Source organism: Phacochoerus africanus, chromosome 11 (genome assembly GCF_016906955.1).
Source record: "Phacochoerus africanus isolate WHEZ1 chromosome 11, ROS_Pafr_v1, whole genome shotgun sequence".
NCBI lineage: Eukaryota > Metazoa > Chordata > Mammalia > Artiodactyla > Suidae > Phacochoerus > Phacochoerus africanus.
Genome location: NC_062554.1, coordinates 88,009,474 through 88,079,747, shown reverse-complemented (window position 1 = coordinate 88,079,747; position 70,274 = coordinate 88,009,474). Strand labels below are relative to the sequence as shown.

At 37.1% G+C, this 70,274-nt stretch overlaps 1 protein-coding gene across 2 annotated transcripts; it reads left to right on the top strand.

Moving 5' to 3' along the window:
- Positions 1–12,088: 12,088 nt before the first annotated feature.
- POLR1F (RNA polymerase I subunit F) lies at positions 12,089–37,126 on the top strand. 2 transcript variants are annotated; one of them, XM_047752831.1, is made up of 5 exons: positions 12,237–12,393; positions 14,320–14,377; positions 18,391–18,532; positions 33,794–34,002; positions 35,291–37,126. In XM_047752831.1, exons 1-5 carry the CDS (start codon positions 12,366–12,368, stop codon positions 35,691–35,693), a joined length of 840 nt encoding a protein of 279 aa, XP_047608787.1. In that variant the 5' UTR covers positions 12,237–12,365; the 3' UTR covers positions 35,694–37,126. The 2 variants fall into 2 exon arrangements, with proteins under 2 accessions (XP_047608786.1, XP_047608787.1); XM_047752830.1 differs by lacking the exon at positions 14,320–14,377 and having other exon boundaries at positions 12,089–12,393.
- The last annotated feature ends 33,148 nt before the right edge of the window (positions 37,127–70,274 follow it).

The window sequence follows — 70,274 nt, the reverse complement described above, 5'->3', positions numbered from 1 at the left end:
GAAGAGAACTGTCCTCACCCTCGGTACATATAAAAGATCTTCCTCAGTCAACCAATTATCATTATGATGGAATATGTGAAAAGAGTTGGTAAACACTCATGGAATTTGAAGTTGTTGAACCAGTTAAATCCAAGGACTGAACAACAACACTAGCAGAAAGTAGAAAAAATACAGTGTAGGCCAAACACAAAGTAAAGTTGAAAAGTTGTTTTAGAGATTTCACATTTAAAAAAAAAAAAAAAAACTGTTCATGCAGATTCTGCTAAACCACTAAATATTTTACATTTGACAGATAAAATGAGATGCTGTGTAACTACTATTTTTGAAGAAATTTACTCAGCCTGTCACCATGCATCAGTGAAAATTTCTGCATTTCTTGGGCTTGGGAAGGTGAGAACAAGATGCTGCCCTCCACTTTTTTCACTGACTTAGCTCAAAAGGGGCATGTTTAGAACTGCATTTTCAATGATTATTTAGCAAACACATTTCAGAAACTTAGGCATCTTAAGTACCATTTGGTTAGAACAGTTTCCAAATAAAGTTTCAAATAAACTTGGCATCGCTTCACACTTTTCTCCCTTAAATCATTTTTCAGGAAACATACGTAATATTTCTTACTCAAAGTGTATGACAGCCAAGAAATTCAATTATTCCAAGTCCATAAATCACAGGTTGTCAGTTTACTCAGAGCAGAGGAAACCAATTCAGAAATTGCTGGAAATGTGGATGCCTGGTAAACTTATACAAAAGGATTTTTTAAAACTCTTTTGCTAGGAAAATTACCTGCCAAATTCAAAGTCTTTTACTAGGAATGTATTTCCCAGGAAATATATTGTAAAATGTCAAAATCTAGATCTAAAAAATTTATTTCACTGTTTAAAAGTTCAGGATTACTTATATCAACTAATCTAGGCAGATCACATTCATTTAATTGGGAATCTTTAAGAACTAGGACCCATCTCAACTTTTTCTTCACTTCAGCTACAGACTACTGATTTCAAAGCTTTCCTGCTTTAATATCCCAAGGTTCTGCCCCTTTAAGCATGTGATATATTGTAAGCCCTATTTCAAAAGCCAAAAAATTCTGAAAATTGCCAGAGAGACTCTAGAAGCTTCACAGAAAAAAACCTAAAATCTTATCAAATTTGCCTCCTCTTTTATTGACTACAAGGAATCAGGACTCATGATCCCTCCTTGTTATTAATCAATCAGGATATTGGTTCTGACCTACTGACTAAGATAGAGGACCTCAAACATCATTCCACAACATCCCGAGGGAAGGCTAGAAGAAATCCCCAGGGTCCTTCAAGTTCACTGCCCAGGAAAGAAGCCACTGATTCCTTTCTGCGTGTCAGAACGAACCAACACTGTCTCTCACTCTGTCCTTCATTGTGACTCAGCCAAGAAAACAGGTAACACTCGACCTTATTCACATAAACAGATTTGAAGGGCTCTATGCTTCTAGATGTCCACTGCCCCATCATTACCCAAAAAGTCTTCTGAGATTTGGAGGTACCTGTCTTTTCTGTCTTCCAAGTATATTAATACTTTTACATCAATATGGAAGAAAAATAGGATAAAGGCTCTGTGTTCTCTATAATAAAACAAATGGCAGGAAAGACTAACAGGTTTTCAAATCATGAAAGTGGCAATATTAACCTGTTGCTATCTGTCAGCAAAAATGATGGTGGTGAGGCAGGTAAAAGACAACCACTTATTAAGTGTTATAATGTACATTGTCTATAAATATGAATATTCCTCTGTCATATTAATAGTGTGTATTTTATTTGAAATAAGGAAAAGGTGAGAAGAACAATATCTCACCTGAAAGGTGAAGTCATTTACGGCTGTACCGTGAATCTTAAAGCCATGCAACCAAATTGTGCAACTTATATACACACTTAGGTCCACAATCAAACCACAACTCCATCCCATATGAACCACTCCCCTTGACTTGTTCTGCTGCTACTAATTTCAGATCCAAATATCTCATCTGTGGTGCTGCCTTGATTTTAGTTCCTGGCCCCTGCACTTGAACCTGAGACTTTCTCCAGCTGTCACGATTTGACTGCCTTAGCCATTCACTTCACTCTAAGCAAACAAGACTTCAGCTGTATTGATTACTGGCAAACAGGCATGTGCTCAAGTTGAAAACTGGAATTCAAAGGAAGGGTCTCAGATAAGTAAAGGTAAAACTTGAACTCTCTATACTTCGAATGTAAGGAGGTTGAAAAATCCAGGAGATCACTGAAGCCAGGCAGGGAGCTACAGATGAGAAACCATAGCAAGATCATTTTTCTCCTGGGCTTCATAGGGCATTGGTTCAGGAAGCTATAAAGAAACCTAATTTTATAATGAACAAATTCTGCCTTTATGTGTTAGAGATGTTCATTTCTTATAGTAACCATCTTTCTCTTAAGTCTCTTGTTTAGCCTACTCACCTGCACCAAAAAACATCAGAGGAAGAGAGGTTTTATTCAAGCAAACCCAACACTGTCAGTAAGTATCATTCGAAAGCTGATGTGGTTCACAACAGCAGGAATCTCAAGAAATGTCGAAGGAAAGTGAGACACAAAGAGATAGAGTTGCTTTCATTTGGTTATTAGTTCTCCTGATTCAGAAGTTCCCATTTCAGTATGAATTTTGGAGTTCCAGAGTTTTATTTTATTGACAAACATGGCTTTTATGTGGTGTCTTCCCTTGTAAATTCTGCATACTGTTGCGTTCTTTCACAACTGAGACAGTCCACTTTGCCACTGGATAAAGGGAAATTTGTCACTGTAGTAATATCAAGAGCACCTAGTAGCCAGAAGAGGAAGTATAGACTATGATTCATTAATATGTATTTTGTGCAACAGCTTGAGAGTCAATTCTTTATCAAAATACACCTTGTCTCAATTTATTTTTATCTAATTTCCACTCTCAAGCTTTCCATATTGTGTTGTTTGGAATATATTTAATGTCAAAGATCTCCAAGTTCACACCTACACATACTCTGCTGCCTACAGGTGATTTATTAAACTACAGCTTTAAAGTAATAGTCACAAAATAAAAAAGGAAAAGTGTTCTCTTTTTCTTCTGCAGTTAGCTAAAGACAGATGAAGTAAATGAGAATTTGCATAGACACCCTTGCAAGTACTATGGTTAATTTTATTGCCCAGATTCCTTGCATTTGAAAACCTTGAAAGAGGGGCATTAAAACTGTGTTGCAGTAATATCTAATTGAGAAGGAAATAAGTCCTTAGGAGAAATACTGGCCCTAGTTTTTATCAAATGACAGGAAATTATATAAAGATGGCATAAAATCCTTAGAAAGTCACCCACCCTTTCTGATACCTTCTTGACCTCTTTCCAACCAAGACCAGTGCACACAGCTACACATGCATACCCACAGACAGACACACATCCCAAATTAAATTTATTATTTAAGCCAATTCTTTTTAACTAGAATCTTTCATCCAAAGGGAATATGTAGTTGCATTCCTAGTGATGACTGAGAGATACCCAGATAGAGATTTGCAACTTCAGCTAGGTGAAGCTAAAACATTGAAATGATTTTATGACTTTAAGTCCATATTTTAAAGTTTGGGTTTAAATATATATATATACACACATACATAAATATATATTCACACACATATATGTATATATACACACACATACACACACCTAGACATATATATGTGTAAATATATATTAACACATGTATATATGCATATAAGTATTTTTGAGAGAGAGAGAATGCTAACATAGTCCTAGGTTATATTCAGAATATCTAGACTAATGGCCAGGAGATGAAATCCAAGCATAAAGATTAGGGTGTTTCAATGTTGTTATATCTGGTTACCACAAAAGCCAGATACAAATAATTATATATCTAAAGAGTGAAAATACAATGAATTTATATCTGTCTTAAATTTAGACAGATACATTTGAGTCTATGATACATTATGCTTTTGCTCTTATTATTATCTTAAGCACCTAGTCTAAGTTTTACAAATAGACTATTAAAACTGTGTGAAAGCTGTATTTATATATTATAGACAAGAAAAAAGTTTGTCTCTGTACTGAAGAAGTTGAGTAAACATTGCCTCTTCATGGGAACTGGTAGTCTGTGTTCTTTGAGACATTTTGAATTAATAAATTCAAATAGTAAAATAATTTAGACATAGTAATATTTAGGATAAAATTATCACTAAGATAGACAATTTTTTTATATCTTATCTTATTTACAAATGAAAGTCGACCTGAGTGTATTTGTTGTTAAAATGGCTATGTCAGAAGTTCCCGTCATGGCTCAGTGGTTAACGAATCCAACTAGGAACGATGAGGTTGCGGGTTTGATCCCTGGACTTGCTAAGTGGGTTAAGGATCTGGCATTGCTGTGAGCTGTGGTGTAGGTCACAGACACGGCTCGGATCCCGCATTGCTGTGGCCCTGGTGTAGGCCAGCGGATACAGCTCCGATTAGACCCCTAGCCTGGGAACTTCCATATGCCACAGGAAGCAGCCCTAGAAAAAGGCAAAAAGACAACAACAAAAAAAGGCTGTGTCAGAGTTCCTACTGTGGCACAGTGGGTTAAGAATCCAACTGCAGCATCTTGGGTTGAAACTGAGGCTTGGATTCAGTCCCTGGCCTGGAAACTTCCATATGCTGTTGGTGTGTGGCCATAAAAACAAAAAAATAAAGTAGTTGTGCTTGTTATCTCAGTGACAGAAGAATTGCAGGAAGATTTGGCTATGCTTTAGAGAAAATAGAATATACACGTGTCAATACAAATAAAAATAATGCTTGTTTTGTAGAGATTGTTTTCCTTCATGAAGATAGTTCTAAATAAGCCAATTATGACTTAGTTTGAATATGTTTTATTAGTTTGATTCTAATGCAAAATTTACTATGTTATCCCTTTCAGTGTAATGTGAACACAAACATAAAATGAAATTCTTCAAGTATGAAAAATGCTTGGAGGAGTTCCCGTCATGGCTCAGTGGTTAATGAATCCGACTAGGAACCATGAGGTTGCAGTTAGATCCCTGGCCTTACTCAGTGGGTTAAGGATCCAGCGTTTCCCTGAGCTATGGTGTAGGTTGCAGACATGGCTGGAATTGGGTGCTGCTGTGGCTCTGCCGTAGGCTGGCGGTTACAGCTCCAATTAGACCCCTAGCCTGGGAACCTCCATATGCCGTGGGTGTGGTCCTAGAAAGGACAAAAAAAAAAAAAAAGAAAGCATGGAAATTAAATAATAGCATTGTAAGAAGATGTAAATAGTGTACCATTTCATGTTCCTTATCTTAAGGACTACATATTTGAACACTAAACCATAGGAAAGAAATAATCAACTACATTGTTGATTATCTCTGTATTCACATCAATCACACCTGAATAAAAATCATTAATTCAGAGCCTCTCCTCTGTTATCAAGCCGCTTTAGAGGCCCTGGTTCTCAAAGTTCAGCAGATATTATAATTACCTGGAGCACTTGTTAAACTGTATTGCTGGGCTCCATTCCCCAGAGTTTTGACCTAGTGAGCCTGGGTGGCACCTGAGAATTTGCACTTGTAACCACCTCCCTGATGATGTAGCTGTAGCTGGCCCAGGGACCTGACTTTGAAGACCAGTACAGGCTCAGGTCTTAACTTTTAGAGAGAGACATTTGCGTCATTTTGCATTTTCTAGCAATAGCTACAGCTTGCAAAATGTAAAAATCTGTTACATTTGATAAAATGTAACATAATGTGCTCTTATTTTTTTTTCTTCGTTGAAAGCCCAATGTATACCTGTTAGTTCAACAATCTAATAAACTAGGAGGAAGGGCTGTCAGAGTCAAAACTTGATCCTGAGTCCTTTTTTTGAATGAGTGTAGGTAAAAACAGCTGTCAAGTTGTTGCCTTGATTTTTGCCATTCCTACTGTACTTTGGGCTAAAGCAAAATTTACAAATCTAAAGCTCATGTTTGCCATCTGCTGATATTTTTGTGAATTACAAATAGTCTTCATGGTTGGCATATATTCTGTTCTGATTTGGGATTTCGTGTCCTCATTTCCAAAACACATTAGGTAAATGTTATACACGTATTTTCCTCCAAAGCACTGTATTTCACAATTGATTGAAATACTAAAGTAAAATTGTTTCCTCAAACTGAACACATTTATTTCAAACAACTAGCTTGCATTGAAGCTATTTAATTTTTCCTACTGACAAGTGAAATTGCAAATTTGTGTCTCAGTATAGATAGTTCATATCTAGAGTGAATTTTATCAATAAAATATTTTAAGAGAATACTACATTGAAGTTTTAAGCTGAATCAAATGTTTATGTAAATAGATTGCTTACAATGGCAGGAGCTGAAAAGGAGCCGAAATTAATCATGCTAATAATGCCCAAACAAAGAAAAATTACTCGGAGGGCTGACAAGGTCAAGGCATTTTCCAGCTTTTAGTCACACTCTTTTCCACATTTTCCTCTCAAGTGCAGGGCTTTACCTTGCCATTCATTCAAAAAGATCATAAGATCCTGCTCCCATGTTCAGCTTTATAACCTTAGTAAAATTGAATCAAGCATATCACACTGAATGTTGATCATGGACTCAGAAAAGAATCTATTACTGAGCACTTACTATCCCCTTTAATCCTCAGAACTTTCATTATCACCATATCTTTACACTATAAACTAGAAAGTTGAAGTTTAAAAAGACCAGGCTAGTTGTCCAAGGTAACAGAGCAAAGACTGACACCCAAACAACCTGTGGCATTTGGCTCCTACAAGCCACACGATATTGCCTGAATTATTTCTGCAAGACGGCCAGTACTAATATGTTGGCCACAACTACTGCTCTGCTGATAGCTTCCTAAGCCTGTTAAAATGGTAGTATTTACCTGTTTGGTCTGAGTTCCACTATAACATTTTTTAGGCAGAGGCTAAGTAAATAAGCCTCCCATTTTCCCAACTCTTACAATCTCTTCTTTTATCAGCGTTGGTCATATGTTTGGGAAAAGTGAGGATTTTTAGTGATTCAAAGCATGAGCTGTGAAATAAGTCATGCCTGGGTTAGAGTCCTTGATTAACAGCTCTGTGACCTTGGGAAAGTCGGGGTAATTCACTCAAGAAATCTGTTATAGGCAGTCACCTTGTAGCTGATAACAATATAGATAATTGCCGCTAACGGTGCTAACATTTTTTGATCTTCTCTAGAATCGTCTTCTTCTTTGTAAATATATTTTAAAACTGTAGTAAATGCAGTATGGTTAGACAGTCAAGATGGTTGTTCTCTTGCTCTCCGTACTTCCCCTGCTGTACCAGGGCCTGCTTCACCTATACCCACTCACAGGACTGACCTTACCTATTTGCCCCAGGCCCCAGCTAATGATTGTTCTAGCTTCAGATCAGAACACCTCTACTTGATAGCTTACAGAAGGAGCAGGGAGGGGCTGCCTCTCTGCTGGTTTCCTTGGTAACACGTGAGCCAACCTGATATCAATTCTCCCTGTGACTGGTAAGCTCCCCTTCTCCTCCCCCGAAAGGGAAGCCTGCTTCCACGTCCTGCCCCACATAGTTGGGTGTCACTCCAGGACCTTGCTTCAGGTGTGTAAGCTCCCTCATCTATTAAATCATTGATATCTGTCTTTGATGCAGGACACTTTGTTCTGTCTGTCTTGAAGTTGGGCAGGTACCGGGCTTGTAGGCCTGCAGGGTGCAGCCCAACAGTGCATAAAGGTTATGTGTAGTGACTTGTCTAAAACACTTACCACAGTGCCTGGCAGGTTTGTAGTCAAGCTTAGCTGTGATGATAATAATAATGGTGGTGGTTGTGCTGTTGATGAAATCATCACTCATTCTACCAATTTGGTAAAATCAACTGAGAAGGAGAATTATCCACCCTTTTTACCCAGGGTAAGCATTTTTGGGGACTTCCATTGCCCATCTGGTATATGATCTAAGCAGCTAGTCCCTCATCCTCTCTTACGCACAAAACACAATAATTGTGATCCATACATTGGGTTAGTGTTTTGAAAGTTCCAGAGCCTAGGCAAGAGGTTGTGTGTGTGTCTCCCTCTTCCTCTCCCTCTCCCATTCTCCCCTCTCTCCCCCTCTCAGAAACCTGCACAGCTCCCAGTAAAGTAACCCCAGTCTAACTTGCTTGAGAACAAAAACCAACAGATGCAACGGCATTTTTACCTGGAGTGCCCTATGTGATGTTCTTTTATGTAAACCTTCAAACAGTTCAAACCTTCTGTCTACTTTCTTTTCTTCATTAAAGTCAACTCTAATAATTTCACCTTTAAAAAGTAAAGAAACTTGTGACTTTAGCACCCAGGCTCTACACCTTGCACTATATTAAACTGTCTAAAAATAAAGTATTCCTTGTAATAAAATCTTCAACACCAGGAATCCTTTTACTGTTTTTTTTTTTTTTTTTAGTATAAAACAATGCATACCCATTACAATAATATATGAAAATTCACTTGAGGCAAAAAAACCCACAAACCAAGCCACCCTCAAGAGATAACTAATATTAACACATGGTATTTATCCATATTCTTTTTTCTTTCTTTCTTTTTTTTAAATGATGGCCACACTTGCAGCATATGGATGTTTCCAGGGTAGAGGTCGAATCAGAGCTGCAGATGCAGGCCTACGTCATAGCCACAGCACCACTGGATCTGAGCCCCATCTGCATCCTATGCCACACCTTGCAGAGACGCCATATCCCTAACCCACTGTGCAAGGCCAGGGACCAAACCCGCATCCTTTACAGAGAAAGGATCATGTCCTTAACCCACTGAGCCACAACAGGGACTCCCATATTCTTTTCTAATCACATAAGTGTGCATATATCCTATAAAAATCAAAGCGTATAACACAAATTACCTTGCAGTTTATTTCAGCAAAACTATCAATTATTGCACCTTTACATTGCTCTAGGGATTCTTTGATTGGGAGAAATAAGAAATAAGAAAAAAGACACATAATTCAGTACATGGGTGTGGATGTCAGAGAGGAAGGGATTAGTGGTTTAAAAAAATAACAGCAAATTACGGGAACACTTTCTTTGAGGTCAGTGGACATGAGGTCAAGGTCATCTCTAAACCTCTCTTTTCTTAGAAAGGGGATTTTCTTAGCACAGACTTGCCTTTGGCTTGACAGGGCTTTCCAAGAGATAGGGACCACCATTGCCTGACATTCTGTTGCACTTTGATCAAATTTTATAGAAAAAGAAATGGTGCAGACCAAATATAGGTCCTTGATGACATAAATTTGGTGTTTGTGTGTGGAATGGGTAATAGGTAGAAGGAGTCTCATGGTATTTCTTTTTTCTTCTTTGGTAAAGTTACTCTGTTGTGATGAATATTTACCTGTGGGCTGAATCACTCTTTCACTCTTTAAAATCCTGCAATGTGGATCATGGCTAACAACCAAATCAGATTTGAAAGACTAAAAAGCAGGAGTTCCTTGATGGTCTAGCAGTTAGAAATTTGGTGCTGTTACTGCTATGGCTCGGGTTTCATCCCTGGCCCAAGAATTTCTGTATGCTATGGGTGTGGCCAAAAAAAAAGATATCAAAATGAAACAAGCAAATTTCTAAATTGCCTCTGAACATACAAAGGGTTACAAAATATTCCATAGTTCTAATCTGTGGAAAATCATTACAGGGTACAGTTTCGTTTTGACTGAATTATCCTGATAGCACCTTATTTTTTACTAAATTGGCATTTGGACAAATTATCATTATTATTTTTACCACTCCCTGACATAGGGAGTTCCCAGGCCAGGGATCAGATTTGAGCTGCAGTTGTGGCCTATGCCAAGGCTGCAGCAATGCCAGATCCTCTAACCCACTGTGCAAGGCCGGATTGAATCCTGAGTCCACGGTCTGCAGAGATGCCATTGTGCCACTGCAGGACCTTCAGGACAATTTTTTTTTTTTTCCCAGTCTTCTGCAGACCTTCTAGATGCATCTTGATTTAGGAGAAGTTTTAACATAATAGGCCTTGAGTGCCCTCTAGGCGTCAGGTGACGTTAAATCTCCTTGGGGCATTCTATGTTTAGCCAAACTACAGAATAATGAACCAAGGGGCCCTACCAGAGCTTTTGCAGGATTTAGCCACAAAATCAAGGTGAAGGCTGTCACCTTCCCCATTTAGGGAAATGTATTTTACATTGCACTTTGGCAGCAGTTTCATCCCATTCTGATCTCATGCTAAATTTGAAGTCAAAGAATAGGAAAGAAAACGCTTTTTACTTATTTGAAGCTTCTATAATCTCTATAGTAGGCAGGGCAAGTCCTAGTCTCCCTATTTCACAAATGGAAAACAAGTGTAGAGAGGTTAGAGGGTTTTTGCAGTAACTAGGGCAGCTGGGAGTGAGTTAGTGCCTAACACATAATACGTGTTATGTATTTAAGTTCTGCTTCCTCAGATTGTGAGCGCTTCAGCACCTGTTATTTCATTCATTCAAGATGCATTAATCAATAGCTGATCAAAGAAAGAAACGGAAATTTTTGAGTCAACCTGAGAATTATAACCTGGGAGATAGCCTTTCAGGAAGCTCTGAGGACAGTTTTGCTCTTTAGACGGCAAAGCACAATTCTATATGTTTTTAAGACAAAGGGTTGTACATCAAGTGATGTGTTGACAGTTTACACAATCCAGATACGCATATACAATGTCTGTAGTGGGTCACCACGACCACTTACAGGATTAAGAAGACCAGTTATCTCCTAAGCAGGGCTGGTTATGCAAGTGCACAATACACACTAAAGGGGAGGGAGAAGGCCTAAACTGGCAGAGAAAATTCTTATGTCTAAATTATTCTTGTCCTACCATGAAATATGAATTTTATTTTACCTTTTTTTTTCCTTTGGCATCATATAGGGGTTGCAGTGGTGAGCAAGATTGATAGCAAGTTCCCAACCTTAGTGAACTTGGAGGGAAAGAAGCCTGTGGGGAATGGGGGGTGGGGAGGGGGAGGGAACAGACAATTAACATAAAATTAACAAAAAAATCAAGTACTTGATGGCAGTAATTTACACAGATGAGGACCTACTTAATCTTTACTTGGGGGGTGGGGAGAAATAGGGTGGTAGTAAACTCTGTAGAAAAAGAGAATGTAAAATTTAATCTAATATTTGACACAGGAGTAGAACTATTCCCTGTGAGAGAAGCTACCCAATTCTCAGATAGAAGGAAGAGCTTAAGACTGAAGAGAGGAAGGGAACTGGAAAGAGGGGGAGAGGAATGTGAGAGGGGAAGAGGGTGGACTGAAAGTGGTCACTGAGCAGGGGATAGTGTAAAGTGGGAGTGGTAAATGAAAATGCGATACAAATCATATTTTATGTATACCAAGACCTGGTAATTTAAAAGCCCTGTTAAGGAGTTTGTGTTATTCCTGAGAGAAATGGGGCCCTGTGTGGGGCAACCAGGCAAATCATGCAAATCATGACACTTGTGTGTCAAAGCGTCCTCTTGACCTTAAAGCTCAACTTCCACAGGTATTTGTGCAGTTTTGGAATCGAGAACGAAGAGAAGTGTCTGAAGAGACTGACATTTCGGCTCTGGGCCTCACAAATCTTGGGGCTGATTCGATGTTTGGACGTGCAAGAGACACCCCTAGCATGAAGCCATTTGGAAAACTGTGGTACAATTTCCTGAGTTAATGATTACGGAATGAAAGATGCGGGACTGGAAAGAGATGATGGGTTCGATTTGAGAAGTGTTGCATTTGAGGCATCTGGGCTGCTTTTTAGGATTGGGTTCCCTGCAGAATATATATTCCATAAATATTTTGAAATTTATTATCCAAGCTTGTAAAACCTATCAAACCACCTTACTATTGGATATGATCAAAGTATGAACCACTATTAAATATACATTCTAAATCTACTGAAGACAGCGAAAATATGATTTGCGCGCCCTTAGGAGACGAGGGAGTAATGCTCAACCTCAGGCTCCTAGGTCCCTAGTCGTACAATTGCGAAAGAGCGATCTCCCCCTGCTGGTCCTACCTGAGTACTGCAGTGCGAGGAGAGGAAATTTCCTAGGGGCGTGGTAGCTGGTGCATGACGTAGAAACCCGGCGTCCGGACGTAGGCGGTTAATGACTGCGTCAGTAGGACGCGCGCCGTGGGAAGGCTGACCAGCCTCATGGCTGCGGGTTGCTCAGAGGCTTCACGGCCAAAGGCGGCCTCGGAAGGGCCGGGGGTGGGACCGGCCGGTGTCTTGCCTTGCCTAGAACTGCCGACCTATGCGGCCGCTTGTGCGCTGGTGAGCAGCCGCTACTCCTGCCTCGTGGCGGGGCCGCACCGGAGACACATCGCATTGTCGCCGCGCTACCTTAACAGGAAACGCACCGGTATCCGAGAACAGCTGGATGCGGAACTCCTGCGTTATTCCGAGAGGTACCAGTGTCTTTGACTTTTCTTTCGCCGAGCGGACACCATAACATAACATTGCCTACCCGCCTTCCTTGGGAGCATGGGAGAGGGCAGCGGGTGGACATATTAATGGCGGAGAAGGGGCAAATGGGAAAGTTAGCACCGGTCGCCACTAGTTTACCCCCGAGGCATTCTGGAGTTGCGCTCCACCTGGAGAGGCCTGTGCCTCCCTGGTCAAGATCTAAACAGGGGTTCGTTTCATAGGCAAGAAAGAAGACGTTAAGGTGACGTGAATTTTGGCAGCGGAAGGGGTGAAGAAGCTGCTCCACAATTGGGTTGTAGGGGTAAGAATAGACCCAGGGGTCTGGAGACCGGTTAGACTCAGTTCTTTATGTTTTCTCATTTGACAATTAAAGTTTGGAATGCGGCACTTCAAAAGATTCTCTCACTATTTGGAAAACTATATAAGAAGCATTAGTATAATCGTTTATTTGTAAACCTTCAGGTGTGGTTTTAGTTGTTTGGCCCTAGTATTTCCCCTGGGTTCTTTCCCCTGGGTTCTTTCCTCTTGTACCTTGGATCAGGGATGGGAGAAAAACTATTACTTTCTTTCTTAAGAGCCTGCTTATTGCTCTTGAAGATGAAAAAGCTCTCTTGTGCATTTAAAGTAAGCTATTAAAAAAAAAAAGAAAGCTAGAAAACTCTCAGAATTAGAAGGGTCATGGGGAAGGAGCAGATACACCTTAATATTCTTCTAGACTCCTTGGCTCGAAAGCAAGGGTTCCAAAACTAGGGTGATTGGATTTCCTATTGCCCTTCAGGAATTTAATGTAACCATGGAAATTGTAGGAGTTGCCTGTGTCAGTTTTCTTGGGCAGAGTATCCATAGTTTTTACCGCCTTATCAAGGGATCCTGAACGCTACACACAGGTCTAGAATTTATAGCTCCCTTAAATACCAGCACACATTTATGTGTCTATTTTGTATTCTAGAGACTTGAAATAAAAACAAAGGAAAAAACGCTGTTTCAAGGAGCTTTAACCTCTAGTGGAGATATAAATGTAAGCCGGATAAATCCGCGGCCGTGTTAAAATTCGACAGAAACCTAAATTAAGTTACCATAAGAAGGACTGGTGAATTAGAGCTTAAAAACTTTGAGAGCAGCTTGGTAGGAGGGAGGATACCATTGAGATGATAGCATTCCAAGTAAAAAGAGTGACAAACAAAAGGGTAGTAGTTGTGAAATAAAATACTTTGAGCAGATAATGAAGTCTATATAACTAAGGTTTATACCTGGGGAAAGACATTGGGTGCAGTTGCAGAGGGCAGTGGGTCAAAGACAGAGTGGAAGACAATTCAGAGAGGGTGGCCATTTTGCTTTTCTCTTCCTGCCTTTGCCAGGTGTTTTTGGTTTTGTTCTTTGTTTAAGCAGAAAGCGGGTTTAGCACTTGTTCCCCTCAACACCCTCCAGCTCTGAAATTTGGCACACTTTTGAGACAGTAGCGTCTGTGATAAAATCAGATTTGCATTTTTAAGAAACAGCACTGAGTAATATTGAAGGAACAGTGGGGTGCAGGAGGAGTGGCCATGTCCCAGGTCTCCTCTGAGTCCCTGGGATGGGCTACCAGGTCAGGGTCCTTGACTTCAGACAGGAAAGAATTCCAGAGCTACCCTAGTAAATGAAAGCAAGTTTATTTAGAGAGATACACACTCCATAGACAGTGTTGGCAGGTGGTCTTTGTAGGCTAGAGGCCTGTGGGTGTGGGAGTGGTTAGTTTTTATGGGCTAGGTAACTTCTTAGGCTAAGGAATGAGAGGAATAGTCTATCTTGGAGAAGGGGTGGGGAGTACCAGGGGTTGGAACACTACCTACTTTTTGGCCTTTTATGGTTGGCCACAGAACAGTCCAGGAATCTGTGAGTGTGTTGTTTAATATGCTGATGTCTTACAGAGTGTAATGAGGCTCAAGTTCTTCTGGAAATCCATCTGCTGACATCCGGACCTAGTAGGTTCGAACCAGTTTTTGTCATGTCCTGTTCTTAATGGTTGTCATTTCTGTGTCAGTACCATTAGCTGATGGTTTAGGGAGGGTGAGACAATAAATATAGAGAACAGTGGAGAGATTGTTAACATTGTCCAAGAGAAAAATGAGAGGAGTGATTTGAGAGAATTGAGGATATTCAAGGTGGTCATAAAATCTGGAAACATAGGCAAATGTTTGATCTGTAACCAATTAATGCTTCCACCTGACTGGATAGAGGAGTAGGAGCTATTACACCGGAAAGATGAGGAACTGAATGGATAATGAGAATTTCTGTGACTGAATTGGACAGTGTGGCCCTGTAGCTCAGGTTGTACTTTTTTTTTTGCTTTTTATGGCCACACCCATGCCGTATAGAGATTCCCAGGCCAGGGGTCTAATCGGAGCTACAGCTGCCAGCCTACACCACAGCTCAGAGCAACGCTGGATCCTTAACCCACTGAGCGAGGCTAGGGATCAATCTCACAACCTCATGGTTCCTAGTTAGATTTCTTTCCGCTGCGCCATGAGGGGAATCCCAGGTTGTACTTTGAACTCCCCATTACTTCTGGGGTGTGCTAAAAACTCCAGTTTATTTGGTGCAAATCCAGCACCATATATTGAACTATGCATTACTAATGAGGAACAAAACATGGAACATATCAAGACTTGGAATATTGATCCACCACTTACTATATATAGCTTATGTTTTTGGATTTTGGGGCCTGTAGAATCAGGACTTGGCTTCTCTTGAGAAATGAGGAAAAGGGAAGAATTGAGAGTGACTCTCCTATTAGTGACTAAGTTATTTAAACAGCATTCTCCGTTTGACAGACTGTTCACCTTTTTTTCCCAGTGACAGAATTTTTTTTTTTTTTAAACAAGTGGCTGCACCTGTGGCACATGGAAGTTCCTGAGCCAGGGGTCGAGCCACAGCCACTGTAGAAGCAATGCCGAGCAGTTATACTGTGAGCCACGTGAAAAGTCTGAGAATTTTTTTTAAAGATAATACTATTTCAGTTTTGGAAAGTTTGCTTAGAGAAAGTAACTTCTAAGTTATATCTTTGAAAGGTCATTAGGAAGAAAAAAATCATAATCCCTTTTTGTATATGACAACTCTTGAGTTATTTGAAAGTGGCAAATATACCACATAGTTCCAGAAAAGTCTTAAGTGTGCATTCTAAGGATCCCTTAAACTTGATTTAATTGTTCTGTAAATATCTCAAGTGAGGCTTCCACTCTGCTTAGTTAGAATAGTTTCCGAAAAAGAAAAAGAGGAAAAGATAAAATGTTGAGCTGTTTTTGTCTGTCAAATGAATTTTATTAAGTTTTATGTTGTGAGTTGCTTTCCCAAAGATATGCAGGATTTACACAAATCCTTTTGGTCATATTCCCTAGTCAGCAAATTAGAGATATTTTGCTACTTTATTGTCATTGAAAACACTCTTTACAGTACTGAAATGAAACTTAAAGATAATATAACCTCCTACACAATTGAAAAAATTCATATAGCGCTCTAATACAGTAGAATAAAATGTCTTTCAGTGTGATAAAGCTCAAGCATGGCTACCTGAGAAGAATGGTTAGATGTATCCTGGCCCTTTTACATAGAATCATTGTGAATGTATCAGTTGCAAATGTAGATGGATGCAGGGGTTTTGAGTTGAAAACTCATATCACACTTACGGTCTCTGCAGTGGTGAAATGCTCTTCTGAAATAATGAGTAATTCCCAGTCAAGTTCCACACAAAAATAGTCTATTCTTGAATTTCTATAGTAGCTGTATTCCTGGAAAATTTAATTTACATTGAAAGTGTGCAAAGCTGACTTTATATATATTTTAAGTTAGATACTATGATCCATTGCTTATAAACATTTATAAAGTACGGTTTGTCCCCTCATTTAAATCGTGTAGAGCTAGGGACGTGTTTTATTGTATAGGACTATTCTGTATGTGACTGCATGTTTTCCATCCCTGGCCTTTGCAGTGAATGTGAGGGCTATAATTAGTCTCAAAAACTCCTAAATGCCTCTAGGGTACAACTATATTCCCCCCACCTGAGACTCACTCTCAAATTGTTGATTAGGGGAAACAAAATCTTAATTCCATTTTTCTGTCTAATATGGTGGTTGCTTTTTCTTTCATCTTGATTTGTTTCTGTTTTCTGGGCCCCTAATATTATTGTAATGAGTTAATTGTTCCCACTTAGAAAAGCCTCATAATGGAAATTAGTGATTCAAAAGGGTTTTGTGGAGCAAGCTCTGAGTTTATGGTTTTCCTAGTTTGGTAATTAATACAGTTCCTTTCCAGCGGTTCTTGGCTGTTTTACTTAAACAATTGCTACTTGGGATGAATTCTTTGTCTTTTTGTGTATGTGCGTGTGTGTATATTTTTTAGGGCTGTACCTGTGGCACTTGGAAGTTCCCAGGCTAGGGGTTGAATTGGAGCTGCAATTGCAGGCCATAGCCACAGCAGCAGGGGATCTGAGCTGCATCTGGAACCTACACCATAGCTCATGGCTTGCTGACCCACTGAGCAAAGCCAGGGATCCAACTGGCATCCTCCGGGATACTAGTCAGTTTCAGTTTCGTTTACACTGTGCTGTCGTGGGAACTCCTGTCTTATTCTTACATGAGCTATTTGAGACCTTTGAGTTCAGCAAACATGTTTTCTGCTTTTAAGGGCCTTAGCGTCCTATCTGTAGTCCAAACATGTAAACAGAGATGAGATATGTATGGAGTCTTATAGAAGTAGAGGAGGAGTGATTTCAGCCTTTTCTGGGAGAATCAAGAAGTTTTCTGCAACAGGTAATAGCTTTGGCAGTGAAGCAGCCTCCTTAGTAGTTCTAATTCTTTAAGAACTTGGAAATATGGAGTTTCTGTCATGGCACAGCAGAAACAAATCCCACTAGGAACCATGAGGTTTCGGGTTTGATCCCTGGCCTCGCTTAGTGGGTTACAGATCCAGCGTTTCCATGAGCTATGGATCTGGCATTGCTGTGGTGTAGGCCAGGGGCTGTGGCTCTGATTAGACCCCTAGCCTGGGAACCTCCATATGCCAAGGGTGTGGCCTTAAAAAGCAAAAAAAAAAAAAAAAACAAAAAACCTTGGAAATGACATTTGGATTAGTATTTGCCCCATGATTCTGTCAACGTATGAACCAATCTAAAGTTGTCAGAATCAGTTTTCAGGAAATATATGGTTGTATTCTTAACATTTCCTTGTTCTAGCAACAGTTGCATCTTGGGGATTTTTCTTCATTGAGTCATTGACTTTAATATTCAGAGACTTGAGCTTTAATTCTAATCTTGCATTATGCTATCTGCTGCAGAAAATTGCCTTGGTTCAGTACTACTCAGAAATATACAGGACATTTTTCTTGCCAAATGGCATTTTTTTTTCTCTCATTCTAGCAGAACTAAAATTCAAATGAGAAAAAAAAAAAAAGGAGTTCCCGTCGTGGCGCAGTGGTTAACGAATCCGACTAGGAACCATGAGGTTTCGGGTTCGGTCCCTGCCCTTGCTCAGTGGGTTAACAATCCGGCGTTGCCGTGAGCTGTGGTGTAGGTTGCAGACGCGGCTCGGATCCCACGCTGCTGTGGCTCTGGCGTAGGCCGGTGGCTACAGCTCCGATTCAACCCCTAGCCTGGGAACCTCCATATGCTGCGGGAGCGGCCCAAGAAATAGCAACAACAACAACAAAAGACAAAAAAAAAAATTCAAATGGGAAAGAAGGGTCAACTTAACTGATCTTGCATAATTGGATGTTTTGTTTCTGGGTCCCTATCTTGAATAATTATTTTGAATTTAGCCATTATATTGGAACCCTTTGGTGAAATTGGATTACTGAAGTTGTCACAGACTAATCACACATACTGTTTTTGCCATGGTTGATTATATTAGGAGGTTGATTATATTTTGGTCTCAGAATATCTAATCAGTATGATAATGGCCTAGTTTAAAAAAGGATAAAAATATCTCTTTCTTCTTTTTTAAATACAGCCTTTTAGGTGTACCCATTGCCTATGATAACATCAAAGTAGTGGGTGAACTAGGAGATATTTATGATGATCAAGGACACATTCATCTTAACATTGAAGCAGATTTTGTTATTTTCTGCCCTGAACCAGGGCAAAAGCTTATGGTATGTATCTTTTTTTTTTTTCTTTCTAGCTTTCTTTGTATATTTATTTAGTTATAAACTTTGGAAAAATTTAATAGACTGTACACTTGGGATTCATGTGGATTGGTATTGTAGGTAACGGAAAACCATTTTAAAAAATAAAAATTACTTCTCATCGGTGCCATATAGGTAACTTTTTTTTAAACTTTTATTGAAATATAGTTGATTCACAATGTTGTGTTAATTTCTGGTATACAGTAAAGTGATGCAGCCATATGATTCTTTTCTATTATAGGATATTACAAGATACTGAATATAGTTCCATGAGCTATACAGTAGATCCTTGTTTATTTTATATATAATAGTTTGTACCTAATAGTCCCAAACTTCCCTTTTGTCACTGTAAGTTTGTGTTTTTTGTCTATGAGACTATGTTTTGTAAATAAGTTCACTTGAATCATTTTTTTAAAGATATGACCAATTCCATGTTTGTATTTCTCTGTCTGATTTAACTTCACTTAGTAAGATAATCTTTAGGTCCATCCATATTGCTGCATATAATATTTCATTCTTTTCATGGCTGAGTAATGTTCTCTTGTGTCTTTGTGTACATGTATGTGCGAATGTGTGTGCTGTTACGACATATATATGACATCTTTTTTATCCATTCATCTGTCAGTGGACATGTCTTGGCTGTTATAAATAATGCTACTGTGAACATAGGAGTGCATTATCTTTTTGAATTAAGATACTCATCTTTTCTGGATATGTGCCCAAGAGTGGAATTACTAGTTTATATTGCAATTCTATTTTTAGTTTTTTAAGGAGTTTTCATACAGTTTTCCATAGTGACTGCATCAATTTACATTCTTATCAACAGGGTTCCCTTTTCTCCACGCAGTGTCACTCATTTAATTGTTTGTACACCTCTTGGTGATGGTCATTTTCACCAGTATGAAGTGATACCTGATTGTAGTTTTGATTTGCATTTATCTAATAATTAGCAGTGTTGAGCATCTTTTCAATGTGCCTGTTGGCCATCTATATGTCTTCTTTGGAGAAATATCTTTTAGGTCTTCCGTTTTTTGTTTGTTTGTTTGTTTGTTTTTTTTTTTTTTTTTTTTTTTGCTTTTTAGGGCCAAATCCATGGCATATTGGAAAATTCCAATCTAGGGGTTAAATTGGAGCTGTGGCCAGTGGCCTGTACCACAGCCACATTAATGCCAGATCTGAGCCACATCTGCATCCTGCACCACAGCTCATAGCAATGCTGGATCCTTAACCCACTGAGTGAGGCCAAGGATTGAACCTATGTCCTCATGGTTACTAGTTGGGTTCATTACCACTGAGCCACAATGGGAATTCCTCTTGTGGACATTTTTTGATTGGTTTGTTGTTTGTTTGTTTGTTTTATTATTGAGATACATAAGTTGTTTATATATTTTGGGAATTAATCTCTTGTCAGTGGGAACATTTGCAAATATTTTCTCCCATTGCATAGATTGTCTTTTCATTTTGTTTACAATTTCCTTTGCTTTGCAAAAGCTTTTAAGTTTGGTTAGGTTCCATTTGTTTGTTTATTTTTTTTAATTTCCATTATTTTAGGAGACAGATGCAAAAAGACAGTTGCTGTGGTTTATGTCAAAGAGTGTTCTGCCTATGTTTTTCTATAAGAGTTTTATAGTATTCAGCCTTACCTTTAAGTCTTTAATCCATTTTGACTTCACTTTTGTGTGTGGCATTAGAGAATGTTCTCATTTCTTCTTTTACATGTACCTTTCCAGTTTTCCCAGCACCACTTACTGACAAGTCTGTCTTTTCTCCATTGTATCTTGCTTCCTTTGTCATAGATTAATTGGCCGTATGTGTGTGGGTTTATTTCTGAGTTTTCTATCCTGTTCCACTGATCTGTGTGTCTATTTTTGTGCCAGTACCATGATGTTTTGATGACTAGCTTGGTAGTATAGTCTGAAGTCAGGGAGCCTCATTGCTCCACCTCCATTTTTCTTTTTTAATATTGCTTTAGCTATCCAGGGTCTTCCATATTTCAGTACAAACTTAAATATTTTTTTTCTAGTTCTGTGAAAAAATGCCATTGGCAATTTGATAGAGGTTGCATTGAATCTGTAGATCAGCTGGGGAAGTATAGTCATTTTGACAGTACTGATTCTTCCAATCCAAGAACATGGTATATCTTTCCATCTATTAGTGTCATCTTTGATTTCTTTCATCAGCGCCTTACAGTTTTTGGATTATAGGTCTTTTGCTTCCTTAGGTAGGTTTATTCCTAGGTATTATGATGCGATGGTAAGTGGGACTGTTGCCTTAATCTCTCTGTTTTTTTGTTTTCACAGTATAGAAATGCACCAGATTTCTGCGTATTGATTTTGTATTTGCAACTAGTAGTTTTCTGGTAGCATCCTTATGATTTTCTATGTATAGTAACATGTCACCTACAAACAGTGACAGTTTTACTTCCTTTTCCAAATTTTGATTACTTCTTTTTCTTCTCTGATTGCTGTGGTTAGGACTTCCAAAACTATGTTAAATAAAAGTGGTGAAAGTGAGCCTCTTTGTCTTGTTTCTGATGTTAGAGGAAAGGCTTTCAGCTTTTCACCATTGAGTATGATACTAGCTGTGGGTTTCTCATCTATGGCTTATTATTTTGAGATAGGTTCCCTTTATGCCCACTTTCTGGAGAGTTTTTAACATAAATGGATGTTGAATTTTTTTTTTTTTGTCTTTGTTGTTGTTGTTGTTGTTGTTATTGTTGTTGTTGTTGCTGCTATTTCTTGGGCCGCTCCCGCAGCATATGGAGGTTCCCAGGCTAGGGGTTGAATCGGAGCTGTAGCCACCGGCCTACGCCAGAGCCACAGCAACTCGGGATCCGAGCCGCGTCTGCAACCTACACCACAGCTCACGGCAACGCCGGATTGTTAACCCACTGAGCAAGGGCAGGGACCGAACCCGCAACCTCATGGTTCCTAGTCGGATTCGTTAACACTGCGCCACGACGGGAACTCCCTGGATGTTGAATTTTATCAAAAGCTTTTTCTGCATCAATGGAGATAATTATATGGTTTTTATTCTTCAATTTGTTAATGTAGTGTATCACACTGATTGATTTATGGATATTGAAAAATCCTTGCATCCCTGAAGTAAATCACAGTTGATCATGATGTATGATCCTTTTAAGGCATTGTTGGATTTGGTTTGCTTGTATTTTGTTGAGGGTTTTTACATCTTTGTTCACAATGATATTGGCTTATAATTTTCTTTTTTTGTGATATCTTTCTCTGGTTTTGGTGTCAGGGTGGTGGTGGATTCATAGAGTGAGTTTGGGAGTATTCCTTCCTCTGTAGATTTTTGGAATGGTTTCAGAAGAATAGGTGTTAACTCTTCTCTAAGTGTTTGATAGAATTCCCCTGTGAAGGTATCTGGTCCTATACTTTTGTTTCTTGGGAGGTTTTTAAATCACAGATTCAATTTCAGTACTCATGCTTTCTATTTATTCCTGGTTCAGTTTTGGGACATTGACGTTTTCTAAGAATTTGTCCGTTTCTCCTAGGTTGACCATTTTATTGGTACATAGTTGTCGGTTTTTTAAAATCTGTTATTCTTTGTTCGAGTTAATTCCAAAATACCATATTGCATTTAGTTGTCATGTCTTCTAAGTCTTTGTCAGTTCATCTGTCTTTTTTTGGTTATCTTGACCTTGACGTATATGAAGAAAACAGGTCAGGTGGAATGTCCTTCAGTTTCATTTTGTTTGATGCTTTTTCTCATGAACAGATTGAGGTTGTACATTTTGGCAAGAATAACACAGAAGTAGTGTCATTTTCTCAGTGTACCATATGGGGGGGCACTATATGTTGACATGTCTTGCTGCTGGTAACATTAACCTAGATCACTTGGTTAAGGGAATGTCTGCCAGGTTTTGTCTTTGTAATTAATGATATCTTGGGGGTAATACTTTGAGACTATGCAAATGCCCTCTTATGCCCCAGACTTTTAGCTGCTAATTTTAGCATGCATTGGTAGATTTTGTTTATGGCAGTTATTATTGTGTTCCACTGATGATTACTCTATTTGCTTTATCTCTTCTATATTTTCTATTGCTATTAGGGCTGTCTCTTCTTTTTCATTTATGTATTCAATTTTTATAAACCTATGCATTTTTCCTTTATGCCATGGTTATTATAATCCAATACTTTTTTTTTTTTTTTAGTCAAATTGTTCCATTTTTGATGATTAGGAACTTTTTTGGCTTAGCTCCTGTACCTTTTTGACATGTACCCATCTAGTTCTGAGTACTTCCTACTTTGTGGCACAAGATGCCTCTCTTTACTTAAAAGGAGAGGCTTTCAGATCCTTTGAAAATGAAGCCCATGTAAGACTCATATCTTTTTAAGTGCTAAAACCAAGAAAATATCATCCTCAAGACTTTGACCAGGAAAAGTTAATGCTGATGGATGTCTTTGCTTCACATTGTACTGAGCACTTAACTGTTTTTAAACTAAAATAGTCATATGAAAGAATCTGAATTTTCCTATATTCCCCACTTTACGTAAGGGTGATGGTTTAAGTACCTCAGTGTCCCATCATTGAAATAATTCCTGAACTGCATTCTCATCCCTGACTTAGAGTATAACAGCACCCAGTGTGCGGTGATGTGTATTGTGATATATGAAATGAATGAGGAGGATATTATGCACTCGATATTACTCACCAGTACTCATTAGTTCTGCTTGATCTGGGACTGTGGGGCCAAGCCAAAAAAATTGCTGTTTCCAGAAATCTGTTAGGTGGACTTGGTGGCTCTGTTATGTGTTTTAAGAGGATTAGAAAAACACACCCAGTTTGTAGAACACTGACTTCAGTGTAATTTGCCTGTAGTCTCTACCTTGTTTTGGAACAGAAATCAGCAAACTATGGCCTGAGGGCCGAACATGGTCAATAGCCTGTTTTTTGGGTTTTTTTGTTTTTGTTTTTGTTTTTTTTTTAATGGTGTATAAGCTATTTGTTGCATTCTCAAATGCCTGGATTTTGTAGTTATATGAGTCCCTACATAACACCCTCATTTTGTTCCCTGGGTCCTCAAAGCCCACTCTGCACTATCCAGTCTTTTAAGAAAATCTCTCCTAACTTGTTTTCCACAAGTCATTCATCCTTACTTTGCACATGGCTGTTCCCTCTGCCTAAAACACTTTTCTACAGTTTGCCCACTTGACTGATAACCTACTTGTCCTTTAAATCTCAATGCTAAGATTCCCTCTTCTGCAGTCTTTTCCTGACCTACCTGTCAGATACCTGTCTTTTGACTATTATAAATAGTATTACAGAACACCTCTTCTGTGATTCAGGAGCCAGTTGTATGCATCTCTTTCCAGTTACTTATTCGGTGATACCATACTGGCACCTTGAAATTGATTATGGTAGAAGTATTTATACCATGGAAATCGACGAAATCCACAAACCAGTGATTTGATTGTCTCTTTTCCCTACCCTCCAGAGAGCAGGACATTTAACTGTACCTAGCACAACACTGCTTATAACAAAGGTTTTCTTTACTTTGGGTTTTATTATTGTTCTTTTTATTCATCTTTGTGTCCTATAGTGCCTTCTGTGTACTAGGCAAAGCTTGCTCTCTGACCTAATGAGAAACTGAGTGAATGTTGTATACATGAAAAAGAAAAAAAACAAAACAAAAACAAAACTTCAGTAGTCATGTCTAGATCCAAGGAATAATAAGTTAACTTAGGAGCCTGGAATTAATCTAATTAGAGATGTTTGCTTAAAGTGACCATATTTTAGATCCTCAGTAAAAAATGAAGAATGACGAAAGTGAGTAAATAAATAGAGATTGAATAATAATATAATTTTTCATCTGAAGGCATTTCTAAAAAGTATAAATTCCTTAATGCTGGTGGCATTCTGGAATAAGACTTCATTGGTCCCAGCCTCTTGCTGCTACAGTCGAAGCCAACCATTGGTTTAGATTTGTGCCAAGGGGACCTCCATCTCCCATGTCTACATTTTCTCCATTCTTATATTGATCTCCTCCACCTAATCTCTCCTTCCATTCTTCAATTTAGGTAATAGGTTTGGGGGGAGGGCTGTTGCAGAGAGTCTGTAGTGATATGAACACTGGGAAACTAGATGCATTTCTTCCCTACAACTCTTGGTAGAAACTGGAAAATGAGTGGAGAAAAGGAAGTAAAGGAAGCATGTCTTTGTCAGAGTTGAACTTGCAGGACTGTATGTAAACCTAAATTTACATTCTGGGACATATTAACTCAAAAATCTCACTTTTGTGGCCAGTATGATTTGACCAATAAGGACTTGGTACAAAAATAACACACACATACCAGGGTGCCTCTATATTAATCAGGGGCGCTAGGTCCCTTAAGTTTTATCTAAAAGGCTTCTTATCAAGAAAAAAAAATCAATCTCTATCAAAGGACAAAATGATTCGCTACATATCCTAGTCAACTGTTTTCTGGGATTTCTGGGATCCAGGTAACTCTTAAGTTCTCAGATTATGTATGCTCAGTTCTCTAATTTTTTATTTCTGTTTCTTTCAAATAGAACTAAGAAAACATTTCATGAGTGTTACATAGTACATGTATTTTAAAGTAGACAAAGTAGGGCACATAATTTCATGCCTGAAGTCAGAACAGTCCCAATTATCTTTGGTCACAGAGGAGAACCCAAAGGGGAGAGGCTGTTTTTACAAAGCCTCTTTCTTCCAAAGGCAGTGGAAGAACTGAAACTGGAAATCAGTCTAAACTCGTCTAAATCTTCCAAAAACGTTTCTCACTTTTTTGTTTTGTTTTCATTTTATGGCTGTACCAAGGAGTAGGGAGTATAATCCACGTATTTGAGTGGGAATATCTATTACTCAGAATTTTTCTGCATGGGATATTTGTCTCTTGTCTTTCCTTTATTTAGTCACTTCTATCACTATACACTCACAGATTTATTTTATGACCAATGCAGTGTTATTTTGGTGCTCAAGTTGTGCCAGCTTTGGCCATTGGGATCTCGCTTAGTTGGCTCCCATGTCTCTTGGATATACTTTATCACCCCCCCCATCCAACGCTATTGTGTCTTATCTTGTTTCCAGTGTTTTCTTACACTACAAGATCCTTGGCAGTACAAGCTCATCTTGTATATTCCCTGATTCAGTCCTAGAATCAGCCATAGTTCGGGATTTAAATATCAAAATCAATCTTTAGTCAAGAATTCAATGATCTGTGGCCATCTTTTTTTTTTTTAATTGAAATATAGTTAGTTTTAGTGTTATGTTGCAAGTGCAAAGTGATTTGGTATACACACACAGACACACACACACATATATATACACATGTATGTATTTTTCAGATTCTTTTGCCTTATAGGTTATTACGACATAGTATAGCTCAGTATTAGTTTATCTATTTTAAATAGTATATATCCATTAATTCTTTTTCTTTTTTAACTGTGTAGGACCTTGGAATTTTTTTTCATTGGCATATAGTTGACTTACAGTGCCGTTTTAAGTTTCAAGTGTTCATCGAAGTGAATCGTTTATACATATATATATTCATTCTTTTTTCCATATAGGTTATTACAAACTATTGAGTAGATTTCCCTGTACCATATATTAGGTTCTTGTTAATCATCTCTTTTATGCAGTAGTGTGTATATGTTATTCCCACCTCCTAATTTCTCCCTCCCCTCAATGGTTCCACCTATGGTAACCATATGATTGGTTTTGAAATCTGTGACATTCTGTTTTATAAGTAATTTCTTTTGTATCATTTTTGTTAGATTCCACATATAAGTGATATGATATTTGTCTTTCTCTGACTTATTTCACTTAGTATGAATCTTTGGGTCCCTCCATGTTGGTGCAATTGGAATTATTTCTTTTTTATGGCTGAATAATATTGCTTTGTATATATGTACCACATCTTTTTTATCCATTCATCTACTGAGGGACATTTAGGTTCCTTCTTGCCTATTGTAAATAGTGCTGCTGGGGAGTTCCCATCATGGCACAGTGGTTAACGAATCCGACTAGGAACCATGAGGTTGTGGGTTCGGTCCCTGCCCTTGCTCAGTGGGTTAACGATCCGGCGTTGCCCTGAGCTGTGGTGTAGGTCGCAGATGCAGCTTGGATCCCGCGTTGCTGTAGCTCTGGCGTAGGCCAGTGGCTACAGCTCGTTCGACCCCTAGCCTGGGAATCTCCATATGCCGTGGGAGTGGCCCAAAGAAATAGCAAAAAGACAAAAAAAAAAATAAATAAACAAATGAATTAATTAAAAAAAAAATAGTGCTGCTATGAACATTAGGGTGCATATTGGTTTTCTCCAGATACATGCCCAGAAGTGGGATTGCTGTATCATACGTTATTTCTATATTTAGTTTTTAAAGGAACCTCCATACCGTCCTCCATAGTGGTTGCAAAAATTTACATCCCCACCAACAGTGTAGGAAGGTTCCCTTTTCTCCACACCCTCTCCAGCATTTATTATTTGTCGGCTTTTTGATGATGGCCATTCTGACTGGTGTGAGGTGATACTTAATTGTAGTTTGATTTGCATTTCTCTGACAATTAGTGGTATTGAACATCTTTTCATTTGCTTTTTGGCTGTCTGTATGTCTTCTTTAGGAAAATGTTTATTTAGATCTTCTGACCATTTTTTGATTTTTTTGGTTTTTTTTGATATAAAGCTCTGTGAGATATTTCTGTATTTTGGAGATTAATCCCCGATTGCTTCATATGAAAATATTTTCTCCCATTCTGTGGTTTCCTTTGCTATGCAAAAACTTTTTAGTTTAATTAGATTCTATTGGTTTATTTTTGTTTTTATTTTCCTTATTCTAGGAAATAGGTCAAACAGGATATTGCTGTGATTTATATCAAAGAGTGTTCTGCCTTTGTTTTCCTCTAGGAGTTTTATAGTATCTGGTCTTAGGTATAGGCCCTTAATCCATTGTCAGTTTATTTTTGTGTATAGTGTTAGAGATTGTTCTAATTTCATTGTTGTATATGTAGCTGTCCAATTTCCCCTGCACCACTTATTGATTGATCTGTCTTTCATCCATTGTATGTTCTTGCCTCCTTTGTCATAGATTAGTTGATTAGGTGCCTGGGTTTATTTCTGGGCTTTCTATCCTGTTCCACTGATCTATGTGTGTTTTTTGTGCCAGTTTTTTGTTTGTTTGTTTTGTTTTGCTCTTTTAGGGCCATAGCCATGGCATATGGAAACTCCTAGGATAAGAGTCAAATCAGAGCTGTAGCTTCTGGCCTACACCACAGAAACAGCAATACCAGATCCAAGCCATGTCTGTGACCTACACCACAGCTCATGGCAATGCCAAGTCCTTTAACCCACTGAGTGAGGCCTGGGATCAAACCCGCATCCTTATGGATACTATTTGTGTTTGTTACCACTGAGCCACAATGGGAACTCCCAGTACCATACTATCTTGATTACTGTAGCTTTGTAGTATAGACTGAAGTCAGAGAGCCTGATTCCTCCAGCTCCTTTTTTCTTTTTCAGTATTTATTTGTCTCTTTAAGGTCTTTATTGTTTTCAGAAAATTTTAAAATATTTTGTTCTAGTTCTGTGAAGAACATCATTGGAAACCTGATAGGAATTACATTGAATCTATAGATTGACTTGGATAGTATAGTCATTTTGATAATATTGATCCTTCCAGTCCAAGACCGTGGTATATATCTTTCCATCTCTTTGTGTCATTTGATTTCTTTAGTCAGTGTCTTATGATTTTCAGAGTACCAGTCTTTTGTCTCTTTGAATAGGTTTATCCCTAAGTATTTTATTCTTTTTGATGTAATAGCAAATGGAATTGTTTGACTAATTTCTCTTTCTGTTCTTTTACTATTAGTGTATATAAATGCAATAGATTTCTGTAGATTAATTATGTGTCCTGCAATTTTACCACATTCATTGATGAGCTCTTACACTTTTTTGGCAGCATGTTTAGGATTTTCCAAATATAATATGTTTTTGTTTGTTTTGCTTTTTAGGGCTGCACTTGCAGCACATGGAAGTTACCAGGCTAGGGGTCAAATCAGAGCCACATCTGCCAGCCACAGCAATGCCAGATCTAAGCCGTGTCTGGGAACCCACATGTATCATATCATGTTATCTGCAAACAGTGATAGTTTTACTTCATTTCCAACTTGGATTCCTTTTATTTATTTTTCTTCTCTGATAGCTGTGGCTAGGACTTCCACAACTGTTTAATGACTAACAGTGGTGAAAGTGGACATCTGTGTCTTGTTCCTGATCTTAGAAATGCTTTTGGCTTTTCAGCATTGAGAATGATGTTAGCTGTGGGTTTGTAATATATGGCCTTTATTATGTTGAGATAGCTTCCCTCTATGCCCACTTTCTGGAGAGTTTTTTTTCAAAATTGAGTGAATTTTGTCAAAAGCTTTTTCTACATCGAGATAACTATGTTTTTCATTGTTTGTTAATGTGATTAGTGTGTCACATTGATTTGCATATATTAAAGAATCTTTGCATCCCTTGAGTAAATCCTACTTGATCATGGTGTAAGATCCTTTTAATATATTGTTGGATACAGTTTGCTCATGTTTTGTTGAGGATTTTTGCGTCCATGTTCATCTGTGATATTAGCCTATAATTTTCTTTTTTGGTGCTTGTCTGATTTTGTTTGGTATGAGAATGATGGTGGCCTCAGAATGAACTTGGAATGTTTCCTCCTCTGCAGTTTTTTGGAAGAGTTTCGGAAGGATAGGTGTTAACTCTCTCTGGTAGAATTTGCCATCTGCTCCTGGACTTGTTTTTAGGAAGTTTTGAAATAAAAGTTTCAATTTCAGTACTTGTGATTGGTTCATATTTTACTTCTTGGTTCAGTTTTGTAAAGTTATACTTTGTAAGAATTTGTCCTTTTTTCCAGGTTGTCCATTTTATTGGCATATAGTGCCTATAGTAGTTTCTTCTTTTGCTTCTGTAGTGTCAATTGTAACTTCTTTTTCATTTATTTTATAGATAGGAGTGCTCTCCCTTTTTTTCTTGATGCGTCTGGCTAAAGGTTTATCAATTTTGTTCATCTTTTCAAAGAACCAGCTTTGTTTCATTGATCTTCTTTTTATTTTGGGGGGTTTTTATTGTTCTTTCTCTAGTTGCATTAGGTGTAAGGTTATGATATTTACTTAAGATTTTTCTTTTTTCTGTTCCTCAGCAGTCTTAAGTTCTAAACTCTATCCTGCCAAAACACACTGTCTACAAGAGACCCACTTAGAATAGGGACAAATGCAGACTGAAAGTGAGGGAATGGAAGAAGATACTGCGTGTCCCATCCAATATATTTGTATACCACCAAAAAGATCTTAAGGGGTACAAAAGAAAAAAATTATTTACTTTTAACTTCTCAATTACATACAAATATAGTTTGTTTATAAAGGATTCAAACAGTATAGTAGTATATAAAATAGGAATGGCAAATCCAAATGGTTGTGGGACCAGGTAATGAAAATGAAGGAAGGATAGGGGTCTTGGCACCCATACTGTTCTATGGGAATGAAGGCACTGTGGGGCCCAGTTTTTTTATGAAGTGAATATGCAGAAATTGATGTGAGATCTACTAAAATGTATCCCTTTAAAAGGCAGCCTAACTTGCCCTTCTCCTACCAGCAGCAGTTCTGTGTATGTATGTAAATTTTTTTTCTTTAAAGAAATGTTTATCGGAAAGTTCCTGTCGTGGCTCAGCAGAAACAAATCTGACTAGTATTCATGAGGACACAGGTTCAATCCCTGGCCTTGCTCAGTGGGTTAAGGATCTGTTGTTGCTGTGAGCTGTGGTATAGGTTAGACTTAGCTGGGATCTGGCAGCAGCTACAGCTGCAATTCGATCCACCTTATGTTGTGGGTGCAGCCCTAAAAAAAAAAAGACCAAAAAAACCCACAATATTTATTGGAATTGATTAATCCAAAAGGACTGTTAAACTAATGAACTGTTAGTAAAAATACAGGTCATATTTCACTATGCCAAAATTCTAAGGCCCTTCTAATTTAAAAATATTTTTCAACATCATTTTAAACTTACAGAAATATTACCCTTGCCCTCTCAACTGGGTCCTACAATCATCCTTCTTATTATTAAAATTGGCAGTAGATTTGTACTTAAAAATTGCCAATTTAATTGTCATTTGCTTTGTGTAAATTGTCATAAATGTAAACATGTTCACGGAAGTAACAGTCAAACTGTACAGTGAAATGAAAAGTTAAATTATCCCTTTTACTCTATCCCCCTAAAGTAAGATCCAGTGCTCAAATGCATTTGACTACTTTTTCAAAATTTTTATTTAATATTTAAATATTTACATACCATAATATTGTATGAAATTTAATTTGCATACAGTAAAATGCACAGATCATGATGTACAGTTCAGGAAATTTTGATAAGTGCATATACCTTTTTGTCTCCTTATTAACCCTCATGCCATTTTCTGGTCAGTCTCAACAACGAGATAAAAATCACTATTCTGATTTCATTACCATAAATTATTTCATTTGTTCTATAATTCCATAGTAGTGGAATTTTCATTACATACTCTCTGGCCTCCTTTGCTCAATGTGTTTTTGAATTCCATCCATGCTATTATTATGTATATTGGTACTTTTTACCTTTAAATTGTTCATAGTATTCAAATTATATGAGTATGTCACAGTTTAATTATCCTTCTTCATCACTGGACATGTGGGTTGTTTCTAGTCTGGAACAAAGCTGTTTTAAACATATTTGTCCATTTGTCCATTTCTTCTAGCTAGAAATTAGAAGTGGTATTTATTGCTAGGTTTACAGGGTAAATGTGTGTTTAAGTTTATGGAAAACTACTGGTAGGCTAATTTCCCCTTCAACATTTCCAGTTGTTCTGCATCCCTGCCATTGTTCAGTTTTGTCAGTCTTTCAATTTTGCTGATGCACCTGTGGTAGTGTTTCATTATTGTTTTTATTTTTAATTCCTTCATGAGCTCTTTTTCATTGTTTTGTTAGGAAGGGCCTGTTCAATTACTTTGCCACCTTTTAATTGGGTTTTTACATTGTTACTAAGCTGTAGTAGTTCTTTTTATAGTTTTAATGCAAATCCTTTTCAGATAACTGTACTGTGAATATTTTTTACAATCTTACGGTATCTTTGATAAACAAGTTTTTATTTTTGATTCAGTCCAATTTATCATATTATACTTTAATGGTAATTGCTTTCTAGATGCTAAGAAACTTGGCTACCCCTTTGTTGTGAATATATTGTTCTCTAAGATCCTAGAATTTTTACAGCTTTAGCTTTTCTGTTCAGGTCTGTGATCAGTCTTAGTTTTTTGTGTGTAGTGTGAGGAAACACTTCAAATCCATTTTCTTGTCCATATTCGGTGTTCTACACCCATATGTTGAAAAGACTTTCCTTTCCACATTGAGTATTTTTTAAATAAACTTTTATCTGTTATAACAGTTTTAGACTTAGAGAAAAATTGAGTGGAAAGTAGAGTGTTTTCATATACCTTACGTCACTCTCCTCCTCCCCCAAACACAATCATACTGTTTCTATTATTGACATATATACGAATGCTGTACATTTGTTACAATTATTGAGCCAATATTGATACATTATTATCAAATTCTGTAGTTTACAGTAGAGTTCACTGTTTGTATTGTATGTTCTATGGGCTTTGACAAAATTTAAAATGGCAAGTATCCGTTACACTATCCTATAGAATAATTGGTTACTGCTCAAAAAATCCTCTCTGCCCTATTTATTGATCCCTCCCTCCCTTGGAAACCATGGTAACTATTGATAGTTTTTTACTTTCTCCATAGTTTTACCTTTTCCAGAATATCATATAGTGGAATCACACAGTATGTAACTGTTTTAGATTGGTTTCTTTCGCTTAGCAATATGTTTCAAGTTCCTTCATGTATTTTCATGGCTTGATCTCTTAATTTCTTTCCATTGCTGAGTAGTACTCCATTGTATAGATGAACCACAGGTTGTCCAGGTCATCCATCCAGAAGGTACTCCTGACTCCTGATAATTACAAAGAAGCTTTATTCAGTCACATGTGGAAGGAGTTGCTAATATTATAACACATTGTGTACATACTATTTATTTTTCTCTAAGTCAGAGTATGTGATTTTTAAAGAAATATTTCAGGTTTTCTTTCGTATACCTTATGTATTGATTGTTATGGGAAGAATGGAAGACTAAGTTTCTTGGAAACTTAAAATCATAAAGGAGTTCCCGTCATGGCATAGTGAAACAAATCCAAACTAGTAAGCATGAGGATGAGGGTTCAATCCCTGGCTTCATTCACTGAGTTGGGGATCCAGTGTTGCCATGAGCTATGCTGTAGGTCGCAGATGTGGCTCAGATCCTGTGTGGCTGTAGCGAAGGCTGGCACCTGTAGCTCCAATTCAACCCCTACCCTTGGGACATGCTGTAAGTGCAGCCCTAAAAAGCCAAAAAAAAAAAAAATTCAAGAACATGTTAAAGCTTCTAATGTTGGGATTTAGTCAAAATAACCATGCTCAAGATTTACATATAAAGGGTAAGTTGTCTTCTAATAGATCTGCTTATATATCATGCTAAATTTAATCACTGAGGAATTCTTTTTCAAAATTTTTTTTTCCTTTAGCCACAAGTATGGCATATGGAAGTTCCCAGGCCAGGGATTGAATCTGAGTGGCAGCTGTGGCAAGATCAGATCCTTAATCCACTGTGCTGGGCTGGGGACTGAACCAGACAAGCCAGATTATTAACCCACTGCTCCACAGCAGGAACACCAGAGAATTCTCTTAATGGTTGAAAAATATGGGAGAATAATGTGGATGCTATTACAAAAAACATATGCTTCCTTCCTTGAGATCTTTTCACATGTAGGTCATAGCAGAGTATTTTCTGCTTGGTTTCAATTTGGTTATAGAATAATCTGCTTCTCAGGGAATCCTGCAGTGGCTGCTTAGTTTGATTTTTTTAGGGGGTTCTAGGGGCAAGTTGTCTGTCCAGTTAGGCAACTGTTACACATTTCTTATTTATTAAATTTTGAGCTTTCTAAAAACTACAGTGTTCTTAAAGCTGTGTTGTAATATAACATGTGATAAGTTTTAGTGAGATGAACTTTTTCTATGTTATACTGTTATTTTGGTATTTTCTCTTTGAACTTTTAGAAGCTTGTGAAGTTTGATTTACCTTTTAACTCTGAATCTCTTTTTGATGGAATACTTCTTTTCCCTCCTCCTCAGGGTACAATTAATAAAGTGTCTTCCAGCCATATTGGCTGTTTAGTACATGGGTGCTTCAATGCCTCCATTCCTAAACCCGAGCAGATGCCAGCTGAGCAGTGGCAGACTCTGGAGATAAATGTGGGTGATGAACTAGAATTTGAAGTATTTCGTTTAGACTCAGACGCTGCTGGAGTATTCTGCATTCGTGGGAAAGTAAATGTTTCTAGGTCAGTTCCTAACCACATTATTTTCATCATTGTTTCTATTCAATTACGAATTTAGGAAATATCAATCTTTTAAGAGACTTAAATTAGAATATTCATACTTTCAAACCATAAAGTCAGTGTAAATAGGAATCAAAAGTGCCATGAGACAGTGCATTAAATATTCTGAAGCTCTACAACTAGCTAAATGGTCTATATTTTAATAACTCAATTTTTCTGAGTATTATCTAGTTTGATGTTAATTTTTTAAAAAGTTGACCCCCGAGCTTGAAACTACTCGAAGTGTAGTGATATTACTGTATGACAACTGGCCTACTTTTACTTTTGCACTGTTGAAACGAAAGTAACATTTATTTATTACCATTATTCAGGTAGATCATTTGATATAAGAATCTCAAACCAGAAATATATAGTAAGAATTATTCTGATTTTAGCCTGGTTTCATGAGAGCCAAGCTTAATAGCAGAGGGGAAGAAACCATTGGGAATACTTTTTGTGTTAGCACCTTTTCTAGAGTCTGCCTTGATAGGTAACAAGAGTATGGGTTGAAGTTTCTAGAATAGCTGTCCAGTAGAACTTTCTGTGATGCTATAAATGTACTGTATTTGTGCAGTGTAGTAGCTTCACTCTTGGGCAACTGAAATGTGACTAGTGCAGCTGAGGAACTGAATTTTTAAAATTATCTCATTGAAATTACTTAAATTTAGCTTTATTTGGCAAATGCTACTGTAGAGGACTGCAGTTTTATAGAAAGAGGGCTACTTCATTGATACTTGTTTCTATTTTAGTGAAATAAAATAATTCACAATTTGGAGTAATACTGATACAGCATAGGTTAAGAAAAACAAACTATTATTTGAAACAAGGGTTAAGATACTAGATGAGGAGCTCCATTGCTTTGATGGATGCCAGACTGTATTTTTTCTTTATCAAATGTCAGTGGTTTGGCTAGTAAGTATAAAAAGTAAATGTAAGTGGTTTGATTTGGTGATGTTTATTTAGTATTCATGTTTTCTGAACCAAACTAAAATTTAGAAGCCACCTTTTGACAAAAATTTTATGTCAGTTTTGTGCATTAAACAGTCAGAGAAAAATACTTGGGAGACAAAAATTGTAACGTTTCAGTGTGCTGAGGGATACTAGGATCAACTATTTGTGTCACACTCAGGTTATCTTGTACTATTGTCATTATTTAGAAAAAATTTTGGCATGTTCGACTATTACTGATTTTATTAATGTTCTTGTATTTTTGCTTAATGTTCTCTAAATTTTTTAAATTGTTAATTTATAGTTTACAAACCAAATGCCCTGCTATTCCTGAAGTAACAGAAACTGCCACCGAAGAAGCGGCTGTTGAGAAACCTCCAAAGAAGAAAAAGAAAAAGAAGAAAGACCCAGAGCCACGTGAAGCAGAAGATGGTACCTCAGAGCTAACAGATTTTGTTGATGTTACCATTAAGGAAGAGACAGATAGCCAGATTAATAACATTGTAAACGGTCTCTTGGAGAAAGAGCCAAAGAAGAAAAAGAAAAAGAAGAAAAAGCACCAAGGAGATCAGGACCAGGACCCTGTTTTTCAAGGCAGTGACTCCAGTGGTTACCAAAGTGACCATAAAAAGAAAAAAAAAAAAAGAAAGGAGGCCGAATTTACACCACTTTCGGAACACGCACCTAAAAAGAAAAGGGAAAAGTAACTTTCTTTAGTGATCTCTTAAGTAAGATTTGATTTTTAAAAGATTGGTATACACACTATAGATGACTAAATGTTTTGAATTATAAGAAATGTTTTGTATTCCAGTATTTTGCAAAACAGGAAACATCGGATTAGGAGTTGAGTTTTTGGTGCTAAAATAACAAGACTGATTACTAATTTGGGAAATAACTGTTATTAAAGTGCCATTTATTGTACACAGAATAGAATGGTAAGAGCTGCTTTCACTCTCATTCTTCTAAGCATATACATTCTAAAAATGATTTCTTCAGTCTAAAAGACTAGTAAAAAGACTTTATAATACAGTGTTAATATAAAGAATGAGTTCTGAGGTTGAGTTTTTGGTGGTTTTCTTTTTAAATAGGTTTCATGATAGTATATGCCATGTTATTTTGATTTGTTTACATTTCATCATGTCTACTATAATAATACTGTTGTTTAACTTGGAATGGTTTGCCAAAGCAATTTCTGAAGTTTCCAGAGCCCTTAAGAACCTGGCCACTACTGACTGTGTGATAGGAAGCAGTATTCACTCTTCTTCCCTTTGAGGTGCATGGGATGATTTTTTTTTTTTTCTCTTAGTCTAAGAGGCTTGTTCACTTGTGCCTCCCCCATTCTGCTTTTGTTTTGTGTTGTAGGAAGGAAAGTCTTAGTAAGATAGAATAAATGTGATTCTGACCAGTGGGGTATTTCCCAAGTTACTTTTTAATAATTGAGTTAAGCTGCTAGAAACTGTTGTGAAGAGAAAACAGCTGTTCACTGTGAAAATGTGGAACTATTAGAAAACATGAGTAATGAATTGACAGGCTGGTTCAGGCTGATAATCAATGCAAGGTCATATTCATCCATTTAACTGGTATTTGATCATCTACTATGTGTAAGCACAGTCATAGCATGTTTCCCTTATGGAATGTCATAGGAGAAACAGATGCACATATACAATAGAAGAAAATACAGAAATGTAGTAATTATGGCAAGTGCCATAAAGAAAAAGATTGTCTACTCACTGTTAGTCTCTCATAGCTGCTTTTGTTGCCATTTATCTGGTATCCGACATAGTTCTGGTCTTAACATCATTTAGTTTTTGTTAATGTATAAATTCTACTAGTGGTATATCTTGATCCAAATCTGTAATGATAGAATACAGAATTTGGAGAGTGGCAGTCATTCACAGTGTTTGTCAATTATCAGAAGTGCCAGACAATGGAAATATGCAGGCCAGTATCGTTCCTTATTAAGTTTCATGTGGGAATTTAGCCCTTGAAATGGGGCTAGTCCAAATTGAGAAGTGGTATTAGTATAAAATACACATCAGGTTTTGAAGCTGTACGAAGAATGTAAAATAGTTCAGTTTTGTATACTGGTGACATTACAATATTTTTGGAATAGTAGGGTAAATAAAATGTTGAAATTGTTTTCAGGTTTTGTTTTTTAAGATTAAAAATGGCATGAGAAGCTCACATTACCTTTCTTTTGGACTGCACTGGTTTAAAGGAAGGATGAGTTGAAAAAGGTTTAAAATAAGCTATACTATATTGTGGGTTTACTATAGTGCCATACCCAGAAAATGTTTTATAAATGCTTCCTTAAAAATTTAAAATTTGAATCCATAACTATAATCATGTCTGACTTAACATGAAAAATTAACTTCTTCTAGTAAGATAATTCTCAGTCTCTCCCAATAAATACCAAGGAAGCTGCCAAATTAATATACTAATTAATGTAATAAAAATACATTGTGACAGCAAAATAAGCAAATTCCCATGTTTTGTATTTTTGCTTTAATTGGCTCATCTTTCAATATGGTGTATTTCAAAATAATTTATATCTAGAGAGCAAAGCATGCTGAACTTCAAACTAGATTTAGTCATGTTTTTTACAATAGCAGTAGCTCTGAAAAGGCAGGTCTGGTCATCTGCATTGCTTAGAATACAGTGACTGTTTTTATCAGATCCAGAAACCTCCAGAAATATCTTCCATGTATTCTTCAAAACATTTCTCACAAGCTCTGCCAATGGACAAACTTCCTTTTCTCAGAATTTGCTAACCCTTACTCTAATCCATTTCCTAGTAATCATTAATCACTGGAAATAGATGTTTGAAAGGTTTTCTGTTTTCAAAGCAGTTACAGTTTTGTCTCTGAGGTACACAACAAAGTGTAACTCACTAAGTATGAAAGATATGAGCCAAGTGTGGAAACAGTTATGAGTAATGTCACTTTTGCAGGTTGAGGCAGATGGTGATGCTTAAACTGGTTTGCTGGATGTGTAGTAGCATTTTGACCCATGGAGAAGGGAAGGAGGTAGGGCATTCCAGGGAAAGAGCCTAACAGGCTGAAGAAGAAAGAGTACCAATGCTTCTATCAAACAAAATAGATTTTAAAACATTAAGGCTATTAGAAGAGACAATAAAGGATATTAACTAATGACCAAGGACAATCCAAGGAAAAGATACAAAAAGTGTAAAATATGGACACCCAACACAGGAGCATCTCAATATGTAAGGGAAATGTTAACAAATATAAAAAGAGAAATTGGCAGAAATGTAATAGTTTTGGGGACTTTAACACCACATTTACATCCAGACATAAAGTCAGTAAGGAAACAGGCCCAAAATGATTCATTAGACCAAAGGGAATAAACTGATAGTAGTAGTACATACAATCTGAAAGCAGCAGAACACATTCTTTTCAAGTGCACACAGAACATTTTCCAGGAAATCACATCCCAGGCCACAACAAAAAAAGCATCAGTAAATTCATTAAAATTGAAATTTTATGAAGCATCTTTTCCAATCACAATATGAAAATAGAAATCAACTACTACAAAAACCACATATTAAACAAAATTGCTACTAAACCACCAAAGGATCACTATGGTAATCAAATAGGACATTTAAAAATATCCAGACAATTGAAAACAAAAACATGATCATCCAAAACCAATGGGATGCAGCAAAAGAGGGAAGTTTATAGTGATACAGTCTTACTTCAGAAACGAGAAAAATCTCAATGTTACACCTAAAGCAACTAGAGAAAAAACAAAACCCAAAATTAGCAGAAGGAAGAAATCAAAGATCAGAGCAGAAATAAGTGAAATTGTAGTTCCTGCTGTGGCACAGTGGGTTAAGAATCCAACTGTGGCAGCTTGGGTCACTGTGTAGGCATGGGTTACTGCCCTGCCCAACAAAGAGGGTTAAAGGATCTAGCAATGCTGCACCTGTGGTGTAGGTTGTAGCTGCAGCTTGGATTCAATCCCTGGCCTGAGAACTTCCATATGTTGCAGCTGTGGCCTTAAGGAGAAAAAAAAGGGGGGTAATAAGCTTAAACAATGCAAAAGATCAATGACAATGTTGGTTTTTTTGAAAGATAAAATTAATAAACTTTTAGCCAGACTCATCAATTAAAAAATGGAGAGGGCCAAATAGAAATGAAAAAGGAGATATCACAACCAACACCACAGACATACCAAAAGGACCATAAGATAAGCAACTACATGCAAAAAAAATGGACAACCTAGAAGAAATGGACAAATTCTTAGAAAGGTACAACCTTCCAAGACTGAAGCAGGAAGAAACAGAAAACATGAACAGACCAATTGTAAGTACTGAAATTGAATCTGATTAAAAAACAACAAACAAACCAAGACAAGATGACTTCACAGGCAAATTGTAATAAACATTTAGAGAAGAGTTACCACCTCTCCTTTCCAGACTTCAAAAAAACTGCAGAGGAAGGAACACTCCCAAGCTCATTCTGAGATGCCCCCTCACCCTGATACCCAGAGCAGGCAGATACCACAAAAAATTATAGGCCAGTATCACTGATGAATATACATACAAAAATCTTGAACAAAATACTAGCAAACCAAATCTAACAATATATTACATATTAGTTTTATAACAAAATATACACCTTGATCAAGTGGGGTTTATCTCAGGGTTGCAAGGACTATCACGCACCACATTAACCATATGAAGAATGTTGGATGAATATATAGATGCAGAAAAAGCTTTTGACAAAATTCAACACCCATTTTCGATAAAACTCTCCTGAAAGTGTGCATGGAGGGAACATAACACAACGATGACAAAACCACAGCTAATATCATTGTCAATACTGAAAACCTGAAAGCACTACCTTAAGATCAGGAACAAAACAAGGATGATGTCCACTCTCCCCACTTATATTCACTATAGTTTTGGAAGTCCTAGCCACAAAAGTCTGAAGAAGAAATTAAATGAATCCAGAATGGAAAAAAACAAACATGTCATTGTTTGCAGATGACATGATAGTATACATATAAAATCCTAAAAATGCTACCAAAAAACATCTAGAGCTCAGCAACGAATTACTTAAAATTGCAGCATACAAAATTAATACAGAAGTATGTTGTTTATCTATATACTAACAAACTATCAAAGAGAAGCTAACAGTTCTTTTTAACATTGCATCAAAAACAATCCAATACCTAGGAATAAACCTAATGAGGTGAAAGACCTATATTCTAAAATTTATAAGATGCTGGTGAAAGAAACTGATGGCACAAATGGAAAGGTATATGTATGGGAACAATCAATATCGTTAAATGACTATACTGCCTGAGGCAATCTACAGATTCAATGCAATTCCTATCAATTACCAATGGCATTTTCCACATTTCCATACAAATTAAAAATTCCACAAAAAGACCCTAAATAGCCAAAACAGTCCTGAGAGAGCAGAACAGAGCTAGAAGAATCACACTCCCTCACTTCGAACTATACTACAAAACTATTGTAATCAAAATAGTATGGTCCTGGCATCAAAAATGGACACATAGATCAGTGGAATAGAGAGCCCAGAAACTCATGCACTTATGGTCAATTAATCTGTGACAAAGGAGGCAAGAATATACAATGGAAAAAAAGTGTCGTTAATAAGTGGTGCTGGGGAAACTGCATAGCTATCTGTAAAACAATGAAATTAGAACATTCTCTGACACCATACACTACACAAAAATAAAATGGATTAAACATCTACATGTAAGCATGGATACAATAAAACTCAGGAAAATACAGGCAGAACACACTGACATAAATCACAGAAATGTCTTTTTGGATCTATTTCCTAGTGTGATGGAAATTAAAGCAAAAATAAATAAATGAGATGTAATTAAAAGCTTTTTCACAACAAAGGAAACCACTGAACAAAAAGACATCCCACAGAGTGGGAGAAAATATTTGTGGGACCAACAAAGGATTAATTTCCAAAATATACATATACCTCAATAAAAAAATAAAGATGAAAAACATAGCTGATGTCCTAAATAGACATTTTTCCAAAGAAGACATACAGTAGACCAACAGGCTCATGAAATGATGCTCAACACACTAATTATTAGGGAAATGAAAAGCAAAACTACAATGAAGTATTACTTCACACTAGTCAGAAAGGCCATCATCAAAGCATCTAGAAATAAAGGCTGGGGATGGTGTGGAGGAAAGGGAACCCTCCTACACTGCAGGTGGGAATGTAAATTGGTACAGCCAGTATGGAGGTTTCCTAAAAAACTAAAAATACAGCTACCATATGGCACGGCTATCCTACTCCTGGGCATATATCCAGAGAAAAACATTATTTGAAAAGATACATGCACCCCCATGTTCTTGGCAGCACTACCTACAACACCCAAGATGTGGAATGAGCTTAAATGTGCATTGACAGATGAATGGATAAAGTTGTAGTACATATATATACAATAGAATAACATTTATCTGTAAAAAAAGAATAACACCATTTGCAGCAACATGGTTGGACGTAAGTGATTTGTGAAATAAGAAAGACAAATATCCTATGATATTAATGGGTAAACTAAAATATGATACAAATGAACTTTTTTATAAAACAGGAGTAGACTCACTGATACAGAAAACAAATGGTTACCAAAGGGGAAGGGAAGGATAGATTAGTAGCTTGGTGTTAGCACGTATAAACTATTATATATAAAATAAACAACAAGGACCTGGTGTATAGCTCAGGGAACTGTATTCAATATCTTGAATTCCCATCGTGGTTCGGCTGTAACAAACCCAACTGGTATCCATGAGGATACAGGTTCGATCCCTGGCCTTTCTCAATGAGTTAAGGATCCAGCATTGCTGTGAACTGTGGCTTAGGTCGCAGACACAGCTTGGATCACTCGTTGCTGTGGCTGTGGTGTAGGCTGGCAGCTAAAGCTCCGATTCCTCCCCTAGCCTGGGAAATTCCATGTGTTGCAGGTGTGGCCCTAAAAAATGGGGAGAAAACAACAACAAAGTGTGTAAGGGAAAAGAATATGAAAAATTACATGTATAACTGAATCACTTCGTTATACATCAGAAACTAACACATCATAAATCAACTATATTTAAATTAAAAAAAATTTTTAAATGAAAGTGGTATTAAGAAAAATGGTAATACCATTGTAAAATTTGTACAGCCACAGTGGAAAACTGACAGTTGCTCAAAAAGTCAGACATAGTTACCAAAAGATGAAACAATTCCACTCTTAGGTATATATTCAAGAAAAATTAAAGCATATATACATAAAAAGTAAATAAATGCTAAATAGCAGCATCATTCACAATAGCCAAGTCTGGAAACCACCCAAACATCTATCAACTGATGAGTAGTACATCCATACAATGAAATATTCTTCCATAAAAGGAATGATGTACTGATTCATGCTACAACATGGATGAACTTTTTAAACATTATACTAAGTGAAAGAAACCAAATAGTATGATTCCATTTATACAACCTGTTCTCAATAGGCAAATCCATAGCAACAGGAAGTAGCTTAATGGTTGCTAGGGAGTGGGAAGAGGAAGGAATTGGGACTACTAATGGATGCAGAATTTCTTTTTGGGATGATGGAAATGCTCCAAATTATCTTATGACTGCACAAAATTTGAACATATGGAAAACCCATGGGATTTAATAATTTAATGATTTTATTCTTATTAAATAAATTTGTTATGTAAATTTTCTCAATTAAGATGTTTAAAATAAAAATCTGCCCCCAAGAGATGATCAGATATTGGTCTAAACTGTTTTCTCTCTCAAACTTCTGAGTTGGCAGCAGTAAATACTGGCAGCAGTAAATACTGTTTTGTCTTCTACTTCTTTCAAATAAGTATTTAGTACACTGCATCATCTTAAAGCCCAGTTGCCTTTCCTCACACATAAGACTGATAAACTTTTCCCCATGTGCATTAATTTGACAACTTGCCCTGATTTTATTTGAAAAAGTTTTTATAAAGCAGAATTTCACTGTTATAAAATGGAGCAATTAAGCATAGAAGCAAAATCAGCAAATACCAATCTGAAACTAAGATTTCAATAGCAAATAAACTGCAGTCTGAATAGTTGTAGGTAATTAGTTCCACATTCATTGGACATAATAAGTGCTCTGGTACTTACTGACTCAAGGAAAAATCAGGATGAATGAAATACCTTGCCAATTCTTCCCTTAGTAAACAGCTGGAAACAAGGTAATAGACCCATTAAGAAGGATCACGATGTAAAATTAAAAATTTAGGATGTATTAGTAAATAAAATGACCTACAAATTTATGAAATTATGAGCAAGAAAGGAAAAAAAATCCAAAGACAATGTGTCTAGTACATGAAAGAAATTCCCGTTAGTTCTACATCCCACCATATTTTGTAACAGTCTAATGTCTTTCAGATTTGGTTGTGTGTAGGCCAGATTACCAGTTAAAGGGAGATTCTTACAAGTATCAAAAAAACATTTAGTGTAGAGTTCCTGCTGTGGCACAATGGGTTAAAGATCCGAGTACAGAGGCTCGAGTTGCTGAGGAGGTGTGGGTTTTATTCCTGGGCTGGCACAGTGTATTAAAGGATCTGGCATAGGTCATAGCTGTGGCTCAGATGCAGGGAGCAGATGTAGCCATAAAAAACAAACAAAACTTTTGGTATGAGTATTCATGCCTGTATGCAATGAAGCCTGAAAGAATATTAACCCCCCAAAATGAGTGATGATACAAAAAATAGCTCAATGACTAGTATTCTAAGATATTCATATACATTTTTTATGCATTACTTTTAAGTAACCTTTGCAAATTAAAGGACAGTGATTTAACCTGATGAAGGTTGAGTAAAACTTGACAGTGAATCTTCCTGATTCTTATCAGTTTGTTACTTGGAACAATTTTACATACTTCTCTAGGATGTGGTCCTTCACCTATAAAACAAGAACATTGAATTGAAAGCTAAATGATCTATAGATTCCTTTCAGTTATAAAATCTAGAATGTCACTGATAATACCATATTGTAAATACTTTTATTACCTATTTGGAATCTATTTATATCTGATTAGAATTATGAAGACTGAGATTTTAACCTATTTGCAAGGTAATCTGCACAAGACGTCAGACTTCTAGGTCACAGATAAACGACTTTTATTACCCATGGCACATCAAGTAGCCATACCATCTTTTTTGTGTCAGTTCTCCTTGCCCTGCAAGTCTCCCAGGGACAGTGCTGAGGACCCCCAGATGGATGCTGTATGTGAAGAAAGCTTATGTCACAGCTAAGAAAGGCTACGCTTAGTGATGTAATCATTTATAATGGTTGCGAGCAAACCTGCCCAACTTTTGCTCCAGTGGGAGGTATCATTATCTTTATTACACTGGGCAGTAAAAAAACCCCTGGACTTTGCTGTTAGAGGGAGACACTTTTTATTTTCTAAGGCTTTAGCTATATAAAGATCCTTGAAAAGTTTAGTCTGCAGCAAAAGCTATTGGTGTCTCTTGTTCACAAGATGTGCAGAAATGCAAGAGACTTCTGGAAAACTGTCTTCTGCCATCAGCTCATCTCCAAAGCGAGGGCAATTAATATATCCTCAAATTTATATATATCCTATATGTCACTACAGATATATAATATATTCATACTATAGCATCCATTATTTTGACTTTAATATCAAACTATTCACTAGTGCTTTTATTATCTTTAGAAAATATCTTCAGGTTGCTTACTGTTTATGTATTTTTTCTTATTTTAAAATGAATAGTCAAAATGCTAACATCTTGGTGCATCACACACACTCATTTATCCATTTTCACACTCACACATATTAGTGGTTATCTGCCCATTTTTTCTAACATTCCTTTTGGAAACTATCTCTTCTCTATTCTATGGATTCACACAGGATTGTGCAAGTCTGGGACTCAGTATTAGAGCCCCACCTGACCCCATCCCAGGGATCATGGGCTCCGAAATAACCAAGTAATCACACAAGTAGCAAGGTAGCTTTGGTAGTACTTTTTTTTTTTTTTTTAAATTTAGGGCTGCATCTTGTGGCATATGGGAGTTTCCAGACTAGGGGTTGAGTCGGAGCTGCAGCTGTTGGCCTATACCACAGACACAGCAACGCCAGATCCGAGCCATGTCTGCAACGGACACTACAGCTCACAGAAACGCCAGATCCTTAACCCAATAAGCTGGTCATGTGGTAGATACCTGATAAATATTTATTGAATGAATGAAAAAATTACACTCTAACTCCGCTCTTTGTAATTTCTAACCACTTCAAGGTTGGATTATTATACAAGTGTAGAGAACAGCCATGGAGTCAAGTGTATTTTAGTTCAGGAGATCCACTGATCAGACTCTATGCTTTGTTTCCCTTTTGTATGTAGGAAAAAGGTTGGAGTAATCCATCTGTAGGAGAGAAGAGCTCTTATTAAGTCTACTTAATATTATGTATTTCAGGCTTTATACTCTAGAGCTATATCCCAGTAAGAACAACTTTTTGTATATGTGTTCTCTTAGAGCTACAGTGTCTTGTCCTATTAACATTTTCTACCTTGACAGGCACTGCTATAGCAAACAAGAATTTCACAAACAATATACTGACTTCCCTCCTCATAATCCCCTATTATAAGTCAGAATTATTTTTTCCCAAGCAACTGAAGCCTATTAGGATTTGCAAAAGCTTAAAAAAAAAATGGGGGGAAAAGAGCATCCCATGACTGGGCACTGACCTCTACCCCTGACTCCCTGGGAGTGTGCATGGCCCACTGCTGCTGGGGCCAAGGGTCCCATGACCAGGCACTGACCCCTCCCCCCACCTTCCCAGGAGCTGGTGCAGCCCACTGCCACCACTGAAGATCCCAAGACCAGGAGTCAACTTCTGCCCCTGCCTCCTCAGAAGCATGCAGGGCTCACAGCCACTGTTGAAGAGCCTGTGACCAGGTGTCAAGTGCTGGCTGCTGCCAGGCTGTAGGAAGGGTCATGCAATCCACTGCCACCTCCCTTTTGGACTCCATCTAGAGGTGGCATTCAGCTCCAGGAGTGCTCATGAGCCACCACTGCTCCCATCATGTGCTCTGGGTACACACGTGAGCTGCTACCACTACTGAGAACTCGAGGACCAGCCACTGCATCTTCACACCTACTGTCAGGGAGATAATGGCCAGCATGCATTGAGGAAAGAGATGACAGGAACACATACTAAAAACAGCCCAGCGACTAAGGACGAAGAGCTGAAATCTCTCCTCCCTACTGTGTGAACTGCAGATTCACACCTCTGCTTCCAGCCTTATAAAGTCAGTGCTGGTGGAATATCCAAACAGATGAATGCTCCTGCACCTGAGACAGGTCTGGTTTAAGCAGCTGTGGGTTTTAGTGGGCAGTTACATGCAGGTGTTGGACCAGGCCAGAACTCAGCTGCCTCCATACATATCACAGCAGGCCCAGATGCAAGAATACTGCAGTCCTGGGTCCTGACCTCAGTGTATCTGCACTGGTGACCTAGTGAAAACAATGCCTCAGAGACACCAGGACCAATTATAGACATACCCATGGATAACATGGGCCCAAGAGCAGTGTCAACAACAAGTTACTTTGTGACCCCATACAACAGAAAAGGGGGCACACACTCACAAGTGAACAGCTACAGCAGAAGAATACTCAGTGGCTTCTCTTCCAGTGGGAATGCTTCAAACTCACCTATGTTCAACTGTAGATCAGAACATAGCTCAGAAACAGATTAGGGGGCTACTACTCCAACAACTAGGGAGCAGACCATGCTCTTTACAGGTCTGTGACAACCACAGAGCAAACAGGAAGCTCTTCTCAATATGCAATGCAGGTTCTGGTCACCACAACATCAATTACACTTCCTATCAAGGGGATAAAGGCCAACACACATGGAGGAAAGAGGTAGCAGGTAACCAAACTAGAAAAAGCACTCACACCAAAATATATGAATTATACATTAAACACACACAGACTGCCTAGAGTCATACTGAGCTGACAGCTACCTCTAAACACACCCCTTGACATGGCCCTGACCACCAGAGGGACAAGACCCAGCTCCACACACTGGTGGGAAGGCACCAGTCCCTCCAACCAGGAAGTCTGCACAAACCCCTGGGCTGACATTACTCACTAGAGGGCAGCAACCAGAAGAAAGAGGAACTAAAACCCTGCAACCTGCAGAAAGGAGACCACAAATGTACAAATTTAGACACAATGAGATGACAAGAGAGAAATATGTTTCAGACAAAGGAACATGATAAAAACCCACAAAAACAATTAAATTAAGGGGAGATAGGCAATCTACCTGAAAATTCACAGTAATGATAGTAAGAATGATTCAAGATCTCAGAAAAAGAATGGATGCACAGATCAAGAACTTACAAGAAATGTTTAACAAAGAGCTGGAAGACTTAAAGAGCAAGTGAACAAAGATGAACAACACAATATGTGAAATGAAAAACACACTAGAAGCAATCAATAGCAGAATAATTGAGGCAGAAAACAAGTAAGTGAGGTGTCAGAGTAGTGGAAACCACCACCATGGAAAAGAATAAAGAACAAAGAATGAAAAGAAATAAGAACAGGGAGTTCCCGTTGTGGCTCAGTGGTTAACAAATCCAACTAGGAACCAGGAGGTTGTGGGTTTGATCCCTGGCCTCACTCAGTGGGTTAAGGATCTGGCATTGCCAGGAGCTGTGGTGTAGGTCACAGACATGGCTCAGATCCCACGTTGCTGTGGCTGTGGCGTAGGCCAGTGGCTACAGCTCCGAGTGGACCCCTAGCCTGGGAACCTCCATATACCGCAGGTGAAGCCCTAGAAAAGACTGAAAAAAAAAAAAAAGAAGAAGAAGAAGAAAGAAGAACAGTCTAAGAGACCCCTGGGACAACATTAAATGTACCAACATTCACATCATAGGAGTCCCACTAGGAAAAACGAGAGAAATGCCCTGAGAAAATAATTGAAGAGATTATAGCTGAAAACTTCCCTAACGTGGGAAAGAAAACACTCACTCAAGTTAAGCAAGCACAGAGAGTCCCATACAGGAAAAACCCAAGGAGGAACACAGCACGACACAAACTAATCAAACTGACAGAAGTTAAATACAAACAAAATTAATAGCAACAAGGGAAAGGCAATCAACAGCATACAAGGGAATCCTCATAAGGTTATTACCTGATTTTTTTTCTTTTTTAGAGCCACACCAGTGGCATATGGAAGTTCCCAGTCTAGGGGCTGAAACAGAGCTGCAACTGCCAGCCTACACCACAGCCACAGAAACACAGGATTCAAGCTGTATCTGTGAGCTACACCACATCTCATGGCAATGACAGATCCGTAACCCACTCACTGAGTGAAGCCAGGGATGGAACCCACATCCTCATGGATACAAGTCAGATTCATTTCTGCTGAGCCATGACAGGAACTCCCTATTACCTTATTTTCTTGACAGAAAACTCTACAGGCCAGAAAGGACTGGCAGGATATATTTAAGGTGATGAAGCAGAAAAAAACTTCAACCAAAAATATACTACTAGCAAGGATCTCATTCATATTTGACAGAGAAATCAAAAGATTTGCAGATAAACAAAAGCTAAAAGAATTTAGCACTACCAAACTAGCTTTACAACAAATGCTAAAGGAACTTCTCTAGGTTGAAAAGAAAAGGCCACAACTAGAAACAAGAGAATGACAACTGGGAAAACTCAGAGGTAAACAAAATAAAAATAGAAAATCATACACAGACCAACACAATTATCAAAATCAGCAATTGTGAGGAGAGGATGAATGCAGAATATGGAAAATGCATTTGAAATTTAAAGACCAGCAACTTAAAACAATTTTGTGTCAAAACCTTATGGGAACTATAATAAAAAAACTATGATGGACACATTCATAAAAAGAAAAATCAGTTCAAATTCAACACTAAAGATAGTCATCAAATCATAGGAGAACAAAAAGAGGGGGGAGTCCAACAAGAAATCCAAAACAATCAAAATAATAGCCATAGGAGAACAAAAAGAGGGGGGAGTCCAACAAGAAATCCAAAACAATCAAAATAATAGCCATAGGAGAACAAAAAGAGGGGGGAGTCCAACAAGAAATCCAAAAGAATCAAAATAATAGCCATAAGTACATACATATTGCTAATTACCTTGAATGTAAATGCATTACATACTCCAACAAAAAGACACAAACTGGCTGATGGATATAAAATGAGACCCATACATATGCTGTCTATAAGAGATCCTCTTCAGATCTAGGGACACATACAGACTGAAAGTGAGGGTATGGAAGCAGATATTCTATACAAATGGAAGTCTAAAGAAAAGTGGAAAACAATACTCATATCAGAAAAAATAGACTTTAAAATAAAGAATGTTATAGGAGACAAAGAAGGACACTATCTAATGATCAAAGGATCAACCCAAAGATATAATAATTGTAAATTTTATGCACCATACAAAAGAACACCTCAACATATAAGGCCATAGCTAAAAGCCACAAAAGGATAAATCAACAATAACACAAAATAGGGACTTTAACATCACACTTTCAGCAACAGGCATATAATCTGAACAGAAAGTCAATAAAGAAACAGGCCTTAAATGAAACACCATACCAGGAAAATATAATTGATATTTATAGAACATTTCATACAAAAGCAGCAGAATACACTTTCTTCTCAAGTGCACATGGAAATTTCTCCAGGATAGATCATATCTTGCGCCACAAATTAAGCCACAGTAAATTTAAGAAAACTGAAATTATATCAAGCATTTTTTTCTGACCACAACACTATGAGACTAGAAATCAACCACAAGAAAAAAAAAAACCCTGCAAAATACAGAAATATGTGGAGGCTAAACAATATGATACTAAAGAACCAATTGACTACTGAAGAGATCAAAGGAAATTAAACAATATCTAGAGACAAATGAAAACAAAAACGCAATGATCCAAAATCTAAGGGATATAGCAAAAGCAGTTCTAAGAGCAGAGTTTATAGTAATCCAAGCCTACCTCAGGAAAAAAGAAAAACCCTAAATAAACAACCTAATCTTAAACCTAAAGCAATTAGAGAAAAAAGAACAAACAGAACTCTAAGTTAGTAGAAGGAAAGAAATCATAAAGATGAGACTAGAAATAAATGACATAGAAATGAAGAAAAAAATAGAAAAGATCAATGAAACTAAAAGCTGGTTCTTTCAAAACATCAACAAAATTGATAAACCTTTAGCCAGACTCATCAAGAAAAAAAAGGAGAGGGCTCAAATCAATAAAATCAGAAATGAAAAAGGAGAAATTACAACTGACACCACAGAAGTACAAAGAATCCTAAGAGATTATTATAAGCAACTATAAGCCAACAAAATGAACTAGAAGAAACTGACAAATTCTCACAAAGTACAACCTTCCAAGACTGAACCAAGAAAAAATAGAAAATATAAACAGACCAATCACAAGTGTTGAAATTGAAACCATGATTTAAAAGCTTACCAAAACCAGAAGTCCAGGAGCAGATGCCTTCATAGGTGAACTCTATTAAACATTTAGAAAACAGTTATAATCTATCCTTCTGAAACCCTCCCAAAAAACTGTAGAGGAACTACTCCCAAGTTCATCACCTCAAATGAAACAAAATCAGACGAAGACACCACAAAAAAGAAAATCACAGACCAGTATCATTGATGAATATAGATGCAAAAACCTTAACAAAACACTAGCAAACCAAATCCAATAATACATTAAAAGGACCCTACATCATGATCAAGTGGAATGTACTCCAGGGATGCAAGGATTCTTAGATATAGGCAAATCAATAAATGTGATACACCTCGTTAACAAATTGAACAATAGTAATGATATGGTCATATGGTCACAGATATAGAAAAAGCTTTTGACAAAATTCAACACCCAACTCTCCAGAATGTGGGCATAGAAGAAACCTACCTTAACATGGTGAGGGCCGTATAGGACAAACCCACAGCTGACATCACTTTCAATGCTGAAAAGTTGAAAGCACTTCCTCTAAGATTGGAAACAATACAAGGATGTTCACTCTCACCACTCTTGTTCAACATAGTTTTGGAAGTCCTAGCCACAGCAATCAGAGAAGGAAAAGAAATAAAAGGAATTCAAATTGGAAAGATGTCAAACTGTCACTGTTTGCAGATGACATGATAGTATATGTAGAAAATCCTAAAGACAGTACCAGAAAACTACTAGAGCTCACTAATGAATTCAGTAGAGTTCCAGGATACAAAATTAATACACAGAAATCTCTTGCACTCCTATCCACTAACAATGAAAAATCAGAAAGAGAAATTAAGAAAACAACCCCATTTACCATCATATCAAAGAGAATAAAATACCTAGGAATAAAACCTATCTAAAAGGAAAATAATTTGTATTCTAAGAATTATAAGACACTGATGAAAGAAACTGAATATGAAACAAATAGATGGAAAGACATACTGTATTCATGGACTGGAAGAATCAACATTGTAAAAATTACTATACTACCCAAGACTGTCTACAGTTTCAGCGAAATTTCTATCAAATTACCAATGGCATTTTGCACAAAAAATAGAACAAAAATTTTACAAATTGTATGGAAACACAAAAGACTCCAAATAGCCAAAACAATCTTGAGAAAGAAAAACAGAGCTGGAAGAATGAGGCTCCCTACTTTAACTATATTACAAAGCTTTAGTCATCAAACAGTATGGCACTGGCACAAAAACAGAAATATAGATCAATGAAATAGGATAAAAAGCCCAGAAATAAACTCACACAATATGGTCAATTAGTCTATGAAAATGCTAGCAAGTTATTATACAACGGCAAAAAGATAGCCTCTTCAATAAGTGGTGCTAGAAAGCTACATGTTAAAGAATAAATTAGAACATTCTCTAAGACCATATACAAAAGTGAACTCAAAATATATTAAAGACATAAACATAGGCTGGACACTATAAAACTCTTAGAGAAAAATATACACAGAACACTGACATAAATTGCAGCAATATCTTTTCTGATCCACCTCCTGGAGTAACAAAAATAAATAAAAAATAAACAAAGTGGACCTAATTAAACTTAAAAGCTTTTGCACAGCAAAGGAAACCATAAAAAAAAAGACAACCCACAGAAGGGGAGAAAATATTTGCAAATGATACAACAGACAAGGGTTAAATCTCCAAAATATACAAAAACCTCATACAGTTTTACATCAAAAAACAAACAACCCAATCAAACAGTAGTCAGAAGATCAAAACATTTCTCCAAATAAGACATACAGATGGCCAAAAAAACACATGGAAAGATGCTCAACATTACTAATGATGAGATAAATACAAGTCAAAATTATAATGAGGTATCATCTCACACCAATTACAATGGGTATTATCAAAATATCTATAAATGATAAATGCTGGAGAGGCTGTGGAGAAAAGGGAACCCTCCTACACTGTTTCTTGGAATGTAAATTGGTGCAACAACTATGGAGAATAGTATGGAAGTTCTTTTTTGTTGTTGTTTTGGTTTTTTTAAGGGCCGTACCTAAAGGAAGTTCCCAGGCTAGGGGTCAAATCAGAGCTGTAGCCACTGGCCTATACCACAGCCACAGCCATGCGGGATCCAAACCACATCTAACACCTACACCACAGCTCAAAGCAATGCCAGAGCCTTAACCCACTGAGTTAAGGATCAAATCTGTGTCCTCATGAATGCTAGTCAGATTCATTTCTGCTGAGCCATGATGAGAACTCCTGGAGGTTCTTTAAAAAACTAAATATAGGACTCCTATATAGTCCAGCAATCCCTCTCCTGAGCATATATCCTGAGAAAACCATAATTCAAAGAAAAACCATAATTCGAAGAAGCCCCCCAATGTTCATAGCAGCACCATTTACAATAGCCGAAACATGGAAGAAACTGAAAAGTCCACCAACAGATGACTGGATAAAGAGGATGTGGTACCTATATACAATGGAATGTTACTTGATTTTTAAAAAGGAAATAATGCCATCTGTGCCAACATGGATGGACCTAGAGATTATTATACTCAGTGAAGTAAGTCAGACAGAAAAAGACAAACATATGAGATCACTAATATGTGGATTCTAATAAACAATAATACAAAAGAACTTATTCACAAAACAGAAACAAAGATTTTGAAACCAAATTTATGGTTACCAAAGGGGAAACGTTAGCGGGGGGGCGGGGGAGGGATGATTTGGGAGGTTGGGATTGACATACACACACAGCTATAAAGCACAGGGAAACCTACTTAGCACTCTGTGATAGCCTATATGGAAAATGAATCTGAAAACGAATGGATTTCAATACACTTTGTTGTATACCTGAAACTAACACAACATTGTAAGTCAACTATACACCAATAAAATGTTTTAAGAAGTGGGAATGCCTGAGAGGTGCTACCAAAATTCAGCATTGCCAGTGAAATTCCAGGATAAAGAATGCTGCTAGACTTCAAGAAAGATTAGATGAAGTTACCCAAAAGTAGCAAGAGTTTCTCTTGATCACTCATAGGCATTACCTACATTTTGCTGCCCCAACCGTATGTGATCTCTTGGCTCTCGGAGCTGATGGCAAGTTCTTAGGAGAAAGAATCTGGTGCAATATGGGGACAATGTCTGCTCCTGGTAGGACTAACATGGCTGCCTGGAGAGTTTATTGTGATTTAGGAGGGCTTGTAGGAACAAGTCCCCTCAAAAGGGAGATCACTGTTATCTGGCAAATGGTCCAAATGGTGAATTCCACACCTGGTATCCAATAACCATATTTTCATCTTAATAAGCATTTTGAAATAGTAAAATTTTCTTTTTATAGTTTTTCTTTCTTCATAGAGCTCTTAACTGAATTTCATTTTCTATTCAGTCAAAAAGACATGAGATAGAAGTAGCAACATTATAAAGTCATGAAGAATCATCCTAATCTATATATAATTAGTGTGTGTGTTTGCAAACAAACTGCATTCTCAGGCTGTTGCTAAATGAATCAGTCAAGCTGGGAGCATAAAGCTTTAAGAAGACGTATGTTTTGTTTTTACAACCCAGAGATAATAATGCCTGTCATCACAAGAGGTCATAAGTGGTGGGAGGATTAGGAGAGGCATTTATACATTTATTAAACTGTAGTACTGGAAGTTTGTATTTTATTGTATGAAATACATGGGTCATCTATTTCCTCATTTCAAAATAATAAATTTTTAGAAATGGGAAAGATGCCATTAATTCTTAAATCACTCATTAGTTAGAGCCAGTGCTGAGGCAGCACAGTTCATTCCAGTCCTCCCATTCAATTGTTGGAATCTGCCTTCATTGTCCTGAAGGCTACGGTTTGCAATGCTGGAGCTCTGTTTATTGCTCCCTGCAAGGAAAACAAATGAAAACACAGAAGGTTGCCAAAATGCCTTTGTGGGTGTATCAGCAGATTAAAGAAAAGCCAATAGAGGTATGGTTTTCATCTAGCCAAATGTTGGAGATTCTGTATATTTTACCAATCCACATGTGACAGGGAGAGAGAAATAATGTGCACACAGCCTAGATTTGGGTTCCTTTGTTAACTGTCTCTACATTTGAGTGTGATTTATTTCAAAACAGGAAAGCCTGAACTGCCAACACATTGAAAAAGCAAATAGTGAAAACTTCTCCTTGGTTGCCAAAATGTCCAAAGAACACTTTAGAGACAGACTTGGACCAGAATGACTAAATGAAAGAAAGAAGGAAAGAAGGAAAGAAGGAAAGAAGGAAAGAAGGAAGGAAGGAAGGAAGGAAGGAAGGAAGGAAGGAAGGAAGGAAGGAAGGAAAGAAGAAAAGAAGAAAGAAAGAAAAGAAAGAAAGAAAGAAAGAAGAAAGAAAGAAAGAAAGAAAGAAAGAAAGAAAGAAGGAAGGAAGGAAGGAAGGAAGGAAGGAAGGAAGGAAGGAAGAAAGAAGGAAGGAAGGAAGGAGAGAAGGAAGGAAGGAGAAAGAAAGAAGGAAGGAAGGAAGGAAGAGGAAAGAAAGAAAAAAGAAAAAAAGAAAGAAAGAAAGAAACAGAAAGACAGACAGACAGGACTATAAGCAACTTTATTTTCTGGACACCTATTTTTTTTTCTTTTTTAATGACTCAGGGCTTAAATTTTTAAACTGTATTTTCTATGCATATATTTCTTTCTCGATCTATTCCACTGGCTGTAAGAACATCACCAATGATTCAAAGAGAAGAGAAAAGACTGGAGAGATTGATAAGTAAGACTCCTCCACCTACATTCTAAAGTAGGCTTCGAATTTTCTCCAATAGAATTTATAGACTAAAACAATGCAAATCACAAGAGTGACAGCTCTAATCTCATACAGAGATCAGTATAGTTCTACAAATCATAACTGAGGAGTTTCTATCAATTTTTCTTAGGAGTACATTGATAATCCCAACAAAGTTTATTTATCATGTAGATAAATATATGTATTTTAAAACTAACACTTATTTTCTGTTAATTTTGGTTTAAGCCTACATATTCTATTTGATACCACATGATTGTTGTACCTTAAGGCCTAAACTTAGCAGTCTGGTGGTCCCAAGTTATTTCATGAGGCTGAATGTGAATATACTCTCACTGGAAAAGGCCATTTGCTTTTTATTTGGATAATTTTTGTTTTTCCTCTGAGCCATTCATTCATAACCAATATTTACTGTATGCCTACTATGTAAGAGACTCTGATTTAGGCACTGGAATTGTATTGTCCCAAGTTTTTTCATGAGGCTGAATGTGAATATACTTTCACTGTAAAAGGCCATTTGCTATTTATGTGGATAGTTTTTGTTTTTCCTCTGAGCCATTCATTCATAACCAATATTTACTGTATGCCTACTATGTAAAAGACGCTGATTTAGGCATGGGAATTGTATCGGAGAACCAAAGAGACAAAAATTTTCTGCCAATGGAGGGCATGTTTTAGTTGTCTTCCATTGACAAGCAATAGGTAGTATGTCAGGTAATGATAAATATTGTGGAGAAAAGTAATGCAAAAGACATCAGTGTGGAGAAGATTACAATGACAATTTTAAATAGCATAGTGAATACAGGCCTTATTACAAGGTTAAATTAATGCAAATACTGATGGAGATGGATTCAGAGAATTTCAGAGTTAGGGCATAGTCAGTGAAGCGGCCCAAAGATGTCTCTAGTTTCAGGTTTCTCAAAGATTTCCAAACCAAAGATTGCAGTATGGTTATTAGTGAGAACAATGTAGAGAATGAGATGAGATGAATTCATTTTTCATTTTAAAACTTTGTATATCATTTCAACTTGGCAATAATCTAAACATACTATTTTGAAGGAATTAATGATGTTTGCTTAATAATTATTCAAATATAAATTATCTCAAAGAAAACTCAAGACCTGTAATTGGAAAAAAATTTTAACGTTAAATGTCACATGAATATGCCTTATTTGTTTTGGTTTTAAATTTCAAAAAAAGGGGACTATATTCATGGGTTTTCAACTTATATATTATAATTAGATCAAGTAGTATTATTCCCATTAAACAGATGATATAGTAGCTTTCAGAGGTCAAATTTTGATTATTTTATCTTTTAATCAGTTTAAATTATTGATTCAGGTATGCTTTCTTTATGTGTTTGGACATATGGAATACCCCCAAATCTATAAATATACTTAGTATAATAGGGATTATTTCAATGGAACCAGAGGATTTAATGGCATAAGGAAGTGAGTATGTATATAATATTCTTATCACAAATAAGTGTGTACTTAGTAAAAGGTACTTCAGGTATAACCATAAATGAAGTTCCTCTCTTCCCACAACATCTCTTTAACGGAAACAGGTATGATCCATAGTCCTAATAAGAGAAGACTCACTATCATATAACTATAATTTTCTAGCCTTGTTAATTTTATTAGGAAAGGACAGAGATCCAAGCTGAAATAATCATGTTTTCTTTCTGAAGATTTTGGGATAGAGAACCAGAGACTGAATCAGCATATTGTATGGAGACTGGAGCTGTAAATTCATGAAGAATGGAGATAATGTCAGGAAAATAAGCAGCTAGATTTTGATGCAAGCTAAAATTACTAACAAGCAGAAATTAGGACCTTGCAAAGAGAGCTATGTTTCTCTGAGAAGATGATAAATGGTATGTCCCCAGAAGGACAGAGTTTAAGAGACTGGCTGTTAGCCAAATTTCATGTAAGACCTGGCTGTATTTCCTGCTGTTGCCTCACCATAAGAGTATTCTCTTTATGATAAACATCCTTTTAATTTGAACTCTTTTTTTAGGGGGTTCTGTTTCTTGCAACCAAACAGCCCTTCACTATTGGTAGAGACCAGTTAGTGTAAGGATTGACTTTGACAAGTAAGCTTGTTGCATTGTTTAACCAGGTGTTTAAAATATTAACTATGACAGAAAGCTGCTCAGATTTCTAATAGATATCCATAACTGAAATAAACAAGGCATCACTCTTTTATTCTTCCTCATTTGACTAAAGTTGAGTTTAGTGATTACCTTCTACATTTGGGCACTGGAAAATTACACTTATGAGTATGTAACACATTCACTATTTAGCGGAAATATCTAGACTTGCAGTCACCTTCATCTGGATGTGAATGGGCTTCATTTCTTTAGTAATTTGAAAATATAGTAATATTCCTTCTAACTACCTCTTCTTTCCCTTTCTTCCCCATTTTATGATAACACAGTGAACAAAGTATATGGAAAACAATGATGAGAGAAAAGGCTTTGTCCTACTTTATTTTAAAAATTTAAAAAATAGTGTATTAAAAGATAACTATTTGCAGGTTTAAGTACAAAGATGGCTACAACTATTACAAACTGGTCCACATTATTCCTTTGCTTATAGAGTATTTTTGAAGTAAAGAAAATCTTTTCAAAAGGAATGCTCCCTGTTCTGATTTGTGTGCTATAATTCAAACTTTGTCTACTATGATGGCAAGATAATGCAGATAGGTTAGCACTCTCTTATAGGTGGTGACCCATCTTTATAAAGCTGATTATGCCACCTTTCTCATAAAGTGGGCAAGATGTAGAGGATAAATCCAAGAAGTCATAATACTATTTTTATAAAACATATAATAAATTTCTCAAAGAATTTAAAAAACTTTTACTTAATAGTGAAATTTAGCTTAGTCTTATAGACACCAAAACCAAAAAACAGATTAAACTCATGCATAAGGGAGGGGGGAGGAGATTAACAATGTTCTTAATCATCAGTCAACTATTGGATTAATACATGATATTGTAGAAGTACTGTAGAAAACTGTATGTTTTCTAAAGTGAAGGATAAATGAGATATTCTATAAGATAGATGTTTGTTTACAATAATATTCTATAAGATAGATGCTTGTTTACAATAATATTCTATAAGATAGATGCAATGTTTACAACATTTACCCTCACATTTACTATATGTAACACTAAGTTTGTCCTAACATCTTGGCTCAGGCTGCAAATCTATGATGCAATGAGAGTGGCATGGGAAATACTTTGAACTACATTTTGGCAATAGCAGTGCCCTCTGGAATCTGCAGGAGTTTAGTTCCAGGCTCCCTCACAGACAGCAAAATCTGAGGATGTTCAAGTCACTTGTATAAAATGGTGTGGAATAGTCTGTCCTCCATATCCGCACATTCTGTCTAGATCACTGAACCATGGGTTCTGAGGGTACATTTAGGGTTTGATGGATCCACATTTAGTTGAAATCTGGGGATACAGAACCTGAGGAGCCAGTGGGCCATACAGTATATTTCTATAAACTTTTTTCTAATATAAACCATGTACAACCTAGATATGAAAAAGATCTTAAATCTCAACAAACTAAAGTCCAGGACCAGATGGCTTCATAGGTGAATTCTACCAAACATAGAGAATATTTAACATCTATACTTCTTAAACTATTCCAAAAAACTGAAGAGGAAGGAGCACTTTTGATCTCATTCTATGAAGCCAGCATCACCCAGATACTGAAGCCAGACAAAGCTATCACCAAAAAAAGAAAGATAAAGGCCATTATAACTGATAAAAAAGATGTAAAAATGCTCAACAAAATACTAGCAAACCATTTCCAACAATACATTTAGAAGATCATACAACATGATCAAGTGGGATTTACCCCAGGGGTTCAAGGAATTTTCAGTATTTGCAATTCAGTCCATGTGATACATGACATTAACAAATTGAGGAATAAAACCATATGATCATCTCAAGAGATGCAGGAAAGAAATAAAGGGAATCCAAACTGGAAAGGAAGAAGTACAACTGTTAATGTTTGCAGATGACATAACACAATACTTAAAAAAACCCTAAAGATGATACTAGAAAACATCTAGAGTTCAGCAATGAATTCCTTAGAATTGCAGGATATTTACATACAGAAATTTATATACAGAAATCTGTTTTGTTTCTATACACTAACAACTATCAGAAAGAGAAGATAAAGAAACAATACCATTTATGATAACATCCAAAAGAATAAAATACCTAGGAATAAACCTATCTAAGGAGACAAAAGACTTTTACTCTGAAAACCTCAAGACACTGATGAAAGATATGGAAGACCACAAAAACATGGAAAAATATATTGTGTTCTTGGATTAGAAGAATCAATATTGTCGAAATGACCATACCATCCATGGCACTTTTAAAGATTCGATGCAATCCTTCTCAAATTATCAATGGAATTCGTCACAGAACTCAAAAAAATAATTTTAAATTTGTGCAGAAACACAAAAGACCCTGAAGAGTCAAAACAATGTCGAAAAAGAATAATGGAGTGGAAAGAGTCATGCTCCTTGGCTTAAGACAATATTACAAAGCTATAGTCATCAAAACAGCATGGTACTGGCACAAAAATAGACACACAGATCAGGAGAACAGAATAGAGAGCCCAGAAATAAACCTATAAACTTACGGTCAATTCATCTATGAAAATAAGCCAAGAATATACAACAGAGAAAAGACAGTTTCTTCAATAAGCTGTGGTAGGAATACTGGAAAGCTACATATAAAAGAATGAAATTAGAACATTCTCTAACACCATATACAAAAATCAACTCAAAATGTATTAAAGACCTAAACATAAGGCCAGATATTATAAAACTCTTAGTGGAAAACATAAGCAGAACACTCTTTGATATAAATTGTAGCAATATCTTTTTGGATCTGTCTCCTAGAGTCATAAACAAATATGACCTAATAAAATTTAAAAGCTTTTGCACAACAAAGGAAATCATAAACAAAGCAAAAGGACAACCCATGGAGTAGGAGAAAATATTTCCAAGCAATGTGAGCAATAGGGGATTAATTTCCAAAATATACAAACAGCTCATATAGTTCAGTATCAAAAAAAAAAACAAAAAAACCAACTCAATCAAAAAATGGCCAGCAGACCTAAAACACATTTCTCCAAAGAAGATATACAGATGACCAATAGGCTTATGAAATGATGCTCAGCATTGATAATTGTTAGAGAAATGCATATCAAAACCACAATCAGGTATCATCTCACACTGGTCAGAATGACCATCACCAAAAAGTCTACTAATAATAATGCTGAAGATGGTGTGGAAAAAAGAGACCCCTCCTACACTATTGGTGGGAATATAAACTGGTGCAACAACTATGGAGAAGAATATGGAGGCTCCTTAAAAAAAAAAGAGTCACCATATGATCCAGCAATCCCATTCCTGGGCATGTATCCAGAAAAGACAAAACTCTAATTCCAAAAGATACACACACTCCAGTGTTCATAGTGGCACTATTTACAACAGCCAAGACATGGAAGTAACCTAAATGTTCACTGACACATAAATGGATAAAGAAGATGTGGTATATTTATAAAATGGAGTATTTCCCAACCATAAAAAAGAATGAAATAATGACACCTGCAGCAACATGGATGGATCTAGATATTATCATACTAAGTAAGTCAGGCAGAGAAAGACAAATATAGGATATCACTTATATGTGGAATCTAAAATGTGATAGAAATGAACTTATTTACAAAATAGCAATAGACTCACAGACATAGAAAACGAACTTATGGTACCAAAGAGGAAAGTAGGAAGCTGGAATAAATTAGGAATTTTGGATTAAAAGATACATAATATTATATATAAAACAGATGAACAATGAGGACATACTGTATAGCATAAGAATTATATTAAATATCTTCTAATAACCTATAATGGAAACAAATCTGAAAAAGGAAAAATATATATCAAGTGCTGTATACCTAAAACATTGTATATCAACTATACTTCATTTAAAAAATGATGCCCCAGGATGGAGTCCAAAAAATGCCCATACATGTTATAATATGTTATATATATATCAAAGATTTGGATACAGTTAACAAATTGTTTAACAAATGAAGGTTATTTTGAGAAGAATAGAAATAAGAGAGACAGCTTAGGAGAAAAGATAGAGATATTTATATAAGATTAAGATAATTTAACTCAAAATAGGAACTAATTACAATTAAGTGGATGACAAAAGAATCACTAAAGTAACTTGAACATGTAGAATTTAATGCAGAAGTAAACTGATTACAATAGTATAAATTTGGACAAAAAACTGAAATGAAACATTAAGTAAAAACAGTGACAAATTTAACTGGATGGATAATCATCTTTCAGAAGACAGGATTTTATTCATGCAAAGTCATTTGCATTTTTATAATTTTTAAGATCTGAAGTAAGCTTAATATAGTTTTTCTTGACAATAATCAAGAAACAAATCCTAATAGCTCAGGTTTTCTAGGAACAGAATGAGGCCAAGGAAAGACAAAGCTGTTGAGCCCTCCCAACAATACCAGTAAGTGAAGATGAGAGAACCTTAGTAGGGATCTTTAGTTTTTCATATTTTCACTTAAGAGAATGCATCCATTATTTTTAATTTTTCGCTTATGTAAAGAATTTAAATAAATATTCCAATTACACAATTCGAAAAATACAATAACCTTTCTCATTGTTCCTGTCTCTTAACTCATCTTACTTTCTCATTTCCTTCCATTAACACTTTTTGTCATATAAAATTCTTCACCCCTCCCCATATTTTCCTTCATTTGAATTTTCTGCATATTGGCATATTGGAAATAATCATTTCTATAGAGGACGATCCCTTGAAAACCCCTTCAGTTACTAAATCTACAATATATTTTTTTCAGCTTATCCTTCCCATTAATTTACTCCTCATAAACGTACTTAAATTACGAGAAACTTAATTAAAAGAATTTTAAAAAATCAATAAACACATGGGAGGACTTCCATTTCCTGGTTCCACATATAAGGAGGTTGCAAGTCACCATTCCATGCTAACAACAATTAAAAAGCTGAAAAGAATGAAGAATCAATGACTTTTCTTGAATTCATAAGGGAGCACAGCACACAGGGCAAACTGGACAGAGAGTGGAATACAGAGCTTCCTAGAATTTAACCCCCCAAAATGGAATCCTGGGAGCACCAGTACCAGAGCAGAAAACTCAAAACTGTAATTGAGAAATTACAGGAGGCTTAGTATGGACAAGTCTGAAAGTTAAAAATTCCAGGGGAGGGAGTTCCCGTCGTGGCGCAGTGGTTAACGAATCCGACTAGGAACCATGAGGTTGCGGGTTCGGTCCCTGCCCTTGCTCAGTGGGTTAACGATCCGGCGTTGCCGTGAGCTGTGGTGTAGGTTGCAGACGCGGCTCAGATCCCGCGTTGCTGTGGCTCTGGCGTAGGCCGGTGGCTACAGCTCCGATTCAGCCCCTAGCCTGGGAACCTCCATATACCTCGGGAGCGGCCCAAGAAATAGCAACAACACAACAAAAAAAGACAAAAGACAAAAAAAAAAAAAAAAAACTCCAGGGGAACCCAGTCATGGGTGGGGGCGGGCCCACAATACTGTAAATTTACCTTTGGGAACTTGCACAGGTTTGCACAGCAAATACTGGAGAAAAATCCCCTCACGCTTCTGACGAAAAGAAAACAGGAGCCATTTTGAAACAGGGCGGAGCACACTGACCTCAATAAAGCCTGTCTTCAGGTGAAAGGAATTAACCAGAGCCAACCTGTCAGGGTGTAATCAGAGCCCAGCTGACTCTGGGAAGGAAACTAACGCAGAGTGGTCGGCTGAAGCCTTCCACGTGGGAAAAGGGAAATACCCAACTCCAGCCTATTCAGGCCATCTTGCCCCACCTAAGAGAAGAGAGAGAAGGGCGGGCAGGGGGAGACACAGAGAGAAGGGAGGGAGAGAGGGAGGGAGAGAGGGAGGGAGAGAGGGAGGGGCGAGGAGAAAGAGAGGGGAGAGAGGAGAAGGAGGAGAGGGGAGAGAGAGAAGGAGGGAGGGAGGAGAGAGGGGAAGAGAGAGAGAGAGAAGGAGGGAAGGAGAGAGAGAGAAGGGGTGAGGGAGGGGAGGGAGAGAGAGAAGGAGGGAGGGGAGAGAGAGAAGGAGGGAGGGGAGTGAGAGAGGAGGAGGGGGGGGAGAGAGAGAAGGGGGGGAGAGAGAGAAGGAGGGTGGGGAGAGAAAGGAGGGGAGCGGGAGACAGTGAAAGAGGGAGAGGTGAGAAAGGAGAGAGAGAAGGTGGAGAGAAGGTGTGGAGAGAGGTGGGGAGAGAGTAGGGAGCGAGCTCGAGAGCGGAACAAGAGACCCGGGGGGAAAGAGAGAGGAGAGAGAGAGAGCTGGGGGGGAGAGGGAAAGAGAATCAAAAAACCATGTAATAACCCCCCCATCTTATAATCACTTTAATGAAGCCCTTTTAGTCTGTTCTTTTCACCTAGTACATCATGTCCAGTTATCAAGAAAAAGTTATAAGGCACACTAAAAGGCAAAAAAAATACAATTTTTTTTTGTTTGTTTATTTTTTTGCTTTTTAGGGCCACACCTGTGGCACATGGAAGTTCCCAGGCTAGAGGTCTAATCAAAGCTACAGCTGCCTGCCTAAGGCACAGCCGCAGTTACGCCAGATCCCAGCCACCTCTGCTATCTACACCTCAGCGGTTAGCGAACCCGACTAGCATCCATGAGGATGCAGGTTCGATCCCGGGCCTCACTCAAGTGTTAAAGATCCGGCGTGGCCATGAGCTGTGGTGTAAGTCACAGATGCAGCTCAGATCCCTCGTTGCTGTGGTTCTGGTGTAGGCCTGAGGCTACAGCTCCGATTTGACCCCTAGCCTGGGAACCTCCATGTGCCACGGATGCAGCCCTAAAAAAAAGACAAAAAGACCCCCCCCCCCAAAAAAAAATACAATTTGAAGAGACAGAGCAAGTATCAGAACCAGGTATAGCTGGGATGTGAGCTATCATATTTAATATGCTAAGAGTTTCAATGGATAGGGTAGATTGCACGCAAGGACTAATGGCCAATATGACCAGAGAGATAGAGATCTAAAGAAAGAACAACAACACATACTAGAAATCAAAACACTAACAAAAGTGAAGAATGCTTTTTGATGAGCTTGTCAGAGATGAGGCAGGGGAATCTTTCATCTTGAGGATACTGCACATAGAAACTTCCAAAACTGAAAAGCAAAGAGAACCAAGACTGAAAAAAATCAAACAAAACATCTAAGGACTGTGGGACTGCTACAAAAAGTGTACCAGATATGTAATGGTAATACCAGAAGAAGAAGAAAAGAAAGGAGCAAAAAAAATATTCGAAATAATAATGACTTGAGTATTTGCCCAAATTAATACCAGACATCGAGCCATAGATCCAGGAAGGTCAGAAAACACAAGGCAAGTGCCCCCCAAAAACCAAAAAAAAAAAACACCTAGGTCTTCTCATTGTAAAATTACAGAAAATCAAGGAAAAAGTAAACACATGTATGCTTATATATAAAGTGAATGAAATCAATAATACATGGGACAGAAAGCAGACATTAGAATTATTTTGTTATTATAAGGTACTCACCTCTCCATATGACTGTATAGTGTTATTTGAAAGTGGACTTTGATTAGTTGTTAAGTGTATATTGTTATGTGTATATTTAGTGATTACCGTAGAGTAAACCCTAAAAAAGGTATGAAAAGTTTTTATCTGATATCAAAGAAGAGAAAACAAAATCATATAAAATGCTCAGTTACAAGGACAAACAGCAGAAAAAGAGTCAAAAACAAAAACAGGAATAAAGAGCAAGGACAACAAACAGAAAACAGTAATAAATATGGTAGATATTAGTCTATATTAATCCAACGTCACTAATCACTTTGGCTTTTTTCTGTTTTCTTTTTTTTTTTTTTTAATTGCTGCACATATGGCATATGGAAGTTCCTAGGCCAGGGATTGAATCCGAGCCCTAGCTGCAACCTATGCCACAGCTGCAGCAACATCGAATTCTTTAACCCATGGTGCTGGGCCAGGGATTGAACCTGCACCTCCTTAGGGACCCTGCAGTTTGATTCTTAACCTACCCTGCCATAGCAGGAACTCTCACTAATCACTTTTATGTCAATGGTTTAAAAATACTAACTAAAAGACAGCTTGTCAGAGTTTTATCAAAGACAAGAACTAACTATATGTCATCTCTAAGAAACCCACTTTAAACATAAAGACACATATCAATTAAAAGTAAATGGATGGAGGAAAACATACCATGATAACACTAATCAGAAAAAGCAGACATAGCTAAATTAATTTCAGACAGAGAAGACTTCAGAGTGAAGAAAACTATCAGAAATAAAGAAGCAAATTACACTACAATAAAGGAGTCAATCCTCCAAGATGCTATAACTTAATGTGTGTGTGTGCCTGAAAACAGCAGCAAACTGTATGAGGCAAAAACTGACAGAACTCTAAAGAGAAATAGATGAATCCACTATTGTAGCTGGAGGCTTCAACATGCCTCTATTTGAAATGGACAAACCAGCAGGCAGAAAATTAGTAAGGACATAGTTGAACTCAACAATGCCATTAATAAACTGGAGATAGCGAATACCCATAGACCACTCCATCCAGCAACACAAAATACCCATGTTTCTCAGGCTCACATGGAATATTCACCAAGATAGACCACCTTCTGGGCCGTAAAACACATGTTAGCAAATTTAAAAGAATACAATTCATGTAATGTCTGCTCTTAGACCACAATGTAATTTGGCTAGAAATCAGTAACAAAATTTAACTGGAAAATCCCCAAATATACATAGATTAAACAACATTCTTCTAAATCACACATGGGTCAAAGAGGAAATCTCAAGAGAAATTAAAAAATATTTTGAACTAAGTGAAAACAAAAACGCAGCTTATCAAAATTTGTCAGATACAGTAAAAGGCGCTCTTAAAAGGAAAGGAAATTTAAAACATGGGATGAATAAATTCAAATAGAAGATGTCTTATTAAACTAAAATGCTCTTACAATATGGTGTAGCAATCATGTTCCATGGTACTTACCAAAAGGAGTTGAAAATTATATCTACACAAAAATCTGCACATGGATATTTATAGCAATATCTTTATTCATAAGTGTCAAAACATGCAAGAAACCAAGATGTCCTTAATATTAGAAATGAACTATCAAACCATGAAAGGACATAGAGGAAACTTAAATGCATATTACTAAGCTAAAGAATACAATATGGGAGTTCCATAGTGGTTAACGAATCCAACTAGGACCCATGAGGATGCAGGTTCAATCCCTGGCCTTGCTCAGTGGGTTAAGGATCTGGTGTTGCCGTGAGCTGTGCTGTAGGTCGAAGACGCGACTGGGATCCTGCGTTGCTGTGGCTCTGGCATAGCCCAGTGGCTACAGCTCTCATTAGACCCCTAGCCTGGGAACCTCCACATGACGAGGGACGGCCCTAGAAAAGACACACATACACACACACACACACACACACACACACACACACACACACAAGAATACAATATAAAAAGCCCACATTTTTTGAAATTCCAACTATATGACATTTTGGGAAAGGAAAAACTATGAAGAAATAAGATCAGTGGTTGACAGGATCTGAGATGGGGACAGAGCAGGAGAGATGGCTAGGCAGAGCGAAAAGGATTTTTAGGGCAGTGAAAATACTCTGTATGATACTAGGATGTTGGCTACATGTTATTATATATTTGTTTAAACCCACAGAAAGTGCAACACCAAAGGTGAACCCTAAGGTGAACTACGGGCTTTAGGTGATAATGATGAATCAGTATACACTCATCAGTTTCAATGGATGCACCACTTTAGCAGATGTGTGTGTGGGAGTACATGGGAAATAGAGAGGCACATCCCCTCAATTTTGCTGTGAATGTAAAACCTTTCTAAGAAAACATTTTTTTAAATACTAAAAATGAAAAATATTTATAAAGGAAGAAAATCAGTAAACATAAATGCTAGTATATTTTATGAGAACTCTCTAAATACAAATCAGTTCTGCATTTCTTCATTTATTTGGTATTATTTTGCTTGGCTTAGTCTCAACACCTACAAATCATAGCTCAGTGAATTTACTCTTTGCTTTATTAATGTTTCATTACTAAGTCCTTAATGCATGTGGAAGTTCAATGTAATTTTGCTGAGAAATTATCATTTCTAATTTGTCTATTTCATTCTCTTCTCTCCTTAGAATTATTAGACGGAAAAAAAAATAGCTGGAAGTACATTCCAAATCTTCAGGAATATATCTTAACCAAAATACTGCCACATTTAATTTTTTTTTTCTTTTCTTTTTAGGGCTGCACCTGAGTGTGACATATGGCGCTTCCCCAGGCTAGGGGTCAAACTGGACCTGTAGCTGAGGGCTTCGCCACAGCCACGGCAACTCTGGATATGACCTACAACATAGCTTGTGTCAAAGCCGGATCTTTAACTGAGTGAGGCTTGGGATCGAACCCGAATCCTCATAGCTACTATGTCAGGTTCTTAACCCACTGAGCTACAATGGAACTCCCTAAAAATAATTTTATCAAAGAATTTTTAGAGGTGGTTCTGCTTATTGTCAAGATTGAATAAGCAATATTCACCCTATCTGAATTTAATTAAACACACTGGAAAGAATGCATGGAGCAATTATCTGAGGACTTTGGAGAGTAATCATAGATGGTGGATTGGGGAAGGAACACAGAAAGCAATGTAGAAACCAGTAGTGAGTTTCTCATTTCTTTTTCCTTGATTTCTCCTGATCTTCATTTTTAAAAATCCTTAAACCAAGAACTGTGCACTGGATGCAGAAAGGAGGAGTTCCAGGAGAAAATTTCTATTTCTAGTCCGTCCAAAGAGTAGGAAAGAAGGGCCCTGTGAGATAGACTACATCCTATTTTGAAAAACTCCGTCTAGCTCTGACTTCCAAGCAAGCCTGTGGTGACAGTGGCAACAACAGTATCATTGGCTGGATAAGGGCCTAAAACTCAAAGGGAGAGGATTTTTTTCCCCTTTGACTAGAGGAACTAGTCTCAAGAGCATGAGCAGAATGCTCATTGCTTTGTTTTCTTTCTATACACCCTCTCACCAACTGGCTCTGGAGGCAGACACACTTTCAGGAATGCATGGCAGAGTAGGGAAACCAAAGCCATAGTTTTGTATTATGAGGGCTAGTAAGGGAAGGGCCTCTGACAGTCAGAAATGGTTGGGATCATACAGAGAGAAGGGAGCTCATGAAAGCAGTACCCTCAAGTTTTGTATTAGCTTTTTCACCCACACTCTACTAATGCTACTAATGCATGGATCCAACCCTAAACTGCATACTAAGGCTTTGAGAACTGAACTATGGGTTCAGAGGACCACCCAGGTCTCATGGCTATTGCATAGCACTTTGAAACTGAATTGCCAATGAAATTACAGCCCACAGAAAGCAGGTAGGAATTTCCAGCCTGAATCTAACAAGTGCTACCAAACACTTAAAGAATAGATAATATTACTTTATGCAATTTCTTACAAAAAATAGAGGAGGAGAGAACACCTTCCTATTCATCTTCTGAAGCTGAATTTAATACCAAAACTAGAGAAAATACAAGAAAATGAAACTATGGATGGATTTTTCTTATGAACACAGACACAAAATCCTCAACAAAATATCAACAAATTTGCTCAAGCAATATATAAAAAGTCCAAATCCATGATCAAGTGTGGTTAATACCAAGAATGCAATGTGATTTCAATATTCAAAAAGTAAATAATGTAATTTATCATATTAACTAAGAAAAGCCACACGATCCTATCAGTTGATGCAGAAAAATCATTTGACAAAATTCAACATTCATTCATGATTTTTAAAAAATCTCTCAGCAAACTAAGCAGAGGGAGCCTCTCTTTCCTGATAGATGGAATCTACAAAACATCCTAAGCTAACATCTTATATAACAATGAAAAGCAGGATGCTTTTCTTGGCAGCTTGGGAAAAAGATGTTCACTCTGCCAGTGACCGCTGCTAATCAATATGGTACTATAAGCCCAAGTCAGGGCAATAATGACGCAAGGAAAAGAAACATACCCACAGCCAGTTTCTCCTACTATTAGCACCTAAGGGTACATTTATCACAGTTAATAAACCAATATTAATACATTATTATTAACTAAAGTCCACGCTTTATTAAATTTTTCTTAGTTTTTATATAATGTCCTGTTCAGGATGGTGATCATGTCCCCTTACACTCTTCTTGGCTGTGACAGTTTTTGATGACCTTGACAGTTTTGAGGAGTACTGGTGAGATAGTTTAAGGAATATCCCTAAATTGGGATTTTTTTTTTTTCCACAATTAGGCAAGGGTCATGGGTTTTTTGAAGAAGACAGAAAGGTAAGGTGCCATCATTGCATCAAGGGTACCTGCTGTCAACATGACCTATCATGTGGAACAGTGACTACTCCATTATAATTTCAGTTTGTCATCAATTACGTCTTTTGCAAATATTCCTCCTAATCTGTGGTTTATATTTTCATTGTTTTAAATATCCATCACAGAGTAGAATATTTTGCTTTTAAAAAGTCCAATTTTTTTTTCTCCTTCATGATCATGCTTTTGGTAACACATCTGAAACATTTCACCAAATCGAAGCTCAAATACTTTCTTCTGTATGTGTGTGTATGTTTTTATAGGTTTTATATTTTTGTGTTTTACCTCTCTCTCAATGATCCATTTTGAGTTAATTTTGTGTAAGCTGCAAGGTCTGTGTCTCAGTATATTGTTTTCTTTTGCTTATGGACATCCAATTATTCAGCACAATTTGTTGAAAAATTTAACTTTTCCCCTTTGCTTTTTTTTTCTTTTCTTTTTTCCTTTTTATGGCTGCACCTTCAGCATATGG

Bases quoted from the DNA above. Each gene is read 5' to 3' on its own strand.
- POLR1F (XM_047752830.1), top strand. From the start codon at position 12,140: ATGGCTGCGGGTTGCTCAGAGGCTTCACGGCCAAAGGCGGCCTCGGAA. The intron at 12,394-18,390 runs GTACCAGTGTCT...TTTTAAATACAG, and splicing joins CTCCTGCGTTATTCCGAGAG to CCTTTTAGGTGTACCCATTG. The intron at 18,533-33,793 runs GTATGTATCTTT...CCTCCTCCTCAG, and splicing joins AACCAGGGCAAAAGCTTATG to GGTACAATTAATAAAGTGTC.